Below are 57,372 nucleotides of genomic sequence, written 5' to 3'. Positions count from 1 at the left end.
GGGACGTCACATGGTATGGAATACACTGTTGGCCAGTTTGGGTCAGGTGCCCTGGCTGAGCATGAGAAGCTGAAAAATCCTTGACTGTAGTCTAAACACTACTGAGCAACAACTGAAAACATCAGTGTTATCAACATTCTTCACATACTGAACTCAAAACATAGCACTGTACCAGCTACTAGGAAGACAGTTAACTACATCCCAGCTGAAACCAGGACAACCAATCTCAGCAAAATGAGGCAAAACCAGGAATAACAAGAACGCTTTTCAATGGACATGTCAAGGTCGTGACTAGGACTTACTGCTAATACTAGATAGCAAAACAGCTGCCTGGTCATTTGATTGCCCTGAAGATGCTCATTCCAAACTCTCCACCCTTCACTCCTCACTGATGGTCACCAAACTGGGGCTGTAACAGCAAATCCACCTGTTGAGATCAAGCCTGGAGAATACGGGCACTTTGAACAGGAGCCCCAAATGGGTACCAAACTTCTGAAGATTTGACATGCAGCTGACCCATCCATTGATGAGTGTCCTGAACAGAAATATTGAAAGGAAAGGTAATTTTGGAAACCAGTCTAGCACTTGAGGCCTCATGGGCATAGAAACATCTTGCTGTTGCTCTTGTTCTCACCATCTCCGCAGAAAATTACCAGGGGCTTTAGGTACAATTCTGGAAGACCTGAGCTGAGCCCTGCATGTGAGACCTGCATGGAGGACAGAGGAAAAAACAGTAGCCCTCTTCAAATAACTAAAGGAAGAATAAGCATCAGTTGAACCAAGGAACAATTAGGTTTCAAGCAAGTTTTCTAGCAGTAAAACAGGGAAGCCCTAGAGCAGATTGCCATGAAGAATCAAGGGAGTTTCCATCACTGTAGGATTTTGAAGAGGAATGTAGACAAATGCCCATCAGAATAAACTTAGTAAGGTAACTAGATCCATCTCCTGAGTTCTATACTGCTCATATACACGCTAACCCTAAAAACTTTTACTTTTTCTACATTAGGTTGCTACTTTCCATGATTTTGTCAAAGAGCAGAGCCTAATGGTTATTTTAAAAGGAAAGGCTGATTGCCCCTCTGTGCTTCAGAAGAACTCCCAATTCTCATGAGATAATAGCACTAGGTGCTCTTTTCTCTCTGCTTGATAGAGGTGGTCCTGGCAGCATTACTCTCTGAGGGTACAGGAAGCTGGAAAATAAAAGCTTGAATGCTTGCTTCCTGATCAGCATCATGGATTAGCAGAGCAAACACTGCCCTTGTCAGCAGTGTGGAGATCTGGGCTGTCACCCACTAAGAACAAAGTCTTTTGACCACATGGAAACTGTCTGTTAACCTCTTGCAGGATAGCAGCCTATGTTGGGGAGCCCTACCTCTTCTGCATACAGAAGCTCTATTATAGACATGGATGAACATACAAGAGGACATCCTACAGCTTTGAAGGAGGAAGAGGAAGGGAGCAAAATAAAATGTGGATCCTTAATTGTGCAATTAGAATGAGCCTGTGAGGGAGTTCAGGGGAGTCTATCACTATTACCCACACACAAACAAAAAAGTTGTCCCATTACAGTAGACTATGGAAGTCCCCAACATGACAGCTGCTCGACCCTTCTAGAAATAGCTCTCAGTAACAATTATGGTATTTTGCAACTGGCAGCCAAAGCAGTGCACACAGAGTAATGACTGCAACCTAGTGTTTAGAAGATCAGTTCACATCATGTTGATTGGCAGGTGCCACATCAGTGCAAATAAGGAACATAAAAAGTCCTGTGAAAATATCTTTTTCATCTAAGCTGGTAAAACAGTCAGTGAAGTTCCACACCGGCAGTGCAACTCATGCCACCAACAGTTAACAAAACAATCTACATCCATTACTGGCAAAGGCAGCCTTTTCCTTTGCAGAATCCCCTCCTGCCCAACACATGCAAACAAAATCCACCGTCTTTTCAAGCCTCACTGAGCAAGAATGCACACAGCTCTTTCTGAACAGCATCCATGAGCAAACTTATGTGGGACCTACTTAGCGCTGATAGAATATCCCTGCACACAACATGTCTCAAGGCCAAAACACACACACGCAAGTTTGTTAGTTCTTCCACAAGACCTGCTTCTTCCCTCTTGCCAACACTTGGGTCCATCAAATCTTCTAACGAAGTGACTGAGGCACCACTCCCTTGGAGCCTGTCCCACTGCTGACTCCTCAGCTGTCTCCAGGTTTACAAGCAGAGATTTCCTTTCCTGGTCTTAGCTCCCCAAACATCCTAAGACATTTCTTCCTCCATGTAGATCACCACTACAAGGGCAGATGGAGTGGAGCCCTGGAGAGCTGGAGCACATCTTTCTGAATGCAGAGCATTCTCTTTCCTCTTCCCTCTGCATTTCCAGTATCTGTCACTTCTGCTTAGACTCATTTCATTGCTTCCTTTTTGGTAGGAAACAACCCCTGCTGCAGGTGTAACCCGGTGTGCCATGCATCACTTCCTACAGGCACCACCGGGCGCTATGCAGATCCATCACCCTCCCTCTGCTTCGCAACACTATCAAAGGCTCATTTACTCCATTAGTACTGTTACAGGCTTCCCACCCTGATGAAGCCTGTTCAGTTTCTCCATCTCCTCTTGCTGGTTTTCTCCATCTGGTTTTATCTAGCAGTCTATTGCTCTCTACTCCCCTTTTCACTCCTAGAGTTGACCCTCTTAGGACATCCCTTCTTCACCAGCTTGACCACTGTCATTGACAAATCCAGGTGATAAAATGAATATTGACCCCTACTCACTTCCTTCCATCACCCATTTTAGTCTCTCCTGCAGTAGGCTGGGTGTGGGTCATTCCTTTTTTTTAATCAAGTTTATTTCATTGCCACCCAGGAAATACCTCTTGTAAGGTTAAATGATTCACTACCCAAAAGGAATCTTTAAAGGTGCTGACACATAGGTGCTTAAATGTGTTCCAGGAGTTCTGAAATCTGCTGCAGAGAGAGCTCACTGCAGTCACAGGCACATTCACCTGTGCATTAACAACTCAACATACATTTAACAACATAGCCCTGTTATACACAAGCAGTGATGCTTCAGGATGCTAGAAGCAAGCTACCCATGGTTGGAATATTCCTTTTTGTTCACCAAAGTAGAAGCAGACAGGATTTTAAGTCATCCCATCTAAAAAGGCACCAAACATTTTTCCCATCATTAGTGCAATCCTTGAACTGTGTGAGGAAAAAAAGCTGCTTCTGGAGTATTTGTGAGCTGTAGTCAGAGACAAGCTGTGGGAGGCAGGGAGAGAAATCTGTCTTATCTGGAAGTATGAATTTTGGCTTGACCACTGGTTGCCAAACTGAGGCATGTCAAACTGATGCTTCATTACTGCATTTTTCAGGGTTCATACAGGAGTCAGTTGTGCTTGGAAAGCATTGAGCAAAGCTGGTGGTTTTGCTAATCTCTGCTACAAGGTTAAGCAGGAGGGCATGGGAACACCTTTGGAAAAGCATCTGTCAGTTCAAGATTCTGAAAGGTGAATCCACTGGTCTTTCCAAAGTATTTTTTGCCATAGGAAAAAAAAAATCTGTCTTAAAGAATTTTCTTCTTTTTCCCCAAAGGGATGGATCTGGGAAAGTAAAAACATTTCTCCAAGCCTCTGCTATGAGACAAAGATGGGATAGTTGCATTTACCTGTTCATCCACAGGCATCCTTTACAGAGGCTGGTAGCCTATGCTACCTGAATTTAGGCTGTTTCACAACAGTGAGTAGAATTTAATGAATCTCTCAAAAAGCAGAGACACTCCTTCATGGAGAATTGCCTTAGAGAAGTTTCCCAATTACAATTTCTGCACAGGATTTCTGTACATAGATTTATCTCTAGTAACATCTTAATCCAAACCACACACCTGGCTATGGCACAGAACATGCAGGTATTTCCTCTCGTTAGGCAAGCAATACTTTAAAATAGGTTTGTCTTACATGTTACTCTTTAGACTGCTAAAACCAGGAAGAGTGATTTCATTTTTCATTATTTATTTTGCTATACATACCATAAAAAAGTGTGGTACATTTCAAATTCAGACAAAGGCGGGTGATTGATCACTGTCTGGTAGCAAGATAAACAGATAAAAAAAATTCTCAACAAAAATCAACTTTTAGCTAAGCAATTCAAATTACTAAAAATGACTCTGCAGAGTCCAAATACAGAACTTAACCTAATAGCATCTCTTCAACATTTCATGTCTCCCATTCTTGCAGGTGAATGGGTGTCTGTCTCTGTAAAACTATCGTATCTCTTTTTAAAACAAACAGTAGGTAATATTCACTAATTCACCTGCCAACTTCTGGCCAGACATTAGGAGGGAAATGAGGAGAAAATTTCCATCCCGTTCTTGTAGCTACTCCTCTGTAGCAAAGCAAGAAAAGCCTCACGCTAAGCTAATAACATAATCCATTTTTTCTCAGCCCAATAAAGTCATATGGCTAAACCAAGGCTAGTGATTCAGAATGAAAAAAATAGCATAAAATGAACTCAAAGGAAGCATTATATATCTAGGAGCCCAGAAAACCACCATGCTTTGTCTAGTGCTTTAGTACATCACACAACTCCAAAATTCCTGAGACAAACCTTTGGGAAATGAGAAGGAGCAGGCACAAAAGCTTTCCTGAGTTCAGTACTGCATGATGTTCTCAGCAATGGTTGGAAGCTTCTCAGAAGGAGTTAGCTACTACAGCTCTCAAAACTTTTCAGAAACCAAGTAAGAGCTTGCAACGCATAGCCTTCAGGAAAAAAAAAAAAAAAAAAAAAAATCACAGTGGGGTGCCTAACTGTAGCATGTTTTTCTAGGTTGGTCAGCTTGTTAGAACTAGTAGAGACTGAACTTTTTGGCCCAGTCCCAGCATAGCATTTCAAGTTTATAGGGCTTAGGTCTATGCTTTGGTGAACTGGATATCAAGGTAACAACTGCATCATACGGGTAAGCATTTCTCACAATACTAGAAGAGAAAACCCTAAAATAACAGTTCTGTAAAATTAGGTATTTTGTTTGTTGCACATAAACTCCCAATTCTAAAAATGCATGTATTTTCTGGAATGCTGTAGTCATGCGATGCCAGCTGAAGGACAAGTATGAACTTGCATAGTTACATTTTGGAATGCTCCAAGCCCAAGGTCTTGAAGGAGGTCTCCTGTCTAGAACATAAGGAAAGTTCCTATGGGTTTGGTTTTCATAAGAAATGAAGCCTCAGCATGGTAGAACCTCCAGAGATATTCAACATATAGTTCTGCATTGTATTACTAGGAGCCGGCAAGAAAATTAACCTATCAACAAGCCAAAAATGCTGGTAGCAACTAACATAATCTCTGTTGCTCAGGACAGATGAATCCTTGGTTTATTGCAAAAGCCTCGCACCATGGCAAATACACTGATGAAAACAAGAAGACTGTAACTGGTATGGGACTGGGGACAACACTGCAACAGCAAATTTGTCTCCAGAGGCCTGCCTTTGAAATAGGTCCATCCACCAGCTAAAACAACTTTTTGTTATCCTTTCCCCAGTTTTCTGCCCTTTAAAGCATTTCTCTCCAAGAACTGCTTGAATTTACTGAAACCGCATGAAGGCTTCCAAATTCATGGGTTTTCTCACCTTCCCCCCTCTGCCATGCCATAACCCCAAAACTGGAGAAAAATTTCAGAACCACAGAACTAGTTATAAAAGTAAATACTGTAACAGCCCTTCCCCCAACTGAAAAAGCACCTCTTGGATAAAACTATGAGATGTGAGTAGCTACTTCTAGAACTTGCATGCAGATGGCTCCTTAGAAAATCAGGAGAATTTTCTTGCTGAAGCTATTTAGCAAAAAGCAAACGTTCCTTTGCAAGGCTTTGGAAAACAAATGGCACCAAAGCTTTTTTTTTTTTTTTTGACAAAAGATGCTCCTTAAGAATGCAAGCCATAAATGTGCTGCTTCAAAATTTTAAAGTGCGGCTTTATTCCAACTGAAGTCCAACAATAGCAGGGGCTTTCATGACTTCAGTGCTAGCACTAGTAAGATACACTTGGTTTAGACAGCGACAGTGCTAATGGCCATCACAAGGCTACTGCTACCATAGTGCATTTAGCTAGGACAGATCCAAGGGATCCAAAAATGGAATCCTCCTCCAACCTACAGTTCCAACCAACTCTTAAAATGAAACACAAGCTGCAGAGTTAATTCAAGAGGATCCCTCAACTCTAGCTCCAACCATTGTTTGCTTGTCCACAGACTGGAGAGGAGACTTGGTTTTTCCTTGGCTTACACTTTTCAGACACATTCCAGTGGAGAAATTGCTGATGCACTCAGTTATGCAATTTTGCAGGCTTCAATGAAGCTGTGTATATATACTTCATTGAGCAAATTTGGCTAGATGCTGGTGATGCTGAAGCCAGAGCAAAATGTAACCTTTTCATTTGTGTTACCTCTGCAGCAATGACAGTGGTAAAAATGTGCTATTGATTTTACCCAGTTTTAGCACCAAAAGTGTAAAAAATATTAGGTTTTTGGTTTTTAACCTGAAACTTGTTAAAGAAGTACACCTAGACTATCATACAGAAAACAATTTAATTGTGTGCCCTTTAAACACTTTGGAATGTAATTCTGGAGAGGAATTAATAGACACTGTTGCTTCAAAACATTCAAGACATCAAAAAAGGAGCATAATATAATGTTTATTTGCAGTCTCCATTATCTCCAATCCAGCATTCACCACTTTTCATACATGAAGTACCAGATTTACAATCGTATTTATCTAAAGCATTTGATCAAGATTGGCTATTGCTACACAACTATTTACCCAATTCTCTGGCCTCTGTACCATAAGTGGCAAGAGAAGCACTGAGCAGACAGCTGAAGAGTTATCAAAAAACTTGAATTCAAGAACCAGAAACTCCTAAGAAACAACCATGGAAAAAGGAGTGTTGGCTGTAAGATCTTTATTTCTTCCATAAAAGAGGAAGGACTACATCATCTAAGCAGAGAGTTTCTGAATTGTATTAAGCAAGATGGTTCAAGCTTATACCCACAGTTTTTGGGGGGCAAATAAATAGCCTTGCCCCAAACACCAACCATAAAGACAAGCTGTTGAAAACTGGTCACATTTTGCACTCCCTCAGAAACCAAAAGGAAGGGGGAAAACAAAGCAAACCCCCAACTTACGTGCTAGGGTAGAAGTATAAAAATGTCAATTATTTAAACACAGTACTTCTCCAGAGGAATGTGCTTGCAGAAACAAAAGCAATGCCTGTGCAGTAAGTATCTTTTCAATGTCACTTTAAAAGCTATACAATCCTATCTGGATATGCAAAAGCTAATAATGCTGGAGGATAGAGAAAGCAAGTAGGCAGCCCACCATTCTGTGGCATTAAAAGGTGATTAAATGAAATTCACAAACTGTTTAGTGACATTTCTGATAGACTAATGACATAGCAGTGCTCTAAATAGAGAAACAAACCCATTATCAAAATATTCCCTTTAAAAAACTTGTAACTCGGCAGAGTACTTAATGTATTTATTGTGTGGAGATAATGGCTTCTCGCTTCAGATTTAGAAGAACATGGATGAAAAGAGGGCTTCCCACAGCTGTATGCACTAGCAAGAACTAGCACAAAACCCCTTCTTTGCTTTAAGTCTCCATGTTTTGGAACAAAGGAAAACTAACTGTTGACCCAGTTTATGAGCTCATCTTAAAATCAGCCTGTACTTTAAAAAAAAAATTGTCTTCTGTTAAATGGCAGAGTGTTCAGCTACAGACACCAACCATTCACTTGAAGCAAAACTTAATTATTTTCTGACAGATTGGCTAAAATTGGCCACAGAAATGAGAGCTGAAAGCTCAAATACTTTTTCCGAAGCCATATACAGCAGGATGCATGGCTTCTCACTATTACCTATCAGTTTAGTTCCCCCAACCTCCAAGCCAACCCTGCCAAAGCACGGTTGTTTCTCATTGTGGCTACTGTATTATCAGTACTTTTTATATAGAGACAATACAGTGGTAATCAATACAAATACTTTGCTCATTTTTTAAATTCAGGAAGTTGCCTTCTTCATGGCAGGTGCTCTATTTCAGACAGCCACACCGATGAAAACATCCCTATGTGGCAGATGCCTAAAATAAATTAAAAAAAAAAAAAAAAAAAAATCAAGCCAACTCGCTCTCAGATCTGTCACAAACACATTCAGGATATTTCTAGCTAAATACAGTGCATAATTAACAGTCATCTTAGAAAGACTTAACCTTTATTTGCCCATTTATCCATTTATTTCAGTCCACATTTACCCCCACTTTTCTCAGTACACTAGCTGGATCACAAAACAGATTTCTCCACAAACAGTTCAGCCAAGAAGAATCTTTTTGGGCTGGTCATCCACTTTGGAGCTGTACTGTACAATATAGTTGTAAGCAAATTCTGAATTCAAAGCATGGGGTTTTGATATTTGAAAACCACACTAATATTGTGTACAGAAACTGGCATTCAACAGTATTGCCTTTTCAAACATTTTCCATTGCAAACTCATCTATTTTCACAATCATAACATTTTTGTCTGAAAAGTTTATTTTAGTTTTCTGAACACTCTAAAGCAACTATGCTTCTGATGTTACACAAGTGTCCAGATAGGATTAACAAAAATTAAAATGTTCTAAATTACAAATTTAATTCCTGTAAGAGCTTGAGAAAGGAAATAGAACAGAAAAGCATGACATAACACACATTGTGAAGAAACCCCAACTTTTCATGCAATGGCAGGCAAGATGTAAAAAGCCACCCAAATTCACACATTTTTACACCGAATCATCAGAAAAGTACTCTGTAGTAAATCTGTACATCCAAATACATTTGGGATCTACACCTAAGTTACATTATTTAATGTTATATACACTTATTACCCCTTGTATAATGTCTAAAGGAAAATCTTCATACAAACCCAAACAAAAAAAAATATGCAAGACTAACTTGGAAAAAAGGAGAATCACTTTAGACATTCAGTTAAAATGTTGGTTTTGTTTTAATCTAGACCTCGAAGTGTTTATTAAAAACCAAACAATCCTCTTCATTTAACATTTTGCTTTCTAACTGTACAGTAAATTGCATTGCAGAGAACACATCCCGTCTTCAGACTGTATTTTCTTTGGATGGATTTAAGATGTAGCTGGATATTACTTTCAAGATAAAGGGAAGTTGGTCCAACTAGAACAACAGCTGATATATTACATGCATATGGGTTTTTAATATATTTTTAAATTATTTTTTAAACAAATGAGTGTAGGGTATAGTTGATATCGCAAATAAACCAAAAAGCACCTGGAGTCAAAATATAAAACATACCTCCTATCCTGGCAATGGCAGTAAAAATCAGAAGAGTAATCTTTCTGGAACAGCATTTTTACATAATTTAGAAATGTTAAGTACCAGGAAGACTACTAATCAAGTAGTTTTAGCAGCCAAGTTTCCCTCTTTTTATTGAATGGAACAAATGCTTTAAATAAACCGTTTGTCCTCTTCACTGAAGAGAGCTAGTCTATTCATCTTTAATGAGCTAGGGTTTTTGTTTGGTTTTTTGGGGGGGGGGGGAAGATTAGCCACGTACTGTAGTAATGCCTACTGCATATAATCCAAGCATTTGCTGTGAACAGTTGGAGAAAGCAGTCAGTAAGAACCTAGGATCAATGAAATAGATGTTACTTTAAGCCATCCACAAAATGGAGACCCATATAGTGCCCAGTGTTAAAACCCAAATCTCTTCTCGCGCTTTTTGTTGTGCAAGTTCATCCCCATGAAAACAGGAGCTGATCCATAGTTCAATTTTCTTATTTCCTTAGTCAATTTTCACATTAGTGTAGATTTTACGAACAAAGGCACTTGTTCCCATGTAACCAATAGCTCCTGCAAAATAAACCAAAAAACGTTGAACATGTTAGAGAGCTGATCATCAAAATAAGCCAGCAATATAAAACACACACACACTTTTAAGAGAGAAAGTCACATAAAGCATGCACTCTGCACACAGAAAATTATTTACCTGCAATACTTGTTCTCAAACTCTAATTATCCATGCTCCCAGTGAATGTCTGGCAAGAACTCCCCTAGTCCAGCAATCTAAATCCATTAAGCCTTCTTACCAAGAGGCCATGCTCACTTGGCCTCGATAAATATAGCAGCCCCCCTACTGCTGCCAATAACCAGGTCCCTTTTTCTGAACAGAGGGTAAAAAACATACAATCACCCACACTGCAGGGAAGGTGGATGGGAGGGCGGGTTTTTATTATAAGTTCCATGCCTTCTGGATGAGTGTTTTATTGGCAGATGGCTTTTCCCTTCCCACAAGGCACAAATAATAATAGATCCCCATCCCAGGAGTCTTAGACTCCAAGGAGGTCTGTACAAAGAGATTAAACTAGTAGCAGTTAGTAGTTAAAGGAAATTGCAACCTGTGGTTTTCAAATTAGTAAGAGTCATGAGCAGAGTACGCATTGTCACAGCACTAATAAAAGAACAGGTCACTGGGTTTTTGATAGGGGCAACACTGTGTGCTAAACCCCAAATACTGCAGGACTAAGGACATCTAGAAAAATGAAAGAAATGCACTGGACCAAGACCTCTTCTCAGTAAGAGATTCAGCAACCTACCTGGTCAAACCCAGAACCTCAGGTTTGCCAGGCTCAGGAAATACTGTTGTCTTATGATATCTGCAGGGAATATCTTCACCTCTTCCAAGCAAAATAAGAGTAAGTTAGCCTTGTGGAAGCGGTTTGGCTAATTCCCAGGTTAGAAGTGAAGGTGAAAATCAAGCAAGAATTAGAGACAACTGCTGTCAGATTGCCAGAATAACACATCATAAGATATGGGAAGAAAAGGATAGAGAAGTCAGGGCCTGTAACTCACTACAGAGAAAAGAACTCCTAACATAAAATGTTTGGATGCTCAGTAAAGAATGGACTCTAAACAGAAAAGATATTTTTGCTTCCCTGAAGCAATACAGAAAAGCCCAGAACAAAGCTTGAAGTAACATTTTTGGTGATCTGGGATGCACCAGACTTGTACAAGATGAGTTAATACAAGAGCCTAACCAACGCTAAAAGTTTTCTGCCAAAACTTCATTTTCCAATAAAAATATAAAGGTTTTTTTGCCTTTAGAAATTAAGGCCATACAGAGCTGCAGCTAGCATTGCTGACCACAGAGTTATTCAGAACCTGGAGAGTTCTTTAAATCCTGGGGACTGATTGGATAATTCATGAGGTCAGCCATTAAACTCTCACAAAATTTTGGGTTTTAGACCCCCAAAAGCCCAACTTTCATATCTAATCAGGAAATCTGCACAAGGCAAGTCTGATGCATCATTCCAATGCTATCAGAGTGGTAAAGACCCTGTGGAGTCAGCCTCTGTGCTGCATAGCATTTCAATCGGGGAGTTGTATTACTAACTTGGACAAAGTAGAGTTTGATTAAAACAAATACAGCACACACAAGATCAGGTTGCTGTTTGCAAGCATTAAGCATGCTGAGGACACAGCAGAGGGAAGGCCTGGCAGTTCAAGGAGAGACCTGTACAGCATTCAGACCGACCCAAGCATGGGCTGTGCAGAGGAGGTGACATGAGCTTGGAGTCATAAAGGAGAACATGCAGATTCTTCTGTAGCCTGTCAAGAAACTCATCTTCTGTCTCATGCAGTAAATGGACAAAATAATGGCACTGAACTCCTGTTTTAAGACTTACCATGTTTTGCCTGTTAAAGCAGGCACTGCCAATACATCCAATGCCCATTTTAGTTGCTAAACTCAGATACATTCCAGAACTTGGTCTTTGAGGGTTTCTCTAGTGATGTGATGCCAGATATCACAGAGATTTGGGAGAACAAAGCATTAATTGTGTTTCAGTTGGGATCTAGAGAATGTGTGCATGAGATGGAAGTGAGGGGAAGGAGTAGAGAGTAGGAGTCACAAGCTCTCAACCCCATAAACAAATCATAACATATCCTGAATCGCAGGAGCCTTATCCAGGAAGGCCACAATGGCCAATACCCAAGGCAGGGGTTAAGCCTCAAGGCTACTTCACAGGCATTGAATAAAACGTGGGGTGGGGAGGGGGAAACCCTAGACAATGACAAGTAAAGAATGTCCACCTGAAACAAATGCAGGACAGTTGGTTTATTTGAATAAAAAAAGTCCATAGTAAAGGGAATGATTTTATTTACTTATTAAACATCTTATCAGATTATATTTATAACTTGGTTATGGCCTACACAGATTTAGCAGAAATAGACTGCAAGCATATTTCAGCAGAACAACAAGCTTTTAAATAAAGAGAAAAATCCAAATAGTGAGGAAGAGCAACCACAAAACAGAAAGAGATTAATTCCCATCTATTACTTCAAACCAATTAACACTTGCTACAGTTGTGACTTTGTAAGCACAGATTTTTTTTAAAAAGCCCTTCAATCATACTTACAGTATTTATCTGGGTGCTGAAGTGTGGTATTGCAAGAGGCCTTTCTATACAACCTAGCTCCTAAGCCATCTACTGAGTTGGGGAATAAGTTTTATTCTTTTCCGTCACTAAGAAGGAAACACGAGGAGCTCAAAAGGTTTGGAAGTTCTCATGGGCTCCCTACTGTCCAGTCCCAGAACTGAGATGCTCTACAGAGGGCAGCAGACTTTGTGGATCAAAGCATTGCACATCATGTGGGAATTGAGTTCACCAGGCATTGTCAGGGGCACTCAACCCAGAGCTGGATGATACAAGCCTACAGAGTTTCCCTGTGGCTGCTTTGGACACTAACTAGTTTGTCTCATATCCAACTGTGTGAACACGCCCATTCGTGTGAGCCTCCAAAGCACAGCCCTGCACAATTTTCACAGGAGACATACAGTCAGTAGCACGCACACTGCACAATTCTTTAACACAAATGCCTTTGTTAGACCTCAATGGCAGCAAGTTCCCTAGACAAATGCTTTTTGACAGGGGATTTTTTTCTTCCCTCCACATGCTGAAAATGGGAGTTCTCAGTAAAAAGGAATCTCACAGCTTCTCTTCCAACACACTTAAAAAGACAAAAAGAAATCTCAACAGAGCTGTGGAAATAAAGTGTAATGTGTTAAAGTATCTTCTGATTTTGAATAAATTTGGATTTTACTCTAATATTCCATCAAGTAATGTCCTACCATGACAAGAAAGCATTCAACAATCTTCCCTTTCCATGCTATAAAAAAAACATTTTAATTACAGAAACTGGTAGGCAAGCTTGGCTTCTGCATCATAGACATTTTAATCAATACCAGCCTGAGCACTTTAAAAAGAAAAGATTAGAGCTGAAAAGTATAAGCCTATTAAAGAAAAAAAAAAAAAAAAAGGCTGCAAGACTACCAAAACAGCAGGCAAGTCTTGTAATGTGCCAAGAACCTGATGAAGCAAGATGAGATTGTATGAGAGAAAAGGGGAACAGGTATTCAGCAGTTAAGTGATGATTTCCCTCCCCTTTTTATAAAGCATTGTGAATTACCCACCCTCCTAGGACATCAAGAAATGTGTACTTTACAGAAAGTAAATTCCTGTAAGACATCATGTGTCTCAAATATCTAACTCAAAGAAATCCTTCCACTAGAGTCTATAGGACTATTCATTCACTGCTAAGAAGGAAAATATTAAATAAGGATCACACATAAAGAAGCAAACAACAACATAGGAAAGTGCAAAAGAACCAAGTAGCATTTTCTGAAAGTCATACAGCAAAGGATAAAAATAAAGCTAATAGGTGAACAAGTATATTTGACTTTATCAGATGACCTCCATGCCAAGAACTATGTTTTTTCTATACATCTGGCAAAACAGTATCTTAAAAAGCAATGAAGTCCACCTGTACACAGGAGCACTCTGCATTCTCCTCACCTCTGAATATTCCAATACTTATTTCTCCAATGCTATCCTGAAGTGTCAGCCCTTTCTGTTCTGGTCACCCTCATATATACACATGCCACAAGATACAGATGGTAGCGTCATCAGTATTGCAATACCATTGATGCCTCAATGCACATACCTAGCTCCTTGTCTTGGGGCAACAGTAAAAACTCTGAAACAAAATGCTAGCATGGACTCCAACTTAATTTGTAATTTATTTTGCAGAATTTCTTGCCAGCTATTGAGTCTTTCAAGCTTGCGCTCAGGGTGAAATTCTCTGCACAGTACATAAATTAGAAGACACAATCCACAGAAGTCTCTTATATTAGGTAGGAACCAAGATAACGCTAAGATTCTTTTTAAAGACTGGAAGCTTTTTCAGCACATCTTGCAGACATACACACTCCACCACTAAAACCACAGAGCTAAAATCAGGAACATGAGCCTGAAAAATTCTCATAGAAAACTGTTAATATATTCGAAACTTACCACACATTATTCCCAAAGCTGTGCTAAATACTGCCATATAACCAAAGTAAAATGATGTTTGAAACAAGCCATACATCCTGAAAAAGAAAGATAGGAATTTATGCTAGGTATTTTCCCCAGGTTTTTATCAATAAACTTATTTGGCAATATGGTAACCTGATATTCAAGCAAGAAAACTACCGCTTACTTTGTCTTGAAAAAGTAGTAGTAAAAGGAGTACATGTAAACATAAATCGCAGTTGATGCCGCAGAAAGAAAGCTTGTCCATTGCCTGAAAGTAAACACACATGTCCATCATATATCTAACCAAAAGGCTTCCCAAGAAGACGCACAATGTGCTAAAACCTTACCCTGAAAATAAAGTGTACTGGTTCTACAGGCTTATTTAACTAAATGTGTACGTTGTCTGGTGTAAGTGACAAAAGCTTCTATGGCAACAGCTACCACTGATACCAAGTGATGATCCTGCTTCATATTCCTGTGTGCCTTGATTTTTTTTTTTATATGTGCATACAAGCATGCACAGATGCACATACACACAGAAAGCTCCTGTACAGAAAGGACCCAAGAACTGCTTTTATTCCCTACAGCTAAAATCTGGACATGGGACACTTTGCAAAGACCCATCGAGACTGAAGAACATAACCAGATTGTGAGAGTTTTCTATAAAAGTAAACTATGCAAATAATGCAATACTTACCACCTATAATCCTCTGCGTTTAGCAGGAAATACGTACAAACAATAGTCACACAAACTGTCACAATGCAAAGGATAACCAGAACCAACATCATAAAGCCATAAACATAGTAGATCTTGTAAGCCCAGAATGAAGTAAAAATGAAATACCTGAAGAGAGTAAACAAAATATGCAGATGATATTGTAATTGAACTTAAATTATCATACTTTTTTATCAAATTGGCAAATAGCTGACATACTCACATTTCAATAAAAATTGATCCAAAAGGGAGGATTCCACCTAGGCAAACAATAACAGCTGGTTCCATGAACCTGAAAGATATTAAGATTAGTTTAAGGACAACTTTAATCTTTCATTTATAAACAGATTAAGACATATAACCAGGTAATTAATACAGCACAGAGAATTATTTAAAAGGCATGCTAACAAGAACATTTCTGCCTCATACCAGCATATTAGAAAGAAGATTCCCCCAAGGGTGTCATGTATATGGACAGGAGGAGTTATTCTTGGGGAAAGCTGAAACAAAACGTAAGTCTCATACCTATCACCTATAGGCATAAAGTTAAGCATCTAACCAGCCTTAAAGCCTATGGGAAGAATCTCTCTTGCCCAAAAAGGGCTTATGCAATCAAACCCCATAACATCCACTAGCCTTGAACGAAGGCAGTGAAAACTCATAGCTGTTGATGGCTACAAATACAGCAAAAAGCACAAAGAGAATTTTACAGGGTAATGGTTATATAATTAAGCATGAGTGTTTCTTTTTAATGCTATACTGAGTCATGAGCCTATGGCCAAAAAAATGAATACTCAGCTACCTGTAGATGATACTGTCACTTACTAAAGGTGACCTCTGTGTAGTACTTGCAATGGTGCTGAATCTAGCTAGTAACCAGTGATTTAATTTGGAGCTTCTTTTATTATTTATAGAGAGACTTGTCTAAGTTGATGGTGTACAATTTCATCACCTTCAAGAGAAGTATCTTATTTCTTTTTATCTGTCATGCTGATCCAGAAAAATCCATCAGATTCCCAAGATACAGGTCACAATATAAATCAAATCCTAGCATCTGAGCTGCACGACCACGAACAAGAGACTAAGTGTGCTGCACTTCCTGGATATACACGTTTCAGTGCCCCCTTCACTTTGTCTGTTCCATTCCTCTGAACAGGGAAAGCAAGAAAAATCTATTAAAAAAAGTCCTCTGAGGATCTTTTAATTTCCATAGCTTACTGCTTCCACCTCAGAATTAAATTAATAGGAAAAAGTGACTGCATTCATTGATTTTCCAAAAACCCAAGTCTACCTTTTGAGACTAGGCACCCACCCCTTTATATTCACTTCAAATTAATAAAGGCTTATTCACAATTCGAAACATATACCTGAAGTATTTTAGGCTCTTTGCCATCAACAAAAGTGCAGAATTGGGAGCAGCATTGCAAGCTTCTCCCCACCATCACCCTGCAAATATGTCTCACCTTGTACATGGAGACCATTAAACAGAACAGTTCTGCCTTCAAGGCACATTCAATCCTAAATCTGTAAGAGGTATTAACTAAAGACGAAAGGTTTAGTTTCAAGATACCCATACAAGAACTGGGTTGGGACCAACCCTCTTATATTAGAGACTGAAGATCATTTCAGGTCAAATGTGAATCAGTGATCCAGGACTGTAAAATTTGCTACAACTATTAACCATTAACTGCACTTGGTGTTTTTATTTAACAGAAAAATCATATTAAGGAAATGTTAGTAGAGGTGTTCTTCTAGACACAACTCAATTTAAATGAAGTTATTCTAGAACAACTTTTAATGATCACATCTGAAAAGTAATTTTTAAATGTATTGAAGTGAATATATCTAGTTAACATGCATGCTTGTCTTTACCATTTTTTCTCCGGTATGGGACGAGGCACTGCATTTACACGACATGGAAAATTAGGCTGTCCTGACAGATTTCGGCCAAGAATCGTACCAACGAGGTTCAATGGAAGAATGACAAAGAAACAAATACAGCACACTGCCACCTGTAAGCATAAAATAATAATTTTAAAAAAACAGGTATGAGATGACAGAAGAAGATAACCAACCTACTTCGTATACATTAGTCCTTAGTAGTTACTGCTATAGAATCATACTCCTAGTTATGAAGCATTAGTAAATATACATCTATTTTATCAAATAGAAGTATTTATTTCCTAAGAAACTTCCTAATAAACAATATTAAGTATATTTTCTTGCATCAGTTGAGAGAACAGAACCATTACAGATTTTTTTACTGGTTTAATCTAATCATTATACTCAATACATGGCAAAGGAATGAAATGGCAATCTTCAGGGTACTTCATCACAGAAAGTTTTGTCAGCTTCTCTTAAAACTTTTGCAGAGTATGCTATCCCTGGGAGTCAGCAACTAGCAGTTAGGCAGTTGCATACAAAACTACAACTCCTGGGTGCAAAATTTTTAATCCAATCCAAAAAAGAAACCCAAACAAGAACTGCAAAGCCATGTTAGAATACTACCAATCAAAATTTTGGGTTCAAATTTCTCCATTATCCACCAACCATGTAATTAAGAACACAGACTGCCAAAGACACAAGTGACCATTGGTATGCACAGATACACAATTTAGAAGCAAAATAGCCCTACTTACATATAGAGATTAGGTTTATGCACAATGCAGCATAGTGAAGCCAATGTTCCAGCTCTTTCCGATGGAACAGCCTCTCTAAAATTTTACCATGAATCATCTTTTTTTTTCTCCAGTATATGTATGTAGCTCTACTTTTGCAATTCCTTAAAAGCAACATATTTTTGTCTTCCAAGATGGGAAAATTTAACTGTTTAGCCAGACGTTCTCTACTCATAACTCTTTAGCACAAAATTAATTAGCATTAGACAGTTAACTTTTTGATATTGATAATTAAAGACAAAACAGTTGCCTGTAATGCAATAACCATAATTCTGAATATTGACCCTGTGACCTTCTCTATGCAAACATATGAAAACACAGCCTTTTAAAAGCACTGTTGCCTGAGGCTGTGTGTACACCCTGGTGCCTTCTGAGCAAAGAAGCTATATTCCTCTTTCACTCCATCAGGACACAAAGTCCATGGCAGCTGATTAATCCAAAACAATGGACAGAGGACCAGGTCCAAGAGCCACACACTGACTTGTTTAAGCAGCAGTTACTCCAGGATAAATAAAGGGTGTTAACATATGTTATATTTACAGAAATCTACTGCAAGCAGCTGAAAAGCAAGAACTGCTAGGCTTTGTGAGATGAAGAGCTGCACTACATTAGCTCAATACAAACTTATCATTAAGTCAATCACACCACTTTAAGGCAACAACTGACAAAAGTCAGTAGGTTATCCCTCTATTACTGACTTGTATATCATTACTAGTCTAGGCCAGATGTGAATGGAAAACATTGCCTGGGGTTGGATGGAGCAAGCCTTCATGCTTCACAGAAGGGGTACACCAAATAGGTGGTCAACAAGCAGAAGCACTGTCCAGACTGCTCTGTATATCTTTGAGGAGCGGTTATTAAAGAATTACATCATAAGCCACTAAAATATGAAGCTTCAGTGGTAAATAAAGAAAAGCTAAGGAGTGTTTATACTTGCCAACAATAAAGCAGATTTTACACAACTAATACATGTTTAGTATCTCCCATTTATCTTCTTCCATTACTTGAAAAAACACAGGTAAGCAAGCATAGTATCTTAGGTAGGACACTGAGATTGGCCAAGAATAAATTACAGAAGTATACAACTCACTTAATGGATGCAGGTGCTGCCTTGAAAACTGCTCAGTCTAAAAAAAATAAGCAGGTGAGAATTTTCAGAGAAAAATGTCAAAAAGTATTGGAAACATCAAAGAACATCATCTTGAACGCTACATTTACTAAAATCCTGACCAAAAAGTCCCAGCTTGTTTGAGGTGCAGTGGGTAGAAGAGACCTTCAAGAACTAAGGCCTGGACAGGATCCAAAGAATTTCCACACTGACCATACTGAAACCATTTCCATTTGCAAGAAGAGCTTGCCCTGCTTCCTGCCTGGCAAGGACCTCCAGGTGTGTTGGGTGGCCCCTGTCCACGGTGCTCCAAGGCGCTCTGGCAGGTAGGTTTCAAACCTGGCTGAGGCAGAAAGCTCAGACACAGGCAGTGTGAAAGGGTACCTGTACTGCTTCATCTAGCCACAACTGCCTTTCATAGTACAGTTATCAAGATGTCTGTAGCTTCATTTCTTGATCTCGGAAACTACCCCTCTCTGGGAATAGTGGTAGAAAGCGAATCCACTGCTTTACTGCAGAATGAAACTGTCTAGGAACAGTCTTGGGTTCCAAGCTCACCTGGAACAGAATTTAGTAGCTTGTAATCGTCCATCTTGCAAAACACATCTACCGTAGGGGAATCCACATGGAAAGAATATAACCTTGGGCAAGGAACCAAGCAAGGAACATCCAGGCCTAATCACTGATTAGCTGGCAAACTCCTAGATGAGAAAAGGCAGTCAATAGCATCTCATTCTAGTGACACCAACTGCAGAGCTGAACGGCTTCAAATCAGGTGGGCAAGGAGAAGGCCCAACTTCTTCCAGCAGGGCTTGGCTATTGTATTGTCTGGGAGACTGACTCAGCAGCAGCTTTGAAATCTAAGATGTTCATCTGCATAAAACAAGCTGAGACAGACCAAGGTTCCTTGAATAATGGCTTCAGTAAGTACTGCCAACCTGTACCCAGTACACTTCTAATTGGCAGCCGTCAGAAAATCTGAGTGCTTATGGTTTCATTATCAGATCAGTCAAAGCATGACTGATAATGGTGCAACATCTTCCATTCTATTAACTGTTTGGCTGAAAAATGAACTGCTTTCAGACAGAACAGCTAGCATCTTCAGTCAAATCTAGTAAGCAGCATTAGGTAAAGTCAATGTTTTGTTGAACAATGAACTGCCTGTCTTAATGCTCTGAGGGCAGCTAGAATTGAAGCACTTTTTTCCTTTTTTCCTGGAGCCATTCAGGAGTCTAAAAATTATCCGAGATAATTCTGTAGTGCAAAGGAGGCCCAACTAAGCAAGCAAGGACAGACCATAATGCAGGCTTAGGAATGCCTCCCACTTCCACCTGCCTCTGATAAGCTGTCCAAGCTGGTAAAGATGTGAATGTTCTGTCTTCTGAGATAATCCCACCCTGGTCTTAGTAGGTTGACCAACACAACCAGTGCTGGTTAGAATCAGCACACACATGCATCTTCTTTCTCACTTTCAACTCACTGTCTGTCTCCACGGTAGTCTACCTGCTCAGACTGATGCTTGCTGAAAATTACTTTCTTCATTCTTGGCAGAAAAAGCCTTCTCTGGATGCGAGAGATGACTGGAAACAGCTGGCTTTTCTAGCTTCTGCCTTTTCAGGCATGTTCCTCTTAATTTCAGATCCGAGGTGAAGACACTGCTTCCCTCCCAAACTGAATAGGTAGTGCCTGTTGCCACAGATGGCAAGGGCAGTGACGATACAGGCTGGGCAATGTCTAAACCTAGAGAGCTTACACCCAAACTGAAGCAAACACAGGGCAATGGGGTACAGGAGCATCTTAACTGAAAAAGAGATGAAGTTATGAGATTTCTACCTCAAAGGTTTCAGAGGATAAGATTACAATGGCAAAAGCAGCTCAGACATTTACTGGCTTCCATTTCACCATTCCAAATGGTAAGAGGAACGAAGGCAGGATCAACACACATGTGTGCTCCGCCCTCTGGCAGAAGCACCTCTCTACAGAGGTCACTGGTAACATACTAAAAAAACCAAACACCAATAATAGCTGTTGCATGACAGGCAGAGATAAGAAAGTTAGGTCTTCATGAGCCTTTTAAGAGGAGTACTGCTGTAACATCAGCCAAGAGAAACTGAGAGAACAGTTTTAACTACTACTTCAGAAAGCACAAATTATGCAAACAGGCAAATCTACTACATCTACAAACCCAGATTTCCATCAAGCAAACAAGTACACGTTCTCCATAGTCCATATTACTGAAGACAAATTACAAGAGTTTTTCTACCAAGCCAGTACATTAAAACATGCCTATTCTGACTGTTGCATTTCTGTTGCACAAAATATCTTATTTATACACAAGCATCTGGTTTAGTTTGCAGGTTTTAGTTGCCATAGAAGAGACTGTCAACCTCACTAAGCCTGCATTCTTTCTAACCCCTTTTTGTTTTGTTTTGTGGGGAAAGAATATTCTACTGCCCTTGACTCAACGTGCAGAATTCAGTTTTCCTTATTTGAAAGGAAACATTACCAAGAGGGATACAACTTATGTTCTAGGGCCATGTGTTTCATATTTTCTGACAACTGTAGATTAAACTTCATTCAAAGGTGATAATTAAAACAGCTACTGGCAGGCTATGGTGCCTTGACTGCTTAATGCACAAGGGAGAAAAACAATAAAAATTAACTGTCAAAGCAGCAGCTTGATCTTTCCTGTCAGCTACCAAAACTGCACTCTCAGTCATGAGACTCTCCCCCCATACAGAGGTTACTGAATCTGTACAGTGAAACAGCTTTCTGCACATTATCTGGCCAAATATTACACAGAACAAGAAAAGAATAGAAGGCTTCAGAATAAAGTGTTATTAATTTTATTATAACAAAGTTGTTAATCTAGGATGGTGCTCTGGGTAATAAATTGAACTGTTGAAAATTGAGGCAGAAGCATTAAGCTGTGTCTATTTTCAGCAAAAATGAGAGTTTTGACCAAGGGTTCCACAGTCACTTTCAAGCAATCTGAGGAAGCACCCTGCTGAATGTATATAACTAGATGTTTTTCTATTATTAGCCAGGCGTATTTCCTTATCCGGCTCAAGGCATGAAAATCTTTGGTGCTACCAGATCCTCATTTTGCAGTGGCAGCCAATACTCATATCAACTCAAAGCTGTCAGGTATGGCTGCAGCCTGGATTAAGCTATCTGTTGGAGGAAACACTTTTTTTCTAGCTTAAACAAGGTATAAAAGATGCAAACAGCAGAGTCTCAATCCCAAGAGAAATTCAGTGTGCATAACCTTATTTAATTAAATCATTAAAAATGCATACTGGAGACATTAGCCACACAGGAACCTACTGCTCAAACAAAACAAAAATGGTACATCTTAAACAGTTTAATAGAAGCTGCATGGATTCTGCAGTCAGAATATTACATTAGTCATAGTAGCCTCAATGGAAATCTTTAAATTATGTATCACACACAGAACAATGTAAGCAGTCACAACTTATGATGGTCTCTTTAAATTCTATCATGCTGTACTCTGTAGAAATTCTGCATTACTTAGTAAGTGTTTCTGCATAGAACCACTACCACACTCCTCAAACATATATGGAGAGGTCACTTCACTTACTATTATTTAAAATTCTTTTTAATTGACCCATGCTCCATTTTTTGTGTATAATTCAAACACAGCAAAATATAAAGATGATTGATAAATACACTGAAAAGACTGACAAACATCAACAGAAGGTAAATCAAGGTGTACAACATCTTCAGAACTCCTGTGTTCACCAGTAACAGGATATAATAAAAAAAAACCCAAAACCAAACATCAAATTTGGGCTCCAAAAGAACAAAGAATTGAATGGTACCCACTGCATTCCTATAAAGGGGAAGAGATGAGAGAAAAAACCCAGACTCTTATATCTCTTTTATATGCTTAGGGAGTTGAAAGCTTTAAACCATTAAGTTTTAAAAAGCTCTCAAATTTGAATAAAACCTGTCACATTCTTTACTGCATTTTGAAGGGAAGGGCAGCTGAAAGATATCCCAGGGAAGACATTAAGCCTTTGTTCAGGCTCATGATGTATTTCACTACAGAATGTTTGTCACAGTATAGGTGAGACGGCTTGCACATATCTCCACCAAAAGGGTTAAAGGCAGAGTCCCAAGACTGAAGAATGATTTCAGAAACAAGCTTTGGATCTTCCCAGGCCCTGCCACATCTTCGAGGAGATCCCAGACATTGGGAATGAGTTATACAAGATGAATGAAGGTTTGAAGTTCAAAACAGACTGCAATGACAGTGAGGTGTATGAAGGTCCTGATGAGCCCAATCAATTTGGACATTTCAAGACAAAGTATGGAAAAGCAGATGCCATGTAGATCAAAGATGCAGCAACTGTGTGTTAGCTTGGATGTCTTGGCTTTGACACTATCAGCTGTCCTTGCCTACATTCCATAGAAAAATCTGTTTGGAGGGAGGAATTAAGTCATAGAGAGGAGACTGCCTAGCGATTTGCTGGGAAGTGGCAATGCAAAATGCACAAAGCACAGAATGTCATATTTAAGGATAGTCTCTTGGCAACCTTTTAGCTCAGAGACTTTTTTCAGCAACTCAGTTTCTGATTTTTCCAGATTTACAGTAGTCAAGAAGAGGTGGTAATTCTTGCCAGCAACTTAAATCAAGGAGGGTGGTTTCAAGACATGCCAGGGTAAAGTAGTAATTTCTGTGTTCTAGTACATTTAGATGGCAGAGGTTTTATTTCCCCAAGAAAATAGCAGCAGCAAGTTTGCACTAGAGAATTCTGGAAGCTTCTCTACACTGAAAACAAAGGTGGAAAGACATAAAGGTATCTTATCCATAAAGCCAGAGGGCTTCCCAGGGACTTCAAACTGAAGCGTAACATGGTAATTACAAACAATTTTCATTCCCTTCCACAAACCAGCTTCATTAGTTGATTTGAAGTCATTAGAGTGTTGCTTATTCTGATGAAGTTTCCAATTCATAACCTGCTCCCACTAAAAGTCTGGTAACTCCACTGAAGTTTTATTGCCACAGTCATAATGATTCAAACGCTTTCATAAAACCTTGAGATCATTAAAATCACTGTGTATGAAGAGTCCTAACATCCTGATTAAGTGACCCCTGAAGATTTATATTCCCATTTGCTTTTGCATGTACATGTTTCCATGATCTTAAAATACAAATCAGTTGAACAGATTTACAAGACAAACTTCAGCACAGGTGGAATTCCCTTCCCTCAGCATTCCTGACCTCCAAATGGGAATACAAGTGAGAAATGTGATATCATAAATGCTTGCTCAGAAGTAAAACAGAGCCTCTTTCGACATATCAGAGATCAATGTTGTAAACTTTTATGACAGTGTTGTATATGGCTGCTAGCTTAGGAAAGAAAAACCAATACAATATTCCTTTGGGACACTGACCAACTAATACAAACATATCCGAAGATAGAATTTTAGCCTAATTTCTTGAAGAAGAGTACCAGAAAAATTAAGTGAACAGTTTATAAACATGTTTAACTTGTTATAAGCCCACTAAATATAATATCAACAAATTCAATGTAAAAAGTTGATATGTAGGCATGCATTGAAAATACTGCTAATAAGGAGGTGACTAGAACCAGCAATGTACATGTAAAGTAATGACTCCTCCATCAGTAAAAAATTATTGAAAGTCTTTGCCTGAAACTGAGAATTGTTCCTCTTTTTATCACCATTTATGATTTCTATCACATTCATTCATTAACAATGTGTTCTTAAGAAGTATTTTCAGTCACATACTGAATTTTATTATATCCCAAGTAATACAATATATAAGACAGAACTTGTGATAATAAGCTTCATTTTGTGGTAGATTTAAACTAAGAAGAAATCCAAGGCTACTCAAACATCTCTGAATAGACTGAACAATTTAACGTATCACAAAACCTGATATGCAAAGAAGGAAGCTATAAAAATGTTAAATCCCAAGATTTGCTACAGATATTGAAAACAAGCCTTCCTGTATTAAGGCATTTTTTAAAGTTAATTGTGCTACTGTACAAAATTAGAAAAAGCAATTTTATGGTGCATATTTCAAAAAAATCTGCTCTCAAAATCATACCCCTTGCAAGCTCAAACAGAAATTCTGCCAAAGTGCCAGGTGATTATTTCCTATATTGTATTCACAGGGTTATTTGAGGTTGCTTGAAAGGACCATGACAACAAACAAAATCCTGACAAAAGCCACAAGAAACAAGAAAAGTCATCACAATTAATTGAGAAAGTAATCCAACCAGCATTGTTTTTCAAGTGACAGGGTTAATACACAGACACAAGACCACAACTGGATACTAAATACCCCTTCACAAAGTGAAAACAGTGATTCATTTTCGTAAAGCCAGATGTCCTCAGGATGTCTCATCTTGTATTGTTGCCTGATTATTTTTTTTTTCTGCTTGACTGCAATGATTTGGAAGTAGCTTTCACTTGGAATCCTTTTGTATTGCATTTTAGCTTATAACCAGTTTGCATTGGCCATCCAGAAGAAAATTCAAGTTGCTAACTTCCTATGTTGTTACAACACTCAGCTTGAATACAAAGCAGAGGTGTCATTTTAAGCAGAGAGAAGACTGTTGTGGGCATCCAGCAGCTGTTGCTGTTGTGATCAAAATGAATTATACTTGAAGCACCTTATACCCCTCCCAGAATAAATTTCTAACTAGAAAGCTAAAGCTACAACTCACAATTGTATTTAGACTAAAACAGTTTTCTTGATGTCTGCAGTGGTGTTCAAATTCTCCAGTAAAATGACTCACCATGGTTCCAAAGGGTATAGCTCTTGAAGCATGATAATAGATGGCAATGAAGTTAATGAAGAAGGCAGTTCCACACACCATTGCTGGAATAAGGAAGGCTCCGATGAACATCTGCTTTATCCATCGCCTTCCTGTAAGAAAGGACATTCCAACGGGACTGGTGAGATAGTGTATTTTTTTAAAAAAGTTACCAGCAAGCTCACCAGAATTTAGATGTTTGATGACTTTTCCCCCCCAAAAGGTGAAAGAAATAAGTAACAACATACTACATCAATACAAGAGCTCAAAAAACCCTCTTGGGCAATACCTTAAGAATTTTCACTGTCTGTATTCCCTTCATTTTCCATGGTCTTAAGTAGTGTCTATATTTAAATTTAATACACCATAGATGCATCTATAATATGCACTAAATAAAAAACAGTCAGAAAACTAGCATATGCTTTTCAAGACCATCATATGTATTTTCACCATAAGCCAACATAATCAGCATTTCAAGGTTTGATACATATTTGATCTGTAGAGAAAAAAAAAAGCGAATCTGGCTCAACTATACAGCACGGTACATTTTACAACAGCAACCCTAATTTACCCAGATCTGTTTCTCTACAAATCACTAGGTTTATACACATGCCACATGAAAAGAAACATCTAACCTCCAAACTCAGATCAGAGTGCAGTTGAGACTGAACACTAACAAGTATGCCGTGCTAAAAAGATAGAAATTTTCTTTTGTGAACTTACCAGAAATATTTTTTTCTAAAGCACTGTAGAAGATAATAGATATTGATTACTCTTTTATTGCAGCATAGGGAATGGATTAAGCTAGTGGACTGCAAGGATGTAATTGGTCACAACTCAGAGGCATAGTGGGGCGCACTTGAAGACAGCCTGTCCAAATCTGTTATGTCAATTTTATTGGGCTTCTGCTCCCTATTGATATTCATTTTGAATTTGCTAAGTATAAAGCAGAGCACATGATGGAAAGCAGAAAAACCTTCTTTAAAAGATGCTATAAACAGTTTTCCGCATCCACAATTAATGGTCTACTAAGTACTGTATACTCATCCTTTCTGTGTTAGTAAACATAACCCCCACAGTACCTATAGAGAAGGGTTATGTAGGAGACGTCTGGAGAAGATGACATGAGCTGTTTAACAGCATGTTACTGAAGAGGGAGAGACTATTATATTCTCTGGATGTCATGAGCCAAACAATTATAACGAAGAGTATAACAACCAATTCATAAGATACAATTGTTAACAGTTCTTTAGCTCTTAGTACTTTTAAATTAACCAAAGACTTCAGCTATCTTTAATTAGAAAATGCAGCCAATACCAAATAGTAAATAATATGAAAGTTAATTATACTCAAAATATTTTCTGTTTATTAAGAATTTAATGGATTCCACCTGAATGACCTAACTCCATAAGGACACTTCTATATGCGTGCAAATCAGAAAATAATAACTTCTCCATTTAACAATGTAATGAAAATGCTGAACCATGAAAACAATTTACCTCCTTGTCTAGCATAAAGGCTTCCTCCAAAATATCCATTCACTGGTGATGTTGCAGCGTAAACAAATATAGCTGTACTAAGCATTGATCCTCTCCTACAAGGTGATTTTTTTGGTAAATGAAATAGAGAAACAAACAGTATTAAAGAAGAAGATCACAGTAACATACATACATTTAGCAGAAGCAGTTATTTAATATCTTTAGGTAATGTAAAAATTTAAAAGTGCTTTAATTGTAAAATCTGCCTAAGAATGAGAACTGTTTGTATCCAAAGCTTCTGGCCAAGTCTAATTCAATCTGGGAAAAAGGGTTCTGACATAGTACGTTCTTTCCTAACATGCATTTATTTTCACTGGAGTATAAAATCTCAACTCTGATTGAAATACTCTGACATTTGGATGTGGGTACTTTGTAAATAGTTCAGTTCTTCATACGCATGACATACATTAAGTGTAAGATTTGAGTATTGCAGATAAAAGTTCCTCTTAATATGAAGGCCAGTATTAACAAAAATATACTAAGATTGTGAATGATGTTTCTACCATCCCTCAGAAATTAATTTTTAAGATCGAAAGTATTCATCTTGCAGAAAATTAGAAAACCTGATTTAGAAACTATAAATACTATAATGAAGCCACAAATCAGCATGGAGTAGTCCAATCAGAAGACTTTAGTCATTTTTAAATTATCACCTCATTAAATGTTGGAGTACTCATTTTGGCATAATTTTTCTGAAATTTTACAGGCAAAGCTAATAATTTTAAATCACAAAAGCCATCTCCAAATACATTTTTAAAAATCATGTCTAAGAATAGCAAGATATAAATGTTATTCATGAAGAGAGCTGTTTCCCCATGTCCCTCTGCTACTCTATGATAGCAAAAAGAAGTAGAAGGTTTTCAGCCAGCTTGTTATACTTTCTTCAAATTAGTTGTTCTGAGAGATTCCACACTATTGGCATTTTGGCTTTTGATGAACCATTACTGGATGCCTGCCCTACTCAAAGAAGTAATCTTTAGTACAACCAGCTTCCATGACTGCATGGATTGAACTAAGCAAATATACCTGCTGGTCACACACCCTAAAGAAGCATTATGCTAACATTTGTTTCTTAAAAAAATAAGCAATAGCTCCATTTTACAAAGCTACTGGTTAGACAGAAACCAATTTTAACACTTCTCCTAACTTAGGACAATTTAGAAACACATGCAAAACCCCAGTAGACCATGCACAGTCTGAAGTGACACGTATAAATCCAGGCTACATGTAAAATGACTAGCAGATGTTAATCTAAAATTATCTCACAATTTGCTATTCTCAAGCTTACTCACGTATGTTTCAAGTATTCTAATGGAAAAGCTTCTCAAAACGCAAACCAGTATTAATAAATTAATAGCCGACACAACCAAATTTCACTGAGAGACTTTTAGCTGGCATCAGCTGCATGATCCCTAAGAGTTTTAACAGACCTGAAGAACACTGACAAGCAATCATTCTTGTAATTCTGGTTTACAGCCTTTTTCACTCACATCACTATTTTCCTAAACATAAGAATTGTCTGTACCAGATTTGGTCAAATGTTCCATTATGTACCCAGAATTAAATTCACTTTGAAAGTGATATAAAGGCCTATTGCAATAAAAGACTAACTGCACATATATTTTTAAAAATTACTGTTCTGACACATTTTACAATTGCCATTAACTTACAGCTTCCCTACAGTGCAAAACATTCTGAAATGGTTTCATTCCCCACCTTAAAGGGGCTGACATGCTGTACAACTAAAAATGTGTATGTAAGTCTATCCAGAAATGTAACCATGGGGCACAAGGCAGGGAATAACACTATATGAAAAATGAAAATATGCCAAGATACTGGTACTAAAGAGTGGCTTTTTAAACACGTCATTAAAAGGCAGCTAAATTCAAAACCTAGAGTTCTCTCTAGTGGCACATTCGAAGTATTACAACTTGTTAAAACCAACAGTTACAGGTGATATTCAAGAGAAAAATAGAACAGAGATTTGAAATTTTAGTCACTGCTTAAAACAAAGCACTTGTAAAAAAAAAAAAAAAAAAAAATCCCTCCCGTATCCAAAATACAATCACTACAGAAACAGATGGAAGTCCATCCAGGACACCAAAAGTCTCAAACAGGTAAAAGGTAAAGGAAGAGAACTAGGTAAACCAAAAGTGGTATGTTATATTTAAACTTGAGTACTATTTGTTTGTTTTAAATGAATTCTCTCCGGTTAGGACGACAGCCCACCTGTTGCTGGAGGTTTTACATGCAACACAGGCTGAGCAGTATCTGTTTGAAAGAACTTCAGAAATTAAATCTCCATTCCTGAGAAGACTTGTGGATAAGACCGGCTTAATTCATTGTCAGCAGTAAACAGGACTATTCACAACACAGCACACTCCTACTTCAGTCTTTACAGAACACGGCAGGGAAAACAGGGTAAGAAATATAGTAAGATCTTGTCACTCCAGATGAAACCAGGAATGAAATATTTGCCTCTTAACAGTTATGTCCCATATAATCTAGCTGTGATGCTCCAGAACGACAAACTAGTTTCAAAATAAATCATGTAAAAAGCAAGCACTAAAAGAGTAAAATTAAAGGAGACCAACTCCCATGATAAGAGTAGGGCAAAGTTTCATTACAACTTAAAAGAACTCTTCTGAATACTACATCTGATCTAAACGTAAAGACTAAAGACTCAAACACTTTTTTCCAGGCCAGTTAACACATTCATTTTTGTAATTACTTTGTTCGCTTAAGCATTTATATGTGGAAAGCATGGCACAATTATACTTACTCTGTGTATAAATCTTCTATCATTGCAACAACAATAACTATAAGAGACACAGCAAAAATTTGACAACCAGAACCAATAAGCGATGAAAATATTAGAGGATGACTGGATGGTCTAAAAACATCTCCATGGACCTGCTTCCATCCATACTCATCACCTAGATCTCTGTCCTAGGAACAACAACAACAAAAATGTAAGTCTAGTTATGACAATTAATGACAAGCACACAAGCTATGCATAAATTAAAGGTTTGATTTATTAAAGCAACTTCAAGTGCAAGTATGCCTTCTCTCCTGAATGCATCAAATCTAGGAGAAAAGTTTACTTTTCAGATGCTTATGAAGACAACAAAAATTACTACCTGAATGTATGATGCAGTAAAATCAATCAGATGCCCTCCCTGTCCCTAAAATCCTCTTAAGTGTTTAGGAGTATACACAGGCTTCTATTACACACTCAGAATGGACCCCATCCCACCTAAGTGTGGATATGAACATTAACACAGTGACTACAGACAAAATTCTGGGTTGCAGCCTAGAACCATGTTATAAAGAAAACCAGTAACACTCTCAAGACACACATAAGAGAGTTTTCTGTCCAACTAAAGAAAGCCATTCAGAGCTGCCAACACAACGAATGCATGAAGAGAAAACAATAAGCCTTAAAAAAAGATTTTTAAAAAGCATGAATGCAGATCTTACCATATCATCCATTTCTTCCTCCTTGCTGTATCTTGCATAATCTTTTCGCAAAGTTCTCATTAATATCATAGACACTAGGCCAACCAGAAAGATCACCATCATAAAAGAATTGAAAATTGAAAACCAGTGTATCTACAAAAAGAAAACACAGCCCTAAGGTTTAGAATTGTAAATGTGTTTCAAATCTGTTCCAATAAGGATAAATCATTGCCTAGCAGGACAGCTTGTCAGCACTAGCTGAGTAACAGTAAACACATATTCTAAGTAACACTACATTTGTAGAAAGTCCCACTAAAACTGGCCTGTGAAACACCATACATAAAGCTTTTCAACAGCCAAGCTTGCTCATGACAAGTTATCCCAGTTTAGTTAAGCACCAGCAAAGTTCGAACAACTGGCTGCATGTGCTCCCTTGGTAAAGGAAAGGCAACACAATGTACTGCTGCCTTCCTAGAGAAGAGGTTTAAGTAATAAAAGAGATGCTCAAAGCCAAAAAGCCAAAGGAACCATTGCTTTGCACAGGACCAAAATGCGCAGCAGCATTATTTTGCCTCTGACAAGTACATCTTCTGGTTTACACTGAGCTCCAAACAGAATTCAAAACCTCTCATTTCGGAAAGTAGTATAGCTCAGTATACTACCCACAAGGAGATTACAACCACAGGTTTAAACCATCACAGCTGATACCACCAACTGGTTTAGGCTGATGCTTTTTGCTTTGTGTTTACTCCAGTAAAAAGTGTACAAATGACCAATTGCAGTTATTCAGCTTACAAGTCACACAATTGTGTCCCTGAAACTTCATTGCTTCCGAACATGTGAATATGTTTTCTCGAACTGCCTGGTATTTGTTGCAGGCTTGAAGCTTGCCTGCACATTTAATGAAGCACTCTAAAAAACTGGAGCCATCCCGTTCAAGCAACAGAACTATCACTTAAAACCTACAGTCCTAGACCTGCCTGTTTCATTGTCCCAGAACACCTGGGACATCCAAAAATTCAAAGATGTCATTCAAAAATTCCATGACACCTTCTGAACAAAAGCAACCATTTCAAAGGGATATTTTGTTAGATTATCTTAGAATAATACATACTCTGTGCTGAAAGAAAGATGGGTCAAGATACTTGTCAAATCGGTCTTCAAACTTCACATCTGACTTCTTCCATTTCACCTAAACAGTGAAAAATTTACACTTGAAAAGCTCATTAATAATACGTTTAGCTATACTCACATGCAGAAACCCAAAACACATTTTAAGAATCATCCACTTCAGATTTTTTTCTTCAATATGAATCTAGGTTTTTGCAAAAACAATGGACTGATATTCTTAAAGACTAACAACTACAGGTCAGACACAGAACGAACACCAGCCACCATGCTCCATGGATCTAATCCTGTCTATGCTTATGTTTAAGAACCTCTCAGCCTCTGCAAGGCTAAGATGTAAACTTCTAGTTGTCAAATACAACAAACCCTTTTCATGATTATAGAAGGAGCTCAAAGATACTCATACTGAAGATGTCAAAACCAAAATCCATCAAGGGATCCTATTTTTCAGTTTTGTTAAACAAATAGTTCTAAGATGATGTTTTTTTCCCCACGGTAGATACCTGTAAAACGATGAGGCAATACCTTTGAAAAATCCTCCCAGATTCGCCCAAGATTTCAGAACAAAGGTTAGAGAAAGAAAGCATGTTTAAATATGTTCAAGAATGATGTGTTAGAAAGCAGTAGAATTTTTCCAAAGGTTTTGTGGTTTTTCTTCTGACAGCACACTCCCTTTTCTTAACATTTCCATGTGCTGCATTGTATGAAAAGAGGCTTGTGGAGAACATTACCAGTGTTCATTGAGCGATGACAACACCCTCTACTTCTGCTCCCCCAACAGCAGCTGAGATCTGTTTCCCTGCCACGCACTGAGACTGGTAATCAGTGAAATCATCTGTACCTAAATTGTCTGAGTACAGTGCCCAAGAAAAAGATGCAGCCTAACAGAAGTCAGGGAAATGAGAAGATATAAGAGCAAATTTAAAACAGATGCCAATAGGAAAGAAAAGGCCATAAACTGAGATACAAGCTGGCTGGAAGGGAAGTGGATATAAAAGGGATCAAGCTGGACCCTAAAAGGCAGACATTAAAATTTTAAAAGCTACAAGCTAAAAGCTGCAGCCTAAAATCTGTAAGACCGCAGGATTCTGCAATCTAGACACTTCAACTGCCATTAAGTAACTCTGAATCCAGCTGGAAAAGTATGCATTTATGGCCTGTTCACAGGGTAACAGCACATTACTGCTATCAGTTATTCCACTAGCTGCACAGAGGACTGCTTTGGATTTGGAAGATTCAATCATACTTATGAACTACACGGTGCTAATATGGTAGCATAAAGTATTTTCCAGAATTTTTGCAAGACTGTTTTCATTTTAATTCTTAAATGCAATTTCAGAAATTAAACACAAATTGACACTAAATTTTTTTCAGAAGCATGCCAAGATTAGGAAATACCAAGATTTTTAGTGATCTTGAAACAAATGCAGCCCCCTTGTGCATATCTTTTTAAAATACCTGACAAAGAATTATCCTTTCCAACAGATGTTCTTGTATTCAGTACAGAAAAAAGCATATAAATGTAGATTGAATACCCCTATCACTCACCACAGTCCTGAGACAGATTAAAAACCCCATGACTCAAGTATTACTCACTTTCAGGTATGATATTAATGTACTTCAGTTCAAATTACAACCTTGTTCAAGATTAGTAACTCAAAACATTAATAGCTTTCAACATTGTTTTAAGCAGATACATTTCTCATTAGAGCATCTGCAATTAAGAAGCACTGCTTAGAACAAATCCACCAGACAAATCTGTGAATTAAACACCACGCACGCGCCAGCCTAGCAAATGCCCAGTGGTGCCAACAGAATTAGCTAGGTAAGTCTTGAGCTCTGTACACTAAAAGCATTTTAAGGGAACATCTAATGTTATTTTCATTACCAGCAGATACTCAGTGCTGTCCACCTCAAAATTTACAGAGCAAATGGACTTCACAATGCTAGTGGAATTTGAAATAGAAAATTTCAAAACTTCTACTATCATTTTGCAGTAGAAACAGGGAGATTAGTGCAAACGTAATTCTAGAGAGCATACATAGAAACCAGTTATCTGCACTTCAAACTCTACAACTTATTCAGCATAAGACAAATGTAATAGTGGCAAGAATATCCTCCAAAATAAAATCTTATGCTGACACCTACTGCTAACACATTGTAGAAAAGCAATGCATTAAGAACTAGTTTCAGTATACAAATGTGGTGAACGTGAGAAGCGAACCATTGCAGATTTAAGTAACATCAAATAAATAAGGAGGAAAACTGAAAAATTTAATTTATCTCAGATCAGCAAACATTGTTTATTCATTACCTTTCATCATAGCAATTCAACATAATAGCAGAGGGCTTCAGAGAAAACCTTACTAATAAGGTTATATCAATATGCAAATTTCTACTGGAATTGCAAAACCAAAATAAGCTTTGATACTAACTGCTTGCAAAGTATGAAGGCTTACAGTTGGTCCTAGCTCAGAATCCAGTTCAAATCTATGATGCAAATGTCAGCGCTCCAAACATCAAGAAAATGTGTACCTACTGGGGGGTCCTCTATACTTCTACTCTCCATACCTTTTGGGACATCTTCCTTTCCCTCCAAAACACTTTTCTGCAGATTATAGAAGCTTCAGTTTGTTTGACGTGTTTCAAAATCCCTCATTTTACACTTATTCTTAATAAACCTATCAAGGTTTTTGAGCAATAGAAAAAAAAAACAAATTGAAAGAGTGAAGATGCATCTTCCTCTAATACAGCCTGATGTATCAATACATAGTTGTAGGTATACAAATACTTATTTTTGAGCCATTTCATCATGTAGAATTTCTTATTACAGATGCAGCACCAAATTACTTACTGAATATGACATCTGGATTTTTGTGTTTGGTACCAATTTCACCTTTCCTTCACTGGTCAGATTGACATCTACAATTCTATTTCCATTGTAACCAATTTCAAGTTTTTTGTAAGTCCAAAGGTAATAATCTTCTCCATTTTCATCTGCTTCTCCAACAATACCTGCATAGGAAACAAGTGTAAGCATCCATTACAGGTATGCTTTTCAAATATTCTGTAATTATTTTTTTTAAAATATGCATTACAAAAGTTCTGCCAGCTAAAAAAAGCAACATAACTACAGTAAAGAGAACACAGCAGACCTTATGCTCCTCTTTTCAACTCTAATACCTCGATTACACCTTCAATCCACAAGTATATGCAAGAAGCATTTTGTAATGGCATTAAAAGAAAAAAGCATGCAGCTACAAACACTGCAGAAGAAACAGAAGGCACAACAACAGCTCCTCTAGTTTTATTTTGAATTCTTACCAGATAAACAACTAGCTGAATACAGATTTAATTTCCATGAATAGAACTTAGCCAAGACCTCTGTATTTTCCCATCTCCCGTCTATCCCTTCACTCATTTTTCTTCTTCTTAAAAATTTTACTTCCATTCTGTATTCCTCATTAATTGACTCCCCAACACATACTTCTTGCTCTCATTTGCACACAGGCTTCTAATGCTTGCCGAGAATGACAGTTTTTGACTGCTCTCTGTTACTTTCACTGAAAAATTCAGGAAGTTATCATTTGCTTGAAGATTTTTATTACCGCCAACATGGAAAGCTGCTCAGATGCTCCTGGAGCATCAGAACTCAACTGAACTCAGTATTAGCTATAATTAAGTTCTTAATTTTCAGTAAATTACTGCAAAATGTCTAATCTACTATAGAAAAATTCCAGAGAATGTACTATGCTGGGGGGAGCGTGTGTGGGGGGAAGTCAAGCCTAGCAGTCACCAAGTTAACAGGCTACAAAAGCATCATCTTTAATGTCAAGACCATCACACCAAAGATCACGTACAAGATGGAAAACCACAATAAAAGCAGCACTCAAGATATACAAAGGTGGAGGGGAGTGGAAGAACAAGTAGGTGAAGGATATGGAACAGGTTATTGCAAAGCAGCAGGTATATGAAAGAATGGCACTTGTGCATTACCTGTGCTTTTTAATTTTCAAGGTGGTATTTTTCTGTCATGTTTTTTACTCATGCTCATCTGTCAGGATTGCCTTGTATATGCCATCCACATGAAACACGTGCCAGTTTGTGCCCATGCCATACAGCCTAGCACCTGGCATACCATTTGTTCCCACGGTGGTATCCAAAACCATGACAACACAGACCTCTAAACTACTTAAAGGACATTCTGATCAATCACTACTTGAAGGAATGAACTAACACAGTGCTCCATATACTTAGGGAGATGTCCTGAAACAAAGACATTCAAGCCTAGCCACTCCACTGTGGGATAGCAATTCAGGAAAAAACAGAAAATGGAATAATTTTATCTGAATGCACTGAAAAAGATCTGGTTGCCTTTTTCAGGTCAGAAAATAAAGTGTAAACCTTCCAAAGCCCTCAAACAGCAGTTGGAAGTCCTTACCTTTAGTTATCAGCAGTTAAGAAAAGTTACTTTATGCCTAGTCTTTACTGAAAATAGAGTACTCCTTACTGGATATTTTGAGGACTTCCTAAGGAGAATTTCAAATATTAATGGTTGTGCATATGACTTTGACATCAGTAAGCCTTACCAAGGTGGAAAGCCATGAAGAACATAAAACATGAACTTAACTACAGTTTGCCAGGAGACAGGAGGAGTGCCACAAAATCCACCTGGATAAGCCAAGAGAAGTGAGTGGAACAGATTTAGGAACAGAATTAAACAGAATTTGCCTAGAATTCTCCAGCAAACATTAACACCATCTGAATCCTTTTCTTTTAAACTCTTCAGAGAATACTTACTTTCTTTTGGTAGCACAAAAAAAGGACTCTAGCCATTTACATTTAGGGAACAAAATTTTGGTTTAATCGGGCTATGAGACACAAACCAACAATGAAAAAAATAGTGGATTGGGTGATACAGTACATACAATACAGGCTGGCTAGCACGGTTCTCAGGAAAGTAATCCAAATAAAGTGGATCAACATGATAGCCTTCACACAGCAACAAAAAAGCCATTTCAGCACAAGATATTTTTAATGCAAGCTGAAGGTAACCAGTTCTGGATACTATTTTAATTTAAAAAAAAAAAACTCAGTATTCAGAGTATTTCAGAAATGCCATCATAATTACTAAAGTTCTTACTATATTTTTTGCAGTCCTAATGTTTTTCATTAGTTCCTGAAATTAACAGCTATGTGATGACACTCAATCAAGCATAAGATATTAGCTTTCCTTAGTATCTCTACCACCACATCACATAGTACTAGGCAAGTCTATACAATACAGTCCAAGACACCAACAAGCTGGAGGAGCCATGTGTATTGTATCACTCATGCCATATTCATAACAAATATTTATAACTGTTCAGTGAGCAGCAAGTCTCCGAGGGCTCAGAGCCTGAAATATTCCTATTGTTGAACAGAGACCCAGCAAAACCACAATTAATGCAGATAAGCTATATTCACAGTTTTCTAAAGTGTGCTTGGGACACAAAGGTCAGAAAGACTTGTTCAGACTTGAGGATAAACACTTCTGATCAGTTCAGGTGCATCCTTTCCTTTCTCAGCCCCCCCCCATCAAGAACTGATTAATTTTTTGGAATAAAACCCAGGCTAATATTGACTGACCAATATGCAGTCCTGCTAGTTTTACCTAGCCCTCAGGAGACATAGACCAAAATTGTCAGCACCATTTGCTTTCACACCTGATGTCAGATTATATCCTTGCATATTACCACCAGTACTTATGATGCTGCAGTCATCTATTAAATATCACAACTTGAGGTCCTGGTTCCAAAAAACTATCAAAGCCAGCTTCTTAGTATCATACAAAGATGATACCTAGATTCTACATGTTTGTTAGCTGTAGCATTAGGAATGACTTCTCGTGGATACAAAGCATACTACTGAAGAACATTAAAACACCGGAACCACAGTAAAACAGATTTTTCAGCTGAGAGCATAAAATTTAGTCAGTGTGTAGAAGATTTAGTAAGTATATTTGTTCTTTGGTATTTGATGTGAGAAAAAAATGTTCCCAAATAACATCAGAAAAAACAGTCCTAAGAAAGAATGTCTCCAAGACTCGCTAGCCACACAGGATTCCAAAGAAGTCAGCTTAGCATCCATCATCCTTGGGCAGTCTAAAGCCTATGTAGCTGCCACTAGTCTAGGAAAATCGTCATTGATCTTTTGCTGAAAGGCTGAAAGCATAAAAAAATATTATAGCAACAACTGTCACTCACGCATGCTTTTTAAAAGCCTACTAAGCAATTGTGCAAGTAGTAAAGGCCACACAGGTTAATTAGGGTCTACTCCAAGCCCTGCCACAGAGCTGTTACACACACTAAGCAAATCAGCTGAAAAGAACAAATACAATATATGAGTACTTCTCCTGTCAGGCATTATAATGTCATCTCTTAAAAAGAGATACATTTAAAAAAAAGCAAGAACCTTCCCAAGTAACAGATAAATAATAAATAAATAAATAAAGCACTAGCAATTCTGGCTGGGGCTCATGTTCATCAGATAGCTACTTTCTAAAACCAATTAAAATTATAAAAAAGAGCTAAACCCCCCACCCTCTGTCAGAATGAACGAAAGAATGACGGGTAGCATTATGCAGCATACTACCCATCAAAGGACTTTTGTCATGTGGCTTGAACTGTATTTTTGTAGGTGTTGTGGGATTTTGTTTATTTTCGGTGGTTTTACCTCTTTCACAGAACACAGGCAACAAAGACCTTACCTTAACAAAGCATTTTGTGATGCTTTTCATTTCCCTTCAGTTTATATCTACAACAGGGAGATTAGGGCTTGGGGGGTTTTGTTGACTGCTATCAGTGCAAAGTACAATCTGCAGAGCACTCTTTACCAGGTATGTGATCACAGGTTACAAGGGAGTAACAAAAAACAGAGAGCTTAGGAGACAATGGCAATAAAGACACGTAAATTTTTATTCAAGACACAAGCACTTCTAAGCCCAGATTAATACTCAGCAAGAGCAATTTTAAGAACTGTGTAAGAACAAGATGAAACTCCTTCATATAACCACAGACTGCACATGCAAAACTGCTGAAAGCCACTAAATTACCATAGAAGTAAACCAAACAGCTCTTGTGTTAGTAACAAACACAAGAACTAGCAAAATAAAGTTTAAATATTGAAAGAGGTTTATGAAAGTTGTTATTCATGAACACATTAACATGGACTTTATATCTGACCTATCTATTTACCACTCACTTGAACATTTAAAAGAATTTAACCCTAAGAACTTGGTATTATTAAATCAGTGCTTGAGAAAAAAAACAGCTTTTCACTGCATTTGTAATTCACTAGTACAAGCCATCCTACTGTTTTTTCAATGCAATAATCCTTCAATTTATTTGTATAATTTGGTTACATAAGTTCTATATACTTATGAGATTCTTGTAATGAAGCTTAGTCATTAAATGACTCTATGAAACCCACTAGCGTAGGACTCCTGTAGCTGTAATCAAGTTGTTTATGCATAATATCACTCACCCCATATTGGCAAGTCATCAATATACATCTGGTACCAATAGTGATTTTTGATAGCATACACAAATGCATCTCTTCTTCCTTTGTCCAAGTCAATTTCACAGTAAGTAGTCTGCATTACATCGTCTGCAAAAAATTAAAGCACAGTTAATGATTCATTAATGAGCTGGCTCAAAGCAAAGGCAAACCAAGCAAACAGAGGAACAGACATTGCTGGAGTCTTTAACCCCTCTCAGCTATCCTCAAGTAGGTAACAAAAAAGGACATTTAAAAAGGAACCATTAAAGCAATTACATGATTGTTTTTGTAATTCTACCCTTCCACATGCAGAAGCTTCCCACAGACTGAATAGGAAAGGTTTCAAAGTATCCTTTTGCTACTCCTCCCACACTAAATTAAGATCCATTAGCTGATGGCAGCTTTACTTGGACAGACCATGAGACCTCTTTAACGAGAGGTATGGAATTGTTAACAAATACCTACAACTTTGTATGGTATTATCTCTCCATTTTAGTATCATCAGGCTCACTGACTAGGAATTCTGTTTGTAAAACCCAAAACTTCTTAAAGTTCTCAGCAATTTTCAAGAAACTACCATAAAAGAAGAAACAAAGCAACCAGGGTAAGGCAGACAAAAAGGAGAGAAGACAAAAATAGGAATAAACACAAAGACTACACAGGAGGCTACATTTGGAAATAAAATAAATTCACCTCTTCGAGCCCAAAAGCTATTTTTCCCCACCTACAATTCATAAGTAATGCAGTTAGCAGCCATTCTTTCACATCCCAATTTCCTTCCCTCATGTTTCCTTTTCAAGTGAAAAAAGACAAAAGGGCTTATATTTACAAGAATTCAGGCAGCAACAGATTTAGAGACAACCCCCCCATCCACTTCATAAATGTTTTCACTCTGCAAACAGTCAAACAAACATAAATAATTCCAGCTCCCCCTTTCTCCTCTTTTTGTCATCACTAGAATCGAGGACTCCTTTCTAGTAGATAAAATTAATTTGTGCCCCAAGTACAGCTGTAATCTATATAAACATTCAGCTTACTTTCTGCTATACACTAACTGCAATATAAAGCTTAAGAAGAAAATCAAATCACCCACATAGAAAAAACACTGACAAGTAGGGTATTTCCAACACAAAACATTATTTCTGTGAGAACGACAATTTAACAAAATGAAAATATGCACAGTTCGTCTAGTCAAGCAAAACTGATGCAAAGCCTGGTGAAGCAAGACAGTAAGAAACCAGCCAACAGCAGTCCTGCATAGCTGCAGTGATTTCCTATAGCCCTGGAGAAAATAGTGCCCCTGGCTATTCTGGAATGGATGCGTCTCTTTCTCCTACTTCTTATGAAAACTTCAGTATTTTCTATTTTTGTTTCTTCCAAGACCTAACAAATGTACTCTAAGTTCATCTTTTCACTGAAAAAAAAAAAATACCATTTCTCATACTGACTTACTAGGCAGTAAAACTTCTGCTGGGGGGGGCAGGGGGAAGAGAATAACAAAACCACTCAAGTCAACAAATGTCCCAAGAAGACTTTTAGACCATGGATTACATTTTCAGGACCCATACTGGTATACTGAAGAGATGAAAGCCATTAAAGTTGGCACCATAGCTGAAACACAGACTTACAAATCCAGGTCTCGGTTTGCATTTATGCCTCTACTGAGCTGGTTGCTATGCTTTTGGGGCTATGTTCCCCCCAAAAATGTCTCTGCTTGGCACTTTTTCACTTTAAGAGTTTTTTTTGAGCCATCTTGACATTAATTACAAGACAAAAAACCAGAATCCCTATCTTCTGGATTTGTTGCTAAGTAGGGATTAATTCTTTCCAAAATACTTGGCGCTTTATTGTCACTCTCTAGCAGTTTCATACTATACTCAAATAAAGGATAACACCTTTCTAATGTTAAATTTTTTAACTCACAAAGGATTGTTCCAACACACAGAGGTGAAATGAAAATATACTGTGAATTAAAATAAGGGTAAGAGAGAAACTGGTAGAGGCTGTTAAATGAAGCATTACCTAGTGCTGGAGCATGGAAGCCTGATCTGGGGAAGTGCTATGGGGGCCAAGCTGGTTTTACATGATACTAGCACAACTGAAGGACAACACAGGGATAGGAGCAAGTGCTACTACTGAAATAAAAATCGCATGAATTGCAAGTGCTCTTTTTAGAGACCTTTCCCATTTTATAGCCCGAATACAGAAGCCTTTGTTTGCAGTTATTAACCAAGACAAATTTGGTATTAGATTGTAATCTAATACAGAGTCACTCCATGAGCTTTCAGGCTCCTGTGAATTTGCCACTTTTTTTTCTGAGATAAGCCATTCTGCATCTAATATGCTAAGATGTAAACAGTGGCTTTTGCTGCTGAGAGAAAAAGAGAGAGAGACTTTGAAATATCATTTGAAGTGAAATGACTGCACTGACATCTGACCAGGCTGCAGATAGCAGCATGCCACCAAAAAACTCTTCATCCATTTTTATGGATTTTACTCCCGATATTCAGAATACCAAAAGACATCACAGAGATATTACAATCAACTGCGGACCAACTACATTACAAGTTACTCCAGCGCAGATACACAAAACCACAGCAGAATCATTAGAAACAACCTCATTCAACTCTTGCAAAATATAGGCGTGACTTTACGTATTGTATATGATTTCACCCTCAGCCATACTACACAGCACAGTTCCTCTCACCTCCCCCTAAAACAACTGAATGAAGGCAAGAGGAATGAAGACAAGTGTTCCTTTCTCCACCCACTGCAAATGCTGAAGCTGTCATTTGGTTACAAGGCAGGATTAGATGGTTAAGCTTAAATGCACTGTGCTAAATGATTAAATGAAAGTAGCTTAGAACAGCAGTCAGTGACTTGGGAAGCTGAAGTCTACTTTGCTACAGCTTTACCAGATCTACAGTTTTGTATGTTAGATAGTTCTTATCCAAGTTGTGGTTGTGTGAGGACTGTAAAGTCAGAGGTATGTTTTGTGTTGTGTCTATATCAGGCGATGTCAAAGAGGTAACATCTGCTATATAATACAGCTTCAGTAACATCAGTAGCACATTAAGCAAATTTTAAAAGACCATTAAAGCAAGACTCATTATAAAAGCAGGTGCGCTTATGCCAGATTTCAAATTTCCTATGAACAGTCAGATCAACCGGGTTTTATTCAAACATATAAACCATATAAAGCCTCATTATATCTGACCATCTCCTAGTACAATACTGAACATCATCCTGGACAGCTGTCATTTTCTAGAGGTGTTGCAGAAGGAAGTGCTGGGGAAGGAGTTCTCACTTACAAGTATGGTTATTTAGTAACATTTCTAAGTAAGCGCAAAAATCAAGTATGTTAAAAAACCCTCTTCCCCTTTAAATTCCTCTTTTCTAATTGGTATTGTATGGCAGTGTCAAAAATTCATTTTCTAATTGAAGTCACTATGATCCCAACGTTCAATACATTTAATAATTCACTAGGTCTCAGGTGTAATGTAGAGGATGTCAATTCAAATGCTTGAATAAAGTACTTGACATATTACATAAAGAGCATTATTACTCTAGATTTAGCTTGACAAGAGAATTAAGCCAACTGAAAACTTATATTACAATATATGTTAATAATTCATTACTTTCTTCACCAAGATACTAACATGGATTTGAGACCTGTGATACAAGAACAACATTGTTCATATTTGTAACAGAAAGGAAATCCAGCTAGCCTGCATGGTCACAGGTATCCTTTCACATGACACACTTTTAAATACAAAAAGAAACACTACTTTATGGATTCTTGAATACACTGTAGATTTGCCCCACCAGTCACCACTACGAGCATTCAAGTGCAAACCCCCATTCTCGGCAGAATACATTTCTGCAGAGCCATCAAAAATGTAGGCAAGGTGCACTGATTCAACTGACAGTTTTACTTAGGCAGTCTACAGTACTTCAGTTACTGACAGCTGCAGCCTAAGTAATTCTTCGAATATGATGAACAACATACAGTTTCACACTTACGTGCTACTGCTGTCCAGTCAAGCTATGTTGAGAAGGGAACTGTTCTTTATTGCAGAAGCTAATTTATTAGAACAATTTTAATTCCCCTTTACTCACTCCAGAGCATAAAAATCTAAAAGTATGAAATCCAAATCTAATTTAATTTTGTAAAGTCTTACGACACTCATTTAAAGAGGAAAAATACCTGTAATTGTTAGTCTTGCCATAATCCCAAATACACATGAGGAAAAACATGATTACCTGTTAACTCAGAACTTAGATCTGACTCATGAAGAAAATCTGTACAAGTTTTCAGATGGTCATGCTAATATTTTGAAAAGCAGATCCCTATGGTTAGGTATTTAAATGCATATTCAAGCATCTAAATGATTAATGAAAGGTATTCGAGTAGCTTTTAATTATTTCAGCCATAGATGTTAGATACTCAACACTCCTTGAAGCTGCATCTTTTTCTCAAGAACATATGAATCTATTGGTGCCAAAACATAAGCTTCTATTTGTTAAGGAAAAAAAAACAAACAAACAAACCCAAAACCCACACAAATCACCAACAACTCTGTTTCAATTTCATTGCAGCAACTTCTGGACCACTGATGCAGAGGTGGGAGCATGGATCAGTCACAGCAAGGTAAAACTTATCCATTACAAAAAAAAAATATAATTCAATTTCACTGATAGAATCCAGTTACAATTATTAAAAAAAAAAGCGAACACCACTTCAGCCAAAAACAAGATCTACCATTGAAGAGTCACCAAAAAACTGAGCTACCACCACATTTCAACAACCAAATTGGAAAAGAATTCTTTATACAAATGCTGAACTTTAAGGCCTGCTCTGTGAAATTTAAGTTTTCCTACATGCATTGGATATAAATTGTACTGGTTTTATGACAGCTTTTAAGCCTGTAAAAAAATGAATCTCAGATAGCAATCCTTTGCTCTGGTTTTTTACTTTAAAAACCTGTATACCAAGGGGATGTGATTTCAACAAATTTTACATAATTTTACATTAAATAAATACTATTAACTACTGCTACAATTAGTTTATACTTGTTACTCTGAAATTCAGAAAAAAATATATTTTAATACTTTTAATAGCAGATTAAAGTTAGTAAAACAGAGTTGACTCCCACTCAGATTTCACTTCATAGATGCACTGCTAGAAATACTAAAGCACCTCCTGATACAGAACCTGCTGGATGCCAGCTAACAGCAAAGAGATTATTGTCTACATCTTTTATCCAGAGGACACAGATTGTAAGGGAAAAAACTAGACGCGCACATGGACAGCTTCCCAGATCGTGTACACATACTTAGTCATCAACCAGCTACCACCTACCATCTGCTTTATAGAAAACATCTGACCTGCAGCCACTTTGGTTAGGAGTGAAATTCACTGCAGGTCCAATACAGATTATCGATCATCCCGGAGTGCCAATGTGTTAATAATAATAAATAAATTTTTAAAAAGAAACAAAGGACATGGATGAAGAGGAATTCCCCACCTGCTGGGAAATGTACCAGCACATCAATCACCTATACTTAGAAGACAAAAACACCTGATTCTTTTTGAAATCTCTACTCTTCCGTACCCATTCAAAGCCTTTTTTAAACAACATCATGCCCAGTCTGTCTGGAAGAATATACCTGAGTATAGCAACTATACACCTGGTATGCACCGGTAAAGCAGTTAGAGATGCAAAAAGGCACCTGAAAAAAACAGCACGAGTGGAAGACCAGACCTTAAACCTTGAAGAAATTGCACTCAATTTTTCACAATAAGTAATACTTATAATGGAGAAAATCTAAAGCTTTCTGTGTCAAAACATCAGCACAAGCAATTGTGAATCAGAATCTGAAACTCCTAACCTGAAAGCAAAACAAGATTTAAGGAAAACAGGTTTACCTGTTGTAAAGAACTACAGAAGACAACAGATAAACTAATATGGCAGGGACATAATCAAAACCAAAGCAATCACAAGGCACAAAAAACACAGCACTTTTCCACCATTCTGAATTCATGTTAGTCCAGGATGATTTTGGCTCCCCGTAGCTGTGAATTCCAGAAGACTTCTCTTAACCAAATAGGAATAGTATCAGTTCTTATGTACTGAGGAGCAGGAGGTTCAGTATTACCCAAGTTGCACTTATTTTTGTTTAAGAAAACAGATAAAAGATGCTTAATATCTAAGTGTTAGATTAAAGAATTACCAAAACAGAAACTCATTAATTTCTCCATTATTGGAGTATTTTACAGAAGTATTTGAGAATACATTCGCAGAAGAATGGATTTGTCCAATGCTCTGCTTCTGCATATTCCCCTCAGAAATGACAGAAAATAGTCTAGAAAGCTAACCTATATCTGACTACAGACTAAACAGATGAAACTTTCAGTTTATCTTTTTTCTCCTCTTGTGACCACTCTCTCATCTGTTATTTCAGGAATAAGAAGATGAACATGCTTTACATATCTAAATAAGCCTGACTACTGCATGTACTTCTGGTATAACAGAGGCTCTAGCTTTTTTCGACCCCTAAAGAAGAAAATTTTTCAAGCATTTCAGCCAGTTCCTGATGTTGAGCCAGTCCATTCCCTTCCCTTGGTATCATCTCAACACTTCCACTATAAAAACAGATTACTAAATTACTACCTCCAGGTCAATATGGAAAAGGGCAGGTCCAGGATGCAAGTGCTGAAAAGTGAGCTACAGAACAGCACAATCTGCTCAGTACTCCCAGTCACAAAATGAAAGACTTGATCTAGCAAAAATTTGATATGATAGGGGAATAAAATAACTATGGATAATCTTCAGAAAATAAATCTGGGAATAGGACACTTCATAACAGTAAACATTAACTCACGAACCTTGCAGTCTTTTCAATTCGGTGCTGCTAGAGTACTAGAGAGTACACTTGTCACTGGAGTAACACAATCTCTTTGTAAAGATGGAGCAAGTAAAGGAAGGAAAAATTACAAGTGTAACCGGCTGTAAAAATAAATATTTATCATATCCTGACAATAGAAGTTTTACTTGATTTTCATAGTCATGTTGAATTGCTGCCAGTTGCCTTCTCTGTTCTTTCCATTTTGCGCTTTTTAGCATATTCTACGAGGTTCAACAGGAAAACTGTTTCTCCCACGTTAAATAAAATTTTCAGCAGGCTACAAGTCTTGCAAACCAGTAACAGGACTGTTTTCCACTGTTTGTGCAGGTACTGTTCCTTTCTTGAAAGGAAAGATTCAACTCCAAATTCCTTTAATGCAGAGGTGTTATCCCCTATGCAACTTAAAATTTATGAAGGATTTACAGTTTTAACGAACTTTTAATCTTTTATTCCACTTATCGTACTTACAACAAAACATCATCAAGCCTCTTATTTTGCAGATGTCCAGTTTTGAATAAAACTTTTGTAACTCACATCTGACTGCAAATTCTTAGACAAGAGATACTACGCTTAAGTTCTTCATCCAGTTAAGCACTGGTGATGCAATGAAGTCTAGCCCTCTAGGGAAAAAAATACATATACACAGAAACCCAAATTGGATTAAATATATAAATGTTAAAATTCAATACAGACAAAAAGAATCTGTTATTATTTGAAGCTCTGCAACTACCAGTTACAAATACCTGAAAGGACCAAAGAACACACACAGGGAAATTATACAATAGAAGGCTCAGCCCTAACACCAAGAAATATATTTGCAAAAGAAGTTAAATGTCAACTCTGGCACAGTATGGAAAGAGGCAGAGGGCAGGAAACAACAGAAAAAAACAGACCAGCTCCATCCTGACTGGCATATGATAAGTTAGAGCCAATAAAATAAAGGTATTTGCCTAAGGTATTTTAAACTAGACAGTAACCAGAAGGATACAATAATTAACTTTGTGTTAAGGTAGAACTTTGAGATGTTGAGCCCTTGCTACTCCTTTCCACGGCAGAGTCTGCAAGTATTCAACATCATAGGAAAAAATTACATCTTCAGAACTGATAATTCCAGAATTCCAGTAAATATACTTTTAATCATTCACACACAGAAAGCTTAGTTTTACTTCAGAAAATGTAATCAGCTACTTCAGAAGCTGCAAGCATCTTCTTTAAAGGGCACACAGATAAAAAATTTACTGTAAACTGAAAAGCCAGTGCTAGTAGACAACCTTGCAGGGCATTTCAAGCAATAACACAAAATACACTCAGTTGCTAGCAGCAGCGAACTTTCAGTTCTTCTAGTTCAAAAATCAAGTTTTAAGGGTTCGTGGTGTTTAAGTGACTAAATGCACTTTCCATTACTTACCTTTAAATTTGATGTCAAGACCACTAAATTCCAATTCAACTCCTTGAAGTGCTTCTCCTAGGGTTTCATGGTAATGGCTGATGCTTTTTTTTGATCCCACACAGAAAGGAAGAGAGAAGTATTTGTATGTTTCTTGGCGATTGTGGTAAGGTCCTACTGTATTCATCCATAAAACAACTTCCTCTTTATCCTGGTACTGAAAGACAAAGTTATTGAGTTAGATGAGAAGCTCAGCAGAATAAAAACATTCAAGAAACTCTCTCATTCACATTAACTCGCAAGGCAGGATTGTTCAATCACAGACAGCAGTTACATTTAAAGACAGTCGAGTACTTTTGTGTTTTGGGTGGCAGGGATTGCAGAACAAGATTTTCGGCCTGCTTTCCTACACAAAAAGAAAAAGCTTAGTTCATCATACAATTTCTTAGAGTCTATCATCAAAGTATGAGAGGAGGGGGATTCAGACAAATTTAATAGAGAAGCAGAAGATGCAGAGAGCAGAAGTGGAGAAAAGCAGAAGTCTCAAAAATAAATAAGCTTTTACAAATTTTGTGGAAACACATGTCAGTTAAAAGCAAAACTCTACTTGTCTCTACTGAAAGAAAGGAAATATCAGACTAACGTCTTGAAATAAGACCTCAGCAAATAAATCAGGCCATCTCTACCCATGGTGACAGGTATACTGTGTTTTCCTAAAATGCAACTCCTTTTCATTTTTGTAATGGTATAAATTACATTCAAAATTCCCAGAAGAGCGCAACGCATCACAGGAAGCACTAAAATGAAACTGTGGCATACCTATGGTAGCCAAGAGACAAAAAAGTCAGACAGAAGACTGTATTTTGATGCACTTCCAACTTTTTCACAGTGAAAAAACAGAACAGCAAGGAGTCTGGTGGCTGCCATGAAATTCCTTCTGGGAACATCCACCCTTCACTTTCCACAGCTACTGTTAGCCAGGAAAACTTACTCCTTGGCTAGGAGCCAGTAATTTTTTTCAAGCCCTTATAACTTTTCAACAACAAAAAAGTCCTTAAAGCCATTCATCTATCCATATTCAAATACTGCGTGAATTCAGGAGAATTAAGCGATTTGAAATCGTTACTTGCACTATATCTGAATGCATCTGGGTGAGGCATCATGTTTGCTGGTTACCACAAAGCCTCTCACCCAACACAACTTCTTCACCTACTATAATTTCAACAGATTAGAAGGGACAGCAATCTGACTTTTAAGGCAGAAAAAACCCCTACTTATAACTGCACACACCTGCAAGCACAATCACCATATAGATCCTGATTTTTTTTTAAAGTACAGAAGAATAAAGTACCATTTTAAGACCAATACGCAAACACAGAACACATTGGAGAGGAAAAGAAAATCAAATGCTAGTTAGCCGTAACTACTTCATAGCACACAGCTGATATACTGAACACAGTTCTGCATTTCCCTTTTTAACAAATGGACAAAGGTTCTTCAACTCCATTTATTTTGAATAACCACAGTCATACTGACAGGTTAACTTAAGAAATAATCAGCTACATGTGGAATGCAATACATTCTTCAGATGAGGTGTTTAAAAGTTAAACTCAGTGTTTTAAACAAACATGCTTTGGGAAATAATTTAATCCCTTTAGAGTAACACATCATCTCATTTACAAGCCTCACCTATTTTCTTTACAAAGATGCACAAGGGTCATTCCAGCCTCTTATGTGAGCGATCTCCAACACAAAACTTTAAATATCTTACCGATTTCATTCTCAGTTGCAGCAAAGATCAAACACTTACCAGTTTCGCAAACCTGCCTGTTTGCAGAGCACACACTTCATTCAGAACATTTCTGACAGGTAAAGAATGTCAATGAAGGAACAAAGGAAGAGTAAACAACACAGCAAGAAAAAGTGGACATTCCTCCTCTCTGCCAGCAACCAGAAAGGTTGCACCAGTGCAGCACAGTTGTCCGACTTCAAAGAAAGTTAGGAAAAAAAGGAAGAAAGAAAGAAAATTCACAGTTCCAGCCCCCTCAGCAGCAGAAGCAGATAGTGGAATCTGCACTATGATACTGCCTCTAGCTCTTGCAAATGTAGCAAGGGACAAGTTGGACCATATCTCTTTCTAGTCTGTTATGCCTAGCACATCTCCTGTTTCTTCCTCTAACAGCTGCAGAACATATTTTCAGCCCTTTCTCAAAATGGTCTTAGCTTGTCAAGAGCGCACTTTAGCATTACTCCTTGTAATGCAACAGCTTACATGTGAACCAAGCTACATCTCTGTTCAACCTTCAGTAAGAGAATATGACAACATCCCTAGGTCTGTGAATTCATCTTTGACAGTGCTTGAATAAAGAAAGCATTGACCACCACTTTACTTAGCTTCTTGTTTCTGACCTGCTTCATACTGAGTTTGGACCTCTGCATTTTTAGAACTATACCAGATCATCATCAAGTGACAGAAACCAACTTCTTAAGAACACATTATTCAAAATCTTGTTAAATCTTCTGATCTAATAATGTAACTACATTGTAATTACAACATCTACAATAACAAATTTGGTGTTTGCTTGTCTCTTATCTGCATGATGCTTAGCCCTCCTTCAGGGCCTATGAGTTTTTCCCACAATGAGTCCAAGATGCCATCAGTCTGCTCTGGAGAGAAAAGGGACCAAACCAAACATAAGCAAAGAATTCAGTCCACATTTATTTCTTCCTCCTTTCTCACAACCATCCCAGAACAGCACAAGAGAAATCTGTTCAGGACTGCTACATAAATGAAGATGGCACCTCAGCCATCCCAGGCTACACCTCACTCACAATCAGCAAGTAGCTAGTCACAGCACCTTGCAATCCATCAGGTGCTCCCAGTGCCCTCCCAAAATTAAGAGGACTGTAGTAAGACATCCAGCTTAACCAACCTCAGCCTCAATTTGGGGGGGGGTGCCTAGTAGAAACTCAAACAGATTTTCTTCTCCCTACATTTGTCAAGTTTTGCTCATTCTCAATTATGAAGATGAGCTTTCACATTTAAATATGTCTCCCTGTCATGACATATCTCATCCTTATAATCTTACCCTAGTGGCAGGGTAATCTGGTGGCAAGAACTCAGTGCTGTCAAAGCGTTCAAGTTTGTGGTGGTTTGGGTTTTTTGTTTTGGGGTTTGTTTGCTTTTTTCTTTTTCATTACTGCCTTCACAATATCAAACCACTGACAACAAATAACAGTGTCAACCCACTTACAGGAAAACAATTCTTATTTAGGCAAGACAAAGAACTAGAGCATCTTGTAGGACTGTTCTGTCACCTCTATATGAGGACTTCTAGGTTCAGAGAAGGCTACCATACAACATACCTTCCAACAAAAACATCACACTATGAGAGAGATAACTAAAGCTTGCTAAAGAAAGCCCTGGTTCCAAGGGAGCCACAGCACTGAGGTACGCTGTATCAGTACCAGTCAGATTTTGGTCAGCACATTCATTGTCAGTCTTGCAGTAGTTTCAACTACTGTCATACTCTTTTATATCTTCTTTCAGCATATGTGGAGTCCCCTGCAAGCTGTGGAGAACTTGGAGCCATAGAAAACAGGAAGAAAATCTCAGCTCCATAGCACCACCTTTCATCCTTGGCAGAAAGAACATATTGAAGAAACTATTCTCATTTCATCAGGAACCTATCAGCCTTAGACACACTGGACAAAATGACAAAATAGAAAAACCCCAAATTCTTATTTTTATTGTTCTGATACTGGCTGACGAGCAACTGTTCAACTGTACCCTCTGAGCTCTGAACGCAACAGAGCAAGTCAAAATCCTATTGCCTTCTGTTAACCTTAGCAGGCAAGTCAGCAATAACTCATAGTCAGAACCAACACAGAATAAGACATGGTGCAAAGAGTCCAATAGTGTCTTTCAAAAATTGTTATAGAGCAATATAAAACTTGCATAACCAACTGTAAGTGTGATAGTTTCCTTATCTTCTGCTACATAATCAGCAAGCAAAATACTTCAACTCATTGAGATTCTGCCAGATCCCAGAAAACATGACAAAAATATCAAGAACTCCCTATCAATACAGGTACAGAACAAACAAAAGAGAAGTCAGCTACAATGTGCAGGAATATCCACGTCACATATCCAACAAGTTAAATTCACCAAGAATAGCTGTCATCGTAAGAGATCTAAATAAAAATTTCTTGCTCTCATTCATATATCATAATATCATAAGGGTCCTGAGTCAGTATTTGACCCATCACTGCTATAGGACTTTTAGAAATGAAACAAACATATTCCTGTTACAGCTGTATCTAAACTACTGAGGCTTGCAACAGGGGCAAGTAGTAACAAAATAACACGTCAAATGGTAAAATAATTTGAAGTAAAATCAATGATCTGCAGAGTAGACTCCAGATAATTTGAGTGACATAAATCTAATATCTAGAATTACACTCATGCATCAATGCAGTTTTTATCTTCATCCCTTATGAAAACAAGTGCCAAACATCTTCCTAACATGAAGGACTTATTTTGCTGTACTGAAGTACTGCCATTTCAGAAATTCTTTTCTGTTCTTCATTCTCTTTCCTGACTTGTTTGCACAGAATTAGATGGCAGAAAGGCAGTTTTTCACATGCCAGAAGATGGACACAAGTGTCCTATTAAGAACATAGTAACTGACAAGGCAAAAACCATCAACAAGTAAGATGCTGCAATCTCTACCCTGGTATATCTCTGCAAGCTCTTCTGGTTTTGGTTCATATGGAAGCACAATATACTGCATATAGCTCAGAGATCGTAACTAAATTCACAGACACAAGCATTTAACAACTTGGTAATGATGCCAGAATTCACAGAGTTCACTACTTCCAAATATGAGCGAAGATTACAAAACACAATTTTAAATACCTTTTACTTACTGTAATTTATGAAAAACATAGTATTTGTTCTGTAAGCATAGCAAGTTTGGCTTTCCATCTTTTTCTGCACTAAGTTTAATAACAGCTCAGTAATTTCAGTGACTATGTGAAGTATATAACGATCTTTCAACTGTGCAAAACCACAGGGGCAGCCTGAACAATTCTCAGCATCAACACAAGTTACCTACCATATGCTGGTACAATCTGATTAACGGGAGGCAAACCTTCAGAAACTTTTTTCTGTAATTGCCACCCAGGTGGTGGACAACCAATCTGCACCTCAAGTGCAACCACATATCAGCTACAACCCTCATCACAGCTGGGGACACCTGTTCCAAAGCAGCACAATATGGTCATACTGCCTGTTCAGAGCTATAGAGATGTTGTGCATGCGCAAGCTAAAATCGAGTTAAACCCATCTATACCAGCAACAAGGCAACACTACCATTCTAGTCCCCAGCAGAGTATTAAACTGGCATGAAGCTGGTGCAGTTTGACCTGGCCAAGCGTGGACTTCTGCCATGACAATACAACTACTGAAAACTCGGGTGTATGCACCACTTTGAGGCTTAATACAAAGACAATTTCCATACATCTGTATGGTTTAAAAACTATTCGAGCATAGCAATACTCAGACAATCTTCAACACAGTACATGCATCTTTCTTTCCTGTTACCCAATAGGGCACTCACGATGTGGAAAGCAGCTTACTGTTCTCTTCGCACAACCATAGAAATTAACATGGTAGCCTTAGAAATGAACTATTTATTCTATAAAACAATTAAGGCTAGATTAAGTCAGTATATGAAAGGCTGCAGAAAAGGATACGAGACTGGCAGGCTGTTGATACTCTTTTTTAAACCATGAAAACACTTTGCAAAAAATGATGGAGGCACAGAGAGGATTACAGCTACCAAATCTTATGTGATGATTCAGCAAAATAAATTCATATCAAGATAGTTTCTTTCAGAAAGTATGCAATGTTACTCCTTTTCTCAAGTTGAAGTTTGGAGTGAGGTTTTCCACGATGCAGTTCCTTGAACTCCAGCACATTTTTCAGGGGAAAAGGACCAACATTATCTGTTACTGACAGAGCAAAGCTGCTGAAGCAGGACAGGAAATAAGAGAGGCAGCAAATAAGACTCAACCAGCAAGTAATATCCCAGGCGGCTTCTAGTCTCCAGTATCTTACAGACATTCTATCAAGCACTGTGACAATACTCAACGTTTGCAGCTCACATCCATAGTCTTATTAAACTGTGGATTTCAGCCTCATGCTCTTCGGATAAAGCAGGTTATTTCTAGTACGATCTCTTCATCTCTCTCTGAATTGTAGGCCTCACCAAAACGTGGCTAGAACTGTACCGGCAGCATAGTCAGAACTATTGTACAAGCAGTCCTTTTACTGTTATACTTCCTAGATGCACAAGGTTGCTCAGGCACACCACATCCTGCTTCTGTGACATTTATTTCACCTCTTCAAAATGGAACCATGAGAACTTCAGAAGGAATCAGGCTGCTTGTCTGCACACAACTTCATATGCAAAGAGGTATTTTACATGCACTGAAATGTTTTCTACAGTGTTTCTCTAACTGACAATTTACAGATACGATATAAATTTCATAATTTTATGTATTAATTTTAAACAAGCTTTACAGGCTCAGGGTTTTAACATACTTCATCAGGCTAAATGTCAAACAAAAATGCTTTTCTCGATCATTATAAATTAGGAATTTTGCTATGCAGTATAGGGTGGGTTTTGTTTTATTTTTCAATGCTTGTCATGTATTTCCAAGCTTACGGAGCACTGATAATTAAACTGAAACATTAAAATTAAAATGCTACCTACTCCCTAGATCATTCGCCTGCAACAAAAACCCCAGGATATCTCAGAATATTTTTATGGTTTGCCTATTTTATCAACAACTCCAACAAGTCTAGCAACAGAAGACATGAAAGCAAAGGCCAGGCAGGAGCCCATCAACCCTGCTTCTGCAGGATCAGCATATATCATGACAAGGCCACCAATATCTCACCTATACTATCACTTCCACAAGTAAAAGGCCAACTGTCAAAAAATGGTGCAATTATCAGAATACAGGCAAAATTCAGGTACATGACACACTCTGAAGCACGAAAATAAGTTAAAGAATAAGCAGACAAGTTTTCAGTTAGTTTCTGATAAATTGTTCTGTTGTGGTCTGAAGTTACAGTGCTGCGCTGCCTTTTGATAATGGAGATGTTAAATGCTGTGTCAAATCCCAATTTCTCTTCACTTACTATTGATTTTTAAAAACCCGAGACTTTATCTTATAATTGTATTTATACTATTCTTTCCCTAAAGAAATGCAGACACCGTTTTTAAAGACTAATTCAAATTTAAGATAAAGGATTTAGCTGTTGATCCAGTGAAGCTATCCATACCTACTATCTCCAGAAACACTAGTAGTTATAGTCCTAGAGCTCCAAGCGGAGTCGTCTCACAATTACCTTTTATAATATATGCTTATGCAGTCCTACAGTTATAAAATAAAGGACACATATAAAACATTAGCCTCCAATTTATATTAATACAAAAATACATATTATAGCACACATGTGTATTATTTTATAAATATTGTATAGTATTATGTATTATAGCAGCAGTAAAGGAATTAAAAAATTAATTTACTAACACAGAGCATTAAGTACTTAAGTCAGTACTTCTAAATGTTCAGCATGCTCAATACAGATAAGGCCCTGTACATCAGCAGTTAAAAGTAAACCGTGGCAAGATGTAACGACGCACCTTCACCCAGACATGACCGAGTACTTGGGCACAAGAAGTTGCACACTAAAGCATTAATAAGGAAACAGCAGTGCATAATGGTGTGTATTCCTACCAATAGGGCTCAAGTCTTAAAGTTAGTGAAAATTTACATTTTGAAGTTACCAAGTCCTGAACCAGTATATTACTATTTCCCCTCCACTTCCCCAAAAGCAAGCAGAGCCTCCAAAATGTAATAAAGCACTTTGGTTATAAAAAGATTAATCTTCCAACTGCAACCGTATTCGAAACTGAAATTCATTAAAATGCAATATTTAAGGAACATTTCCTTCAGGTTCTTAATCTCAAAATCAGCGTAGTACTGCAAAACCCTGTTCATGTTTCATCCATGCTATTAATGCTTCCACTCCAATCTCCTGTGCAATATTAAAGTATCAAAATATCTAAGCAAGGAGACAGCCCTCCAAAAAAAGGTAACCCTCTTCCTACATCAACTATTCCTAACCTATCACGTGATGTTACTGAACTGGACACCATGTGAATGGGAATACTAAACCAAGAGACAGCATTATAATCTTGAAGAATTGGTAATTCAGATGAAAAAATGACAAGCCTTCAAAAGTAATTTGTAATTTCCATTGGTAATTGTTAGGTAGTAATTCAGAAGACCTAAAACCCATCAGAATTCACTTTTGAAGGGAGAGCTCAAAAGTAAATAAATTCAATGACAGCTTTATGAAACCCATTTTTCCCCAGAGGACTACCAATATTAAATGAATAATCAGGAACCTCTCAAGTCAAAGAGCCTTTAAAATAAACACAGTGCAATGCTGAAAACCACTTCACCTCAGCAGAAACCTAAGCTTAAAATGCAGTTTCAGCAACAAAAGTGGCACCTAAGCTAGTTCAAAGAATATCTGCTTCTTGAAAGTATTCAATATTAGCTTGACTCTTCTGTCATCACCTACAGCACTGATAAATCCCATTAGCTTTTAAAAAATAAAGACAATCCTAAACAGTTTTCAAGTCTCATAAGTGCATGGAATTAGGCATCTAGTTAACTGCTGCTTATACAAAAACTATCAATGCTACTTATCTGTTTTATTAAAAACACTTATTAAGCTTATCATACCACACTTAGAGAAAGCTATGTTAAGAAACTGAGCAAGCGTTCACCAGCCAGGCTGCTTAAGAGCACAAAAGTTCTGACAGACAGACATTGTGTTTAATCACAGCCACACTCTAATCCACTCGTGAGGAAATGGGGACGGTTTTCAGTGAAGTCTTGTTCCACAATCACATCTCGGCTCACGGTGCAGACTTCCACCCTCCCGCACCAACACCCACGGTTAACACCACCCTGATACAAAATCGGAAACTGATGATGCACTGGTACTTACTTCCTAGAGATGCTTTTAGGGTGATACTGCAAGCCCTTTAGCAAACCTATCCTCATACCAATAGGTGAGCGCTCAAGTCAGCAGCATTCTATGCACCCGTTTTCCTTAGGGGTCCATGTCAGCGTTCCAAGTCCGAGAGCCCCCTGTCCTGCCCTCACCCCTCAGCCTGGACCCACCCCATGCCTCCCTCTCCCCGAAGCGAGCTGTCACGCCGCAGCGCGTTCCCACTGGTCTGTCACCGCGCAGGCAGCGCGGAGCCCCGCTCGGGCTTGGACTTCGGTTCCGAAGCAAGCGCAAACATCCTGGCGGAACAAACGGCTATTCCCGCAGAGCGCAAGTCAAACAGCGAGGCAGCCCTCTTTAAACAAAGCACGCGTACCTGCCGCGGCTTTTATCTGCTCCAGGAAAAGCTGGCCGAGGCGGCGGCTAGCTCAGCGCTACCGCACCCGGGCGCACGGCTGCCACGCTAACGGCTAACGCAGGGAGGTCCCGACCGGATCAGACACCTGCGGCAGCCCTTCCCCGAGCGTCCCGCTCGCACCCAACTGGAGAGAACAGGCCCCGATCCCGTAGAAGCCCGGCCCGCGCAGCCAAAACA

General features: G+C 38.0%; 1 protein-coding gene across 2 annotated transcripts; it reads right to left on the bottom strand.

Annotated features, from left to right (window-relative positions):
• Positions 1–8,555: 8,555 nt before the first annotated feature.
• TM9SF3 (transmembrane 9 superfamily member 3) lies at positions 8,556–47,891 on the bottom strand. 2 transcript variants are annotated; one of them, XM_010567730.1, is made up of 14 exons: positions 47,699–47,891; positions 39,367–39,489; positions 34,697–34,857; positions 31,829–31,906; positions 30,736–30,867; positions 30,038–30,204; positions 27,217–27,311; positions 25,700–25,830; positions 16,992–17,131; positions 15,343–15,411; positions 15,102–15,248; positions 14,589–14,672; positions 14,402–14,478; positions 8,556–9,902 (listed from the first exon to the last, which is right to left on the bottom strand). In XM_010567730.1, the coding sequence occupies exons 1-14, from the start codon at positions 47,862–47,864 to the stop codon at positions 9,835–9,837; spliced, it is 1,638 nt and encodes a 545-aa protein (XP_010566032.1). In that variant the 5' UTR covers positions 47,865–47,891; the 3' UTR covers positions 8,556–9,834. The 2 variants fall into 2 exon arrangements, with proteins under 2 accessions (XP_010566032.1, XP_010566033.1); XM_010567731.1 differs by lacking the exon at positions 31,829–31,906.
• Positions 47,892–57,372: the final 9,481 nt, after the last annotated feature.

Source organism: Haliaeetus leucocephalus, unplaced genomic scaffold (genome assembly GCF_000737465.1).
Source record: "Haliaeetus leucocephalus isolate CR32 unplaced genomic scaffold, Haliaeetus_leucocephalus-4.0 Scaffold229, whole genome shotgun sequence".
Taxonomy (NCBI): domain Eukaryota; kingdom Metazoa; phylum Chordata; class Aves; order Accipitriformes; family Accipitridae; genus Haliaeetus; species Haliaeetus leucocephalus.
This window is presented reverse-complemented; position numbering and strand designations above follow the sequence as displayed.

Excerpts from the sequence above, each read along its gene's own strand:
- TM9SF3 (XM_010567730.1), bottom strand. The coding sequence starts at position 47,864 with ATGAATACAGTAGGACCTTACCACAATCGCCAAGAAACATACAAATAC. Across the intron at positions 17,132-25,699 it reads CTATACCCTTTGGAACCATG|GTGGCAGTGTGCTGTATTTG; the intron begins GTGAGTCATTTT and ends TTATGCTTACAG. Across the intron at positions 14,479-14,588 it reads TACTACTTTTTCAAGACAAA|GATGTATGGCTTGTTTCAAA; the intron begins GTAAGCGGTAGT and ends TTTCTTTTTCAG.